The following is a 69,951-nucleotide window of genomic DNA, read 5'->3' on the forward strand; positions in this document are numbered from 1 at the left end:
ATGTTCTGTGGGAACTTGAGATTGACTTTATGCTTCTGTGTTTATGAGTAAATGATGATTAATTCATTTGTGTATAGCCATTCAAATTTAAACTGCATGCAGATACCAGCAGATACCAGAACTGTAACTGAGATGTTAAAAGTATTTCACAAGTACAAGGTATAAAACATACAGGCTTTAGAGACAAGCAGAATAGGTGATCAGAGAAGTTAAGGCTGGGTTCTGAACACTATCCAATGTCCACTTGACATTAACTTTCTGTTGTTAATGGTGAGCTGTTTGTTGTGGCCCATTGTGGAGCCAAAACAGACAGGAGGCAGGTCATGATGCTCCAAAAGACTTTATCAGGGGTGAAGTTTTCAGGACTCCGTGAAACCTCACTGAATACTAGAGTTAACTCAAAACAACCCATAAAAACTGCTGGGGTTGAATTCTTTGCTGAATAATTGTATTGTTTTGGTGCTATTTAAAGAAGATTTAATCAAACTAAATGGAACTAAATAACATAAGATTTGAAGAGGTTAATCCTACTCTAGTCCAACATTTGTACTTTTGTTTATGTCACATTAAAAAACATTGAATTTGGAAAACATTTCCATTTCTGCAAAATCAGTTACACCTAAAAAATCTCACTGAATTAATTGAAGGTGATTTAAAGGATCTGGAGCAAGCTGGGGTATTTTACCTGGATATTAATACCCCTGGTTTTTGGCCTCTAACAATAACTTTTTGGGATTTTCCCTGTTTTTTTCCCTCTCACTCACTCTCTCTCAGTCCTTCTGTCCCTTTCATTCTTCTGTGACGCTTCCTTGTGGGTCCACCTGTGGATGGAGTTTCCTTTTCCTGTAGTTTCTCTCTCATCATCTAATCGCTTGTGGTATTTAATGAAGGACTGGAGCTGCTGCTCTCCCTTGGATTGTTGTTAACATCATGTTGGTAATTTGTGACGCTGAGAATTCAGTGAATAGTTTAAAAGATCGGCTTATAAAGTTCAAAGTTTCATTGACACAAACAAGCTTTCGGTCAGATTAGCAGCTGATTTCTTTCTTCAAGAAGTCCCCCGTACAGTAACAATTACAAATAATACTGTCTGTTTCAGGTGTTCACCTTTTTCTTCCAACTGATTAAAAAACAGTAAGAACGAGAATGGTTTTGGGCCAAGCTGCTGATCTGGTGAACCTTACAAGCCTGCCATGTCTGCACTGTGTATTATTAGGCCATGTTCATGTAGTCTGCACCGTGTAATTATCTCAGCAGGCTGCTGACAAGAGGAGCCAAGATCTCTGTCCCATGTGGTGCAGATGTATTTATTTTTAAGACTGTGTTGTATCTTTAGGACTTTAGTAACAAAGGACAGAGACAAAGACTGTTTTAAAGTCAGTTGAAGAAAACTTGAAAGCCAAAATTCTTCTTAGACTATTCTTACACTTTGCTCAATAATGCATCACATGATATCGGCTCCCCTTTCTTCACTATTTCATGCTGCTAGCTGCAAGCTTCTTTTTATTTATTTAGTCCATCTGGAAGCCATAATGAGATATTATCCAGTGTTTGAACCGTTTCAAAGTGTTGATTGCACTTTAAAAGCACATTTACTGGGTTTACAATAATGAAATCACTCAAATTTTTTGAGAAAGAGCTACAAATTTGAACCTAGAGGAAATGTGTGAAATAATTTGAAAGGTCCACTCTGTTTCTAAACATAATGGTAAATGGTCTGTATTTGTATAGTGCTTTACTTAGTCCCTATGGACCCCAAAGCACTTTACACTACATTCAGTCATTCACCCATTCACACACACATTCACACACTGGTGATGGCAAGCTACATTGTAGCCACAGCTGCCCTGGGGCGCACTGACAGAGGCGAGGCTGCCGGACACAGGCGCCACCGGGCCCTCTGACCACCACCAGTAGGCAACGGGTGAAGTGTCTTCCCAAGGACACAACGACCAAGACTGTCGGAGCCGGGGCTCAAACCGGCAACCTTCCGATTACAAGACGAACTCTTGAGCCACGATCGCACCCTACATTATGTTATTAATAAATCTTATTGATTGTAGCTGTAAGAGGTCAGTAAATAATTTTTATATATATATATATCTGTAGCACATGTCTCATACTATAATTTTTTTATGAAACTGGCAAAACAATCAAAAACCACAATCTGAGAGCTGCCTTGCTCTTGGAGCTTTCACGGGAAACTAAATCCTAGCAATAGTGATTGCGATTTGATTAACTGCAATGACTGGTGTAGAAAATTCCTTAGTTCTTGTACACTTTTTGTGTAGTTCTTGATTTTATCAACACACAAAGGAAAAAGTTGGTCTCCAAAGTCAAACAACTTTTGATTTACGCAAGAGCGCTTTTCTTTAGTCTTTGTCTCATTCCTTGCACAGTGCATCCAAAACAAGCAGAGCCACCATATCATCTCCTTTTAATTCATCTAAAAAGGACACGAGGAAACAGTGATTGTAGAAACATTTATTCAAATCCCTCTGCGGCCCTTGTGTTTGGCAGTGGTCCTCGGGCTCTTGCCAACATGCAGACAGCGAACGTGTTGGCCTGCTTTTGAAAACAGATGATCAAAGATTTCCACGTTTCTGGTAAAAGTATAACAATTACATGTTTATCCCACACATTTTGTGCTTTACATTGTTCCCAGTGAGGCCTGAATAGGCATAGACATCATGTCAGATTCTGTGTTGCAACACTACTGCATGGAAATCTGTATTTTCATAGTTTTTAGGAAAAAAAAATACATTTAATGTTTGGTATATGATACCGTACCGTGTATATTTATGTAGATTTAAAAAAAAAAAAGCCCCCTGGCTTAACAGTGCAGTGGTTACACTGCATCAAGAGGGAGCAATAGGTTAACATCATGGGTGTTACTATTTCTGTTTTGAGAGTAATGCCTCCTGCAGGATTTGAAAAACTCTGTAAAACAATAGATAACTAATGAAAAGCTGAGATGTTCTATTAGGAATTTTCTGAGAGGCTTAAATGGGCTTTTTATTGTTAGTGTGTTCAAAACCATTATGAAATCCACTTGACTTTTTTTTGGTTGCTCAAACAAAAGTAAATGAAGTCATCAAACAAAGGAAAAGAACAAACTAACACTACTCAATCAAAACTTAAAACAATACACATTTAGTGTTGCACTTGCACAAGCTTGAGCAACATCCTAAAGCTTTTTTCTTTCATTTTTGTGCCATAATTGTGGTTTAAGATGGAGTACAATAAAAAAAAGCCATCTAAAAGGAGCTTTTAACATCATCTGTACACATGTAGAATTTAAAGACTTGCATATTTGCTTGTGCATATACTGTGCAGCAGTGGTGCTGCACATCATCATTGCAGAGATCAGTCATGATGTGACCCAAATATCTAACTTTAGGCACCACATTTAAAACCTAAAGCTTCCTGAGTGTCAAGCAGAGTGGACCAGTGATTTGTACTGAATATCAAAGCAACAAGGTTCTGAGTCTCAACCCAGTTTGTGTGTGCATGTTCTTTGCCTTTCTGGCTTCTTTGGACAGCCCAAAAACATGCATGCAATTAGGTTAATTAGTCATGCTAAATTGACTGTAGGTGTGAATGTGAGTGTGAATGGATGTGTTGCCCTGTGAGAGATTGGCAACCTGTCCATGGTGGAACCCAGCTTTCCCTATGACAGGTGGCATAGGCTCCCCCCGCCCCCTGTGACCCGGAATTAGGTAAGTGGAAGTAAATGAATGGATAGATTTCCCAAACAGAATGGATGAAAGATTTGTTTCCAATCCTTTGTAGTTAAGCAATCAATACTAAACTCTTTTTAGCATTGATGTAATAAATAATAAACTTGAATTAAAACATGTTATTTCACTCTATCACTCATACTTAAAAATAACAATGAAAAACAAACAAACAGAAAAACAGCCTGGTGTAAGCAGTGCGTTAGCAAGAGGATGTAGTTATCACCCAATGCTTCCAAGCTTGGTAAGCAAACTATATCAATACAATATATTGGTGTAACAAACTAAATACTTGAACATCACACACTAGAATTGGAGCACAAAGTTCTTGGACTAGCTGATGATTTGCATTTTTAAATAATACAAAACTTACCCAGTTACGTGGCTGAGAGGTCAATTTCGGTGAGGCCCACTAAAACAGTACTGACCTAGTTTCCACGCACCTGTCACTAAATGTGGCTACATCCACTTGCACACAATTTAAATGGGTAAGTTATATAAAATTCCACCCTGCATGAAGCTGTTACAAGTAGAAAATTAGCCATAGATACAAAAAACGGCTTTGGTCCAAGCTGTAAACAAGTGTATTCCTACTGCTGAGAGTTACTCACTTCTTTGGATATAGCCTCAGGTGCCCGTTAAAAGAATGGCAGTTTTTGGCATACTTTTCAGCCTCAGAGCACAAAAATCAGTTTATGTAAAGTTTACATCTACATCAGTATGAATTCAGCTTAAAGCCTTTTCATTTAGCTTGATATAGTGATTGAACTATAACTAGATTCTAGACCCTCACTTTCACCTTGTCAGTACATTTTTGCTGTTGTTATGATTATTTACATACTCCCACCGTCCATCTGTCACATCACAAGTAAAATAAATTAATGGGACATAAAGGCTTTTAGATGATTGTAAGTAACAGATCAGCAGAGTGAAGCTTTATTTCACATTCAGATGTTAGTGCAGAAATGATCATGGATTACAAATTAGTAAAAGTGTTCAAATGTCTGGAGGTTTAGGTTGACCTTTTATGCAGTTTTGTGCTTTTCTTCCATGTCTTATTGCCATAAACTGTAACATTTGGTGGAATGATGTGATAACTTTATCTGCATAAATTCTGTGCAAGAAAAATTGCAAACTACATTCAAATAAAACTGTTTGTGTGGACAAGATAACAAAAATCTGGTGACAGTTAAGAGAGAAAAGCTCAAGGGGAGAGAGAATACAGGGTTTATGTCATATAATGAAGCTGAATAATCAGCTGTTTTGAATTTGTGTTGTTAAATAAATTTGGAAAGGGATAAAAATCCTCAGGGGCAGTAAGATACCAGAATCCTTGCTTTTCACTTATTTTGGCAGCTTTTGTGTTGCGAGTCAGTCACGAGCGTCTCACCTGTACAGTGAGGAGCTTCTCTGGAGTACATCTCCTATAAAAAATTAAACAGGACTTTTCTGAATAAGCAGACAGTGACTTAAGATGAATTTTTAAATGGATTACGAAGTGCGCCCCAGGGTGGCTGTGGCTACGATGTAGTTTGCCATTACCGGTGTGTGAATGTGAATGGGTGGATGACTGGTTGTGTAAAGCGCTTTGGGGTCCTTAGGGACTAGTAAAGCGCTATACAAATACAGGCCATTTACTATTTTAATGGAAACATACATTTCCAGAAAAATGTTGATATATTTTTTTTCTTTGCTAATTTGAAAAATCTCTTGAGTCCTTGAATCTATATACAGCTGTCATGGTCTCGGTGTCTTAAGAGCTCATTTTGTCAAATGATTTATGTTCTCGCTGTGACCCTGGATTACATAAGCAGAAGAAGATGGATGGATTCATGTTGTGTCACATTTCCTGTTTTATTTTGGTAATGGATATGTAATGTGTTTTGTGTTGAGCTAACTTCCCCCGTCTCATTATACTGTATCTATATTGTCTTCATGTTGTCTCAGTCTCCCCTTGTTTATTGTTGTGTTGTCCCTCTGTGACATATGCATGGTTTGCATATGCAGGACTCTAAAGATATCCCCATGCCTAGATTAGAAGCTGGTGTTTTACACAGACAGTATGATTAATAATGAACAGAAAACAAAACAAATATCAAAAGTACACATACATAAGAAAAGAAGAAATTAATCCCATGAATTCAAATGTGCTTCAGAATAAAAGAATGAAACAACAGTTGAACTCGTTTTTAACCCTGTAAAGCCTGAACCATGAAATAACTACAAAATGGTTCATCTTTTTGACACAGGTATTTTTTTAACTTTAGACCCATAAAAAAAATTAAATATCAATGTGCATGTATGAGTCTTAATTTAATTAATTTTTTTATTTTTTTTACTTCAGCTGGCATTTTTGTGCAATTTATTGCTTGAAATTTTATTGTGCAATTTCTTCAGATTTCTCAGGGGGAAAATTCACACTAATAATGTGGAAGTCTCAAAAAAGTCATAAAAACTAATGTATTAAATATGATACACTTGGCATTTCAGCATTATGGGAAATATTCATATAAGATACGCTTTAGATCTCTGGAGTAATTTCAGCGATTACTCCAGAGCCAAGAGCCATTAGTGTCATTTCTTTAATCCATACAATTAACCAAAATTCCATAAACTTTAGGGATTTCAGTGTGTCATTAACTTTCAGTCCCCAACAACAACTTCCGTTTTCTCTTAAAAAAAGAAAACCTAGCGGGGCCCACCCAATCTGAAATCCTCCCTCTAATTAAAATACAAAAGAAATGTATATGTTTCCTTGAAAACAAAACAAACATAAACAACTCAGGCTATAATTTGCTATTGTTACCCAATCATATGCATAATGTTAAGGCCAGTGTGTGACCCCGCCTGCCACAGGGATACAAATTTAAATACATGAGCAGAAAATTAAGGTCACAGTAATGAATAATATCACAAACTAACCACCTCGTACTACCAGTTCGAATTCACTTTTTATATAAGTAAATTAACTTGTATGAACATGTAACTACACATACTTCCGAGTAATTCCAAACCGAATTTCTGTTAATACTGTGGTCCACCTGCAGTATCTTTACAGCCCACCAGAGGGCCCCAGCCCACACTTTGGGAATCCCTGCTTTAGAAAATTACTTTGGACACTAGAATGTAGGGAAAAAATGACCTTTCACATCCAGTAACTATGTGAAAGGTCATCAAAATGCACCTGTGAGAGTTTTCTCCAGTGACTGATCAGAGCAGGAAAAATACCCAGTGTATTATTGCTTGTTTCTTTTTCTCTGCATCATTGGCATTAAATTTATGAAGTTTTACTACTGAAAATTTTGATATATCCCAGTAGACAGCTGAATTAAAATTAAATAGGTTGCTGTTTGTAACAAAGCTGAAATGTAATTTTCAGCCTTTAAAATTTCATGTGGTTAAAAAGTTGTGAGATTTAAAAAATGCTGGGACATTAAAAAGTGCCACATTTTGACCTAACACTGTATACTTTCTGGTCTGTAACTCCAGTAATCTACATAGTATGTAGCATTGCGTCCTCAAATATATTGAAGTTAAAAAAAAAAAGATCTGATTCTGATGGTGTCGAGTGGGAAGCATTCCAAGAATGTTTCTTTTTTATTTTCCTTGCAATGACCCATTTGTCCAAATATTGAACATTCATGGAGTTCAGTCTTTGATCTTTCAGAAAAGATGTCCTCCCAAGTCAGGCTGAGGCTGCTGCCGAGCACCAGGTGTCTGTTTGATGAGCCCGTTCAGCTGAAAGTGGCCGGGCTGCGGTCAAGGCAGGTAGTCACAATCAGAGCCACATCGACCGACGAGAGAGAAGTGGTGTTCGGCTCTTCAGCCACTTACAGGGCAGATGATGGCGGAGAGGTCGACCTGAACCGAGACCCCTCACTCAACGGGAGCTACGTTGGAGTGCAGCCCATGGGTCTGCTGCAGTCACTGAAGGCAGACACTTTGCACAAGTACTTCTTCAAGAACAAAGCTCTGAACCCTCACGTGGTGAAGTTTTCTGTGCATGAGCAGGAGGCGGATGGCAGGATACTGGCAGAAGAGACAAACGAGAGGTTTTTGATGGGAGACGGGGTCAGTCGGGACCCAGTCAAAGAGGGGAACATACGAGGAGTCTTGTTTACACCCCCAGGTACTGTATGTGGTTTTCCACTTAGAAGTATTCACTATCATTACAGTGGGCCCCCTTTTTTTTTTCTTTTTTTTTTTTAACAGGTGGCGAAGGTATATTTTCTGCAAAGGGTACATCACTTTTCTTGATTCAATTTCAATTCAATTTTATTTATATAGCGCCAAATCACAACAACAGTCGCCTCAAAGTATTTATATTGTAAGGCAGACCCTACAATAATACATACAGAGAATAACCCAACAATCAAATGACCCCCTATGAGCAAGAACTTTGGCGACAGTGGGAAGGAAAAACTGCCTTTTAACAGGAAGAAACCTCCCGCAGAACCAGGCTCAGGGAGGGGCGGGGCCATCTGGGGTGAGAGAAGGAAGACAGGATAGAAGACATGTTGTGGAAGAGAGACAGAGATTAATAACAGATGTCTTAAAAGATGTCTCAGTTCCTAAAATGCATCTGGAGGACAGAGGAGGGGGTGGCTTGTCATATTAGCTGTAATCATATTTGCACAGCTGTATCCTTTGTAGAAGTACTTATTGTACTACTGTTCCAGTTTAAATGCCCAGCAGGTCACAACTTTTAATACTTTGGAATTGCCGGTTTCTGAGCTCTGTGTGTTATTTCACAGGCGGGCAGTAAAGGAGTCGGCATAATATCAAGATCAAAGGGAACAGATATCGCGCTCTCTCTTGCTGCATTCGTGCCCGGTGTGGAGGCCTTAGTTTGGATCAATGGCACCAGTGCCAGTGTGGGCACTCCCCTCTACTACAAGAAACAGCAGATCCTCTCACCCTTAATGTTTGACTTCAGCAAGGTGATTACCACCAAGTCTGGAGCAAACCTTATCAAGTATGCTACTGAAGATCCCCTGGAAGAGAAGAACAAAGGAAGCCTCGTCACCATTGAACGAGCCAAGAGCCAGTTTCTCTTTGTGGCTGCAGAGGATGACCTCAACTGGGACAGCAAGGCCTACATGGACCAGATGGTGGAGAGACTGAAGCGTCGTGGGAAGGAGAACTTTGAAACTGTTTTTTATCCTGGAGCTGGACATTTGCTGGAGCCACCCTATGGACCCTTCTGTTCCTCTGCTTTCCATGGGATGCTTAGCTTCTCAGTGGTGTGGGGAGGGGAGCCCAGGGCCCACGCAGCAGCAGAGATCCACCTGTGGAAGAAGATAGAGGAGTTCTTTAGAACTCACCTGAGTTGTGATGCTGCACAGGCTAAAGCCAATTTATAAACAGGATTTGAAAGATAAAACAAAAAACAACTATTGAATATATTATTTTATTTGCTTGTGAATATTTTCTGTTCTGTCTTTGAATGCATTTCATGTTTGATTTTAATATCAGAATACTTTAATAATTCCTCAGGGAATTATGTGGGTTACAGTTACTCCAGGACAACAGTAAATGGCCTGTATTTGTATAGCGCTTTTCTAGTCCCCAAGGACCCCAAAGCGCTTTATACATCCAGTCATTCGCCCATTCACACACACATTCACACACTGGTGATGGCAAGCTACACTGTAGCCACAGCCACCCTGGGGCGCACTGACAGAGGCAGTAACTTCTTCCTCACCTCATCAAGCTCTTCTGACTGCTGCTGAGCTCCAAAGCTTTTTACCTGCTTGGAATTTGTGTTGACTGAATACATAAATTCATAAATCAAGTTTAATACAATGGCAGCAAAGATTAAAAGAAATATTTGTGTTCAGCTTGTGAGTGACCATCCTACAGCTATCTGGGTGAGGTCACTACCAGAAAACAGCAAGGAAGGAGACCAAAGATGCCACCTGGGAGATATCGCTACAGAATAAATGTTACAATACAAATGCGAACACACAGGAAAAAAAGGTTAAACCATACAAGACCAACTCCAAGTTAAAGAACTGCATTATTATAGCACATTTCTAAAGTATATTTCACTACCACAGTAGTACAAGGATGAAAATGGCACCACAGAAAACTAGCACATTACTCATCAATGCTGCTCTTTTTTATGATAAATAACAATGTATTTTAAAATACTGATGTATTGAAAAACAAGACAAATTAAGTGTAAAAACCTTTGACTTGTGGTTGTGAAAGTATTTGCACCACTATCAACTACAGCAGACTCCAAATGCGATTTTGTCATCCTTTAATAGGTAGAAAATGGAGAAATTAAAGTAGAAATGACTAAGTCCTACATTTGTGAGTGTTAAACAAATGTATTCCTGCTTCAGCATTTAACTGTAATGACAGATTAACTGCTAACAGACATTATCTGTTTATTAAACTCAAGAATTAAACATAATTGAATTTATGACTGTTTTATAGGTTCACCTTATTTGTTTACCAATCTAATGTCAGTCATCTCAACTCTGTATTGTCTTTGGTTGCTAGACTAACAAGCCAGTCCAAAACACTCTTTTCTGCTTTGGGGCGGGACAAGTGGTAAAGGTTCAGGTGAACCTGTGGGACCTGACACAGAAGCTAAGTCCTAAGAATTAGTGATGGGAATTCCGGCTCTTTTTAGAGAACCGGCTCTTTCAGCTCGGCTCACTAAAAAGAGACGGCTCTTTCGGCTCTTCAGGTTGTTTTGTTGCTTTAATTAATTTATTATTAACAACAATATAAAATTATGCACAAAAGGAATTACTAATGTAAAAAAAAAAAAAAGTGGTTTTATTTATGTATGTTTATATATAAATATATACAGTGGCCCCTAGAGATAAAGCCCGTACAAACTCCAAAAAGCACGTACAAATTCTAAAGGACGTAGAAACGCCAAAACACATTTCTAGCGTTAACTGAACTTCCAAAACAGAGCTACCTAGATCACTTAAATTACACAATTGAAAGCATATGTGTATTGTTTGTGTATTTATACACAGGCACTCATATATATTCAAATAATTTAAAGAAAACGTTCATTTATCGATAAAACAGGCGGAGCGAGAACACATCCGGGACTTTTTCGCGTTCTCGGCTTGATGCATACTTTGAATTGGAACAGTACTTGGTCTCCGACTGATGATGTATCACGAGTACACGAGAACACAAGTACAAACAAGAGAAAGGGCCTATGCTTCAGGTTTAATATGGACAAGTAAATGTGTGTCTATGTGGGGGCCCACTAGTACAAATGTGGTTTAAGTTGACAATAACTGTTTTAGTTGTACCCTGGGGCATTTCAAAGGTGAAAGCCATTCCACTTTAAAGGTATAAGGTTTTATGAGTGAAACCAGAGTTAGGACTTAGGAGGCCTGGTGTTTTATTTTGAAAATCTTAATTTATATACCATGCAGTAATTGTTACAACATTGGGTTTTATTTTTGTTCATTTCATAAGAAAGTAACTGTTTTCAGTTCATTTTTTCCTTTCCCAAATAAATACCTAGTCATATACAGCAGTACAATGAACCCAGCCCAATCTCACGCTAGCTTTTACCATAGCTTTGTGGGAATGGGCAATTGTTTGCATCGTCTGTCACACCAACCCTCTGCATGTCCTCCTTCACTACATCCACAAACCTCCTCTGTGGCGTTTCTTCTTTGTAACATAAATCTGTAACATATTGTTAAATAGTCTAGTCCAGGGGTCGGCAACCAGCTGTGGCACGCGAAAGGTTGTTAAGGTTAAGGTTGTCTCCTTGACCTGGAGACAACATATAAGATGACACCGCCATGGACCTCAACCTGCAGGCTTTGTGTTACCTGCTTCTTTATACAGGAGCATGTAGGGGTGGACTGCCTTTTTATTTAATTACCCTTTTCTCATGTTTTTCTTAGTTAGGGACATTTTGGGGGACGTTATACTCTTACTTGTTAAACACATGCTCCCATCCACTCTCTTGGTCCAGAAGCTCCATAATCCAAGTGTCCCAACTCAGGTCTGATGGCATTTTTTCAGTGGTGCTTTTAACCTCTTGGGAACTTTCACTACATTCCTTACTTGATGCAGAAAGAAGAAACGAGTCAGGGATGCATAGCAAGCACAACAAGACACCAGCAGCCCAACCTTTCACCAACTGAAGACATTTGCAGCACCATAAAACATGACAGAGAAGAGCTGGGACTATGTGAAAGGGTGAAGTGCTGCAGTAAAGTTGCAATGGTCCTATCTTTTATACAGTCTATGGTTCACTCTATTAAGATGTGATTATTTCCAAGGTCCATTTAGTTTTAGTTAGCTGAAGCTAAACCAGAAGTTAAAACGAGATGGTGAAAAACATTTTTAGTTAATGTTACGACTGTTGTCGTAATGTTGTCTCATATGTAAATCTGAGTGTGCAGGTGCCTTTCCGTGATTGGTGCATCCATGGGACGGCCCATACAGATTGGCTAATGACCTGGAGACAACATATAAGATGACACCGCCATGGACCTCAACCGGCAGGCTTTGTGTTACCTGTTTCTTTATACAGGAGCATGTAGGGGTGGACTGCCTTTTTATTTGATTACCCTTTTCTCATGTTTTTCTTAGTTAGGGAGATAAGACATTGTCATTTGGTTTTATTCTTTTCATAAATAAGTTTTGTACATCCTTTAGATACGGTCCCTTTTGTTTGTTGTTTTGGGGTCCACCCCGAAGCTATAGTTCGCTCCTTTCCTTTGTTAGAATTCAATCACTGTGAAAAAAAATCACCATCAAAATTGTACTGGTTGTGTGATGTGCTGCTTGGGGTCAGACAGGGGTGGATTATGGTCTGGCCACCCTTAGAAAGGCCATAACACTAACTAAAATGAAAATTAAAACTAGACTTATAACTGGCTGGTGTCCTTACCAGTGACCTTGGGTCTGAACTGTGGGCTCCTCTTTCCAGGTGTTCGTACTGCCTGAGTGGGACCAAGATGTGCTATCTCGCCTCTTTTGGGTTTTCTGCATGTTTCTGGCTCAACATGCAAGTATCCACTTCTTGACGTTCGCTGTTGGTTGCAGCCACTTGAGGTTTTTGGGCTCATTTGGGTTCTCAACACTGGGTGACTTTGATGGGAGTGAAAGCATCCTCACAACATAAATCACCACACTACCTGCTTTTGTTTCAGATTTTTTCTTTATCCTTGTTAACATGTTTGGGTACTGGGTTTACCTGTAATGCATTTTGTGCTCCAAAAGCTGTTATTTTGTGCAGCTGTGCTCCAAAAGCTGTTAGCATGACCTTTTTTATCATTAGATTGTGCCACACCAGCATCTGAGAGAAAAGCTTTGAGTTTGATTTTGTGTTTGTTTTGCAGGCACTCAGGAGAATAAGTCATGATGTTTCTTGTGTTTGTCATGCTAGTATCTCAGTGCTTGTCAATCACCAGTCAACAGTGTCACCACTGTGAACAACATCCTTCGACTGTTCGAGCCAAAACCTTCGAGAAGTCCCTGCAGCCGCTTCAAAACTCATCACTGAGCTCGATCTCTCTTTTAACACGCTGGAGACAACAATGAAAGAGGACTTTCTTTCATATGCTGCTTTGAGGGCTTTGTTCGTGAATAACAACAGAATCAAAACCATCCATGAAGAGACATTTCACCCGCTGATTAATTTGGAGAAACTGGACTTCCACAAACCAGTTGGAGACTTTGTCTTCTGGATGGTTTCAGAAGCTGATTTCTCTCCACTATTTCAATCTTTTGGGAAAAAAATATACAACACTGAGTCCAGGAAACCTTTTCGTGCCACTGAGGAGCTTGAAGACCCTCTATTTTTGAGGAGCTTTCCTTCAGTCTGTCAGTGAAAGGGATTTTGTTGAACCTTGAAACTGCCGTGACCCTGTCCAAAGACCAGCTGGCCACCTGGCTGGGTCAGTCATGGATATTCACAAATACCCCATAGTACTGGTGAAAAAGAAATATTGAGGGAAAATCCATGTTCAGACCATGTTCAGTGTGTCGTGACACTTGCACGATGGAAGAACACACCCACTTGTTGGTGCCAGAAGAGCCACTGAGAAATTATTGTTTTAGCTGGCTCATTACAAGTCGATGGCTGGTCACCTGGAATAGCATAAAACTCTGGAGCGAATAATTGCCCGATTTTACTGGCCAGGAAACTGTTTTAGACTTAGAGCTTTTTATTGTCATTGTGCAGTTTCTTGCACAGTGAAATTGGGTAAGTGGAGAGCCGCTGTATCTGTGCGCACCACCATCTTGCATTTCTTGCATGTTTGGATATGCGCCGATGGTGTGCGTCCAATGGTGTCAGCTGGTGAACCAGCTGGTCATTCAAAAAGCAACCTTTATGCCCCTCACCATTAATGGAGGTCCCATTTGAGCGCATTGGCATGGACCTCATTTTATCGATGAGAAAAAGAAAGTCTTTAGTTCAGCTGTTGTTAACTGATCTTGACTTTGTTAATTAAACACTGCAAACCTGCCTTCAGTGTGTCCTGTACATGAGGTCATTTAGTACACCACAGCACGGTGAGTTTTTTTGAGCTGATGAAGTTCAGCCAAAACAGGAAACTTGCAGCAGGAGACAGCAACTTGTTAAAATGTTATAAGAGGTACAATGAAAGATTTTCACCCTACAGGGTTGTCAATGATCCAAGGATAAATGTCTAATTTGGTAAAAATTTTATAAGCCATTTCTGGAGAGACTGCAGTGGAAATGTTGTCACTTTTGGACTTTGCTACCTGCAGCTAAACATTTGCAGCTAAATCATTTATTTAAAAGCAGAAGCTGCAACTGATCGAGGGAATATTTGTCTGAAAACTTAAACTGAACTCCAAGGGTACCATTGCTCCAGCTTACCATCTTTACCTGAGTGAATCAGTTTGTTGAACAATCTAAATGATTCAGAAACTTCTGTGACATCAACTTAACTAAGGCTCATTACAAATTTCACAAAACACTGCTGAATACTTTTAATATTTTTTTATTAGTTATTTTTGTTTTTGTTGTTATTTTGATTTTAATAAAACAAAATAAAATAAAGAATTAAATCATTTCTTTGTTTTTTTAAATTTAATTTATTTTACAAATAAATTAATAATAATATTAATAACAACAATAAAATTAGTGCTGTCAGCGTAAACGTCATTAGGTAAAATGACGTTAACGCTGACAGCACTAATTTGTTGTTTCCAGAGAGCAAGCCAAACACTGGTCCAGAAAAGGACGATCTCTAGTAGATTTTGTTTTAACCTCCTAGGACCTGGTGTCCACATATGTAGACATAACATTTTGGGTTGTCTAGACCAAAATACAAAATTTTGCTCTTCAAAAACCTGATATCCACTTATGAGGGAGGACATTACACTGCCACTGTTCAATCGAAATTTAAAATGAATGTCCTCATATGTGGATCTCATTCTTTTGAGAAACAAAAAAAAGATAGTCCGAATCTGATGTCTTTGTTTTTACATTCATCAGGTCCCAATCAACCCAAATGGCACAGAGAAATTAAAAATGCATGCCATGAAAGTTCAGGTCTTAGGAGGTTAAAAATGTCCCTGCTGATGAGACCAGTGAATGTGGGGCGACGGTGGCAAGAAAAAACTCCCTCCTGGAGGAAGAAATCTTGGGAGGACCAGGCTCTCTGGGAGGACCCTCCCTCCTGAGGGCAATACTTACCTATACTTGTCCTCCAGTGTGCGATGGTGGGCTGGGACGACTGCTTTTCCTTCTCAGCATGACGATGACCTTAACTTCCTTCCTTCCTTCCACTTCCTGTTTCAGAACTGAGAATGAAGACAAAACTGGTTAACAAGGTAACAGGACATTTAAAAATTCTCTCACTTCAGGATGAGATGCTGTGTCTTCTTACGTTTCTCTTGTAAAACAGGATGTAGGCCGAGTGCTGCTGTTCCTCACAAACTACAGATCCAGTTGTGTGGAGCACCTGTGCGTCATTATAGGTGAGCCAGCGATCTGATGTAGAGTGCTGACTCTCCTCAGGATGGACAGAACTACAGATGTAGTGTCCTGAAATCACATTAAGACAAATGAATCCAACTTCTGGAAGTCAACTGATTCAAGCAAACAGTGATTTTGACTTAGTGCTTCTTAGAACATCAAAAGCTTTTGTGTGTGAGTCCTTCACTGAAAAGTAGCAAGTTTTCATTTTCTGTTTGTCACAAGTCTGTTGTTTTACCTGACTCTGTGCCTCCATAATGACTGATGATGCTGACAATACTATAACAGCCACCACCCTGAGAAGGAACAAATCCAAAGAGTGTTAGTTTCATAAAGTCTCACATCAGTGCCACAATTAAGCTGATTTGCTGAGGCTACGTCCACACTAATGCGTTTTCGTTTGAAAACACATCGTTTTCTCTCCGCTTTGACCTCCCGTCCACACTGAGACGGCGTTTTCCTCAAGGAAAAACACAGCATCTTGAAAACGCTCTCGAAAACGCATACATTTCAAAACGGAGTTGTCCCGTCGCAGTGTGGACACTCGAAAACGCAGACTTTCTAAAACGATGACGCATTTTAGTCATGTGATGCAGTCATGTGAGCAATTAAACAAAGATAAGCCGAGTGCATTATACAGCAGTTGTTTTGATTGCTCTCAACTTTGACAGCCCTAAAAACGATTAATATCAGTTTGTACATGCTCCGGATAGCTTTTCTTCAAATTCTGTAATTCTCACTCACTTTTGCGCATGCGCAGGACTGGAACATAGGCGTTTTCGGCCGTTTCAATGCAGACGCACAACTATTTGAAAATGACTGAAAACGCTAGTGTGGACACGGAGTTTTCAAATCTATCCGGGCTAGTGTGGACGTAGCCTGAGACGTTCTGCAGTCTGTTTTTACCTGATTGGATGGCACCACCAAGTCCCTCTGCAGCCTGACGGGGTCATCCACCTTCTGAATCTTGTAGGTTTGTGTAAAGCCAAACCTCTTCAGATGCAAGATCAGAACTCTGGCAGAAAAGAAAAAAAACACAAACAAGGCAGAAAATAAGAAGAATGAGTGTCAAACACAAACAGAAGATGGGAGAAAACGACTGCTCAAATATTGTCTCGAAAAACTCTGATATTTGATGCGCCACAGTTTGGAAACCTGGTCAGTCGATCAATTCTGATGTGACCTTACTCACCTTGGCAGTGTATCAAAAGACGACTTCAGTTCTGAGGCCGTCCCTCCACAATCACAGCGATATTCTATTTCTTCTTCCTGAACAACAGCACAGAGAAAACAGGCTTTATGGTAGAAAGAAATCTCAACATATGCACACACACGCATACACACAAACACTAACAAAAAAGGTGTGTTAAGATCGCTGATACGACAACTCTATTGGAATTTGTGATCTTACCTTCAAGTATGTCTCTAACATGTTTATCACAGACCCCTCTGGAACCAGGTCAAGAGACAAACTGGTGAATTCCTCTTGCTGTGATGAGTGGTGACCGCAGCTACACATTTCAGGAGTAACGTAGTTAAAGTAAAGATCAGGTACGTGGAAAAGAGGTATATGAAAATATTGCAACCAGCTCTGCGTTTCTGAAAGACAGGCTTACCTCTTGCATGTCCTTATGTTCTCCATTTTAAAAATGTGATGGTCTTCTACTGGGCAGGTATAACTTTGGCCCAGGAGAGCTGCGTTCCTCTCCAGGCGAGGTGTGAGCCTTTTGACCTCATTGAGGAACAATGTTAGGAATTCATGAGCGTCCTGAAAGAAAAGCAGAGAGATTTAAAACAGTACATCAAAATCAGAAGGTAAAGCAAAAAACGAAATGTCCAAATAGCTGACGCACTTTCTGTGCGCTGCCGGTGTATTCGGCAGCTTGCTTGCTGAATGCCTTCTTAAAAGCTCTTAGGTGGTGATCTTTAAGGCCATAATCTGTCGACTCATGACAGTCCCTGACATCAATAAGCCTTCTGTAGAAAGGAAGGGTAAACAGACATTTCTGCTGTTAGATCTCTTTGTTCTTCAGGTGTTTGAAGAAAGTAGAAGGTTGACGTAGCGCACCTTAAGAGCTGAGCTTCTGGATCTGTGCTCCACAAAACCCCCTGACGCCTGATGTCTCTTATGAACTCCTCAATGTTGAGGAGGCTCTGCAGGCAGGAGTTCATGTAGCAGGTGTTTCCGATGTTTGGAAACCTGACACACACGCGCAACGTTTACAGTATCAGTGTAAAATAATTCATTTTCTCCACTTTGACAAAGTGACCTTTGATCTTTGTGCACCACGTGTACTCACCCGAAGCGGTCTATAGTCCCAGTTTGACTTTTTATTTTTTTCCCACCGCGTGCTACACTGCTCCAAAAAGGTAAAAACACAAACACAAAATTAGGAAAGATGTCAAGATTCTGAGCAGTGTATGTGCATGTATGCATGAGCTTTGACGCTGAAACATTTTGGAGGACGTCCAAAAGTAGTAAAAAAGATGTAAATACACAAGGTGGAAGACAAATGCCAATAAAAGGGAAATAAAACAGCTCCAACTAAACCACTGCTATAAATATCTCCAGCAGCATTAAAGAGTGGCACATTTCTTTACCTCTGATGAGACGTAGAAGGAATTTCCTTCTCTGCCACGTTTTGTTTGTGTAATTTCTGTTTAGAAACAAGAAAACCAACATCAGTAATGGCATAAAACAAACATACCAAGGGAGTCTCTCCATGAAAAGTGTCCAGTTAGAAAATTTGGTATTATTTCATATTATTTATCACTTTAGTGAGCTGTCAGCTCATGAAGCAGATATATAGGAATATCTTTAAATAAAATAAAAACAATTTATTCATGCTTTAAATTGAGTTTTAAAGTTTGTCCTATGAAATACAAAATCCTTCATTTGGTTGTGATCAAAATTCAGTTTTTACAGAAATCATCCATGAAGCTTCATTAAAAGATTCAAAAATGCTTATTTACCATAAAAAATATTTAGAGAAACATCCTGCAAGTCCCTTCAAACTTACCTTTCTGTGAAAAAAAACCGTTTAAACATCTTTGAACTTAATTTGAGGACATAGATGTGCTAAATTGCTCTTAATTCTTCTCATTTAATGTGATGAGTAAATGCTTGATGACAGGGACTCTTTCCATAAAACATACCTTCCAGAATTTAAAAAGAAACCAGCGACACTTCTTTTGTGTCTTCACAGTGCTGCTCTCTGCCTCTGCATCGCTGTCAGTTTGCTGCAGAGGACGAACAAACATAAGTTTATTAAAAAAGTAAAGTCACTTTAAATTAACAAGTGCAATTTAAAGAGAAAGTGCATTTCACATGTTTTGAGTAAAAGCAAACCGAGGAACAGCAGAAGTGTCTCCATTTTCTCTTCTTCTTTTGACCATTTTCAGCAACAGAAGCATCCGGGATGCTGATGAGGACAAAAGTGTAAATGTTATTTTTCAAAGTGGAAAATTTTAACAAGGAGTACATGCTGGAGATTGCAGATAAAAATTAATAACTGTAATGGAACAAAATCATGTATTTTGTACATTTACACTCTACATTTTCAAACGCTAATCTCTGAATCAATATAAATTATAGACAAGACTAGAAGTAGTAAAAGATGTAATTACAAAACACCAATAAAAGGGAAATAAAACAGCTCCAACTAAACCACTGCTATAAATATCTCCAGCAGCATTAAAGAGTGACACATTTCTTTACCTCTGATGAGACGTAGAAGGACTTTCCGTCTCTGCCACGTTTTGTTTGTGTGATTTCTGTTTAGAAACAAGAAAAGCAACATCAGTAATGGCATAAAACAAAGTATATGGTAAGAAAATACAATATCCTTCATTTGGATTCAAAATTCAGTTTTTACAGAAATCATCCAAGAAGCTTCCTTAAAAGTTTCAAAAATGCTTATTTACCATAAGAAAATATTCAGAGAAACGTGCTGCGAGTCTCTTCAAACTTACCTTTCTGTGAAAAAGAAGTTTAAACATCTTTGGACTTGATGTGATCGCAGCCAAAATCTCCTCAGCTTTGCAAAAGTTCAACTGAAAACAAGCAGTCAGAGGTTGTATATTTATAAACTTTCAGCATAGAATGTTCATACCCTGAACAGCAAACATCATCATTATGATGTATGGGGCTAATTTGCATATTTTGGAATGTATGCTCATTTGAACTGTATGGCACTCGTCTCCAAGCAACTGCTACAAAATACAGGTCAAGTCAAGTGGCTTTTATTGTCATTTTAACCACGTGCAGAGGTACTGTACAGAGTGAAATGAGACAGCGTTCCTCCGAGACCCTGGTGCTATATATGACATATACGGACAAACCCAGGACTACATAAAGTGCAGTGTGCATAAATTGCAAAAATAAACAAGACAAAACAGTGCAAAACTAGACAGAACAGGACGATACAGACACAAGACAATGGAAATGTGCAAAATGCTGAGTATTGTGCAAAAGTAACTAACGTGTGTGAAGGTGTGCGTGTGCCAGTGCAGTCACTGAGTGTTCAGGGGTCTGACGGCTTGTGGGAAGAAACTTTTCCGTAGTTTGGTAGTGAGGGCCCGGATGTTCTGGGACCTCTTTCCAGAAGGCAGCAGGGTGAAGAGTGTGTTTGAAGGCTGTGTGGGGTCCTCCAGCGAGCGGGTGTTATAAGGAGGGGAGAGGGACTCCAATAATCTTCTCAGCTGCTCTCACAATCCGTTATAGAGTACTGCGATCTAATGCGCTGCAGTTACCATACCAGACAGTGATGCAGCTACTTAGGATGCTCTTGTTAGTCCCACTGTAAAAGGTGGTGAGAATGGATGGTGGGAGATGGGCTTTCCTCAGCTTCTGCTTGAAGTAGAGACGCTGCTGGGCCTTCTTGGTTATGGAGCTGGTGTTGAGGGAGCAGGAGAGGTTCTCCGCCAGGTGGACACCAAGAAATCTGGTGCTCTTGACGACCTCCACAGAGGATCCATTCATGTTAAGTGGGCAGTGATCCCACTGTGCTCTCCTGAAGTCAACAATCTCTTTTGTTTTGTCCACGTTCAGAGACAGGTTGTTGACTCTACACCTCTACAGATGGCCCGCAGTGCAACCCTTCAGCTTCCTAGTCCTATATACAAATTTAAAGACCTAGGAGACTTACTTCTCGTCACAGAGTTGTAGCATTCACAAGATTTTCAGAAAACTTGAACTCAAGGTCAAGGTCACTGATATTCAAACTGACCCCAGAACTTTAGTAGATGCACCAATGGTATCAATTCAAAATCCTACGCTTCTCGTTCTCGAATTATTGTCTTGACCAAGCTGAGTATACAATTATGAAACAATCATTTTCCATTTTTATTTCACTATCTGTAACTAAGACAAATAAACAGTATTTGGGACACAAGTCACTATTAAAGTGGTTAGTGAGACTCCACATCTGATAACAGTATAACACACTGCTTATTTATGTAAAATTGTCATCAATAAATGTGTTCAAAACAGAAGCTACACTGGCTTTAAAAGTTTTTGTTAACTCTGACTACCTGTCTGCTCTTACCTGTTTCTTTTGCTCTCTGCTGTCTTCATCCTCCATCCAACTCTACAGCTACATTTGATGCTTGGCAGCAGCTTCAGTCTCACTTGAGAGGACATCTTTTCTGAAAAAGAGAAAAAGATTGGACTTTATTAATGTAAGATAAAAAGTCCCCTTACACAATACTTTTTCTAAGAAGATTCAGAGACAGATTGATTCATATTACATATTGTTTTATGTTTTCAGACAAACAGAGAGACAGATAAAGACTGAAGGGTGCCATTGCTACCATGCAGTGTTTAAAATAATCCACTGTCCCAGTTTGTGCTCAGTGTGCATGAAATGCTTTACACCAAACTCCACTCAAAAAATTTGCCAATTTAAATACGTATCATTAGCAAGCAAGCAACCACACTATAAGTGCCCACTGTTAATTCAACAAGCTGTTAATTTCAGACAGTGGCAGTAATATTTTACACTGGGCAGCAAATCAGCACAGCAGGATCTTTCAGAGTGAGACAGAAACTCTGTGTCCTATTTTTTGTTAATTTTTAATAGCTCTTGCACAGCCACTGTTAATGTGATACCTTTGCACCAGATACCCTCCCATGCACCCATCAGTAAAGACTTCTTTTCTAAAGTATGAAGTACTCAGATACACCTTTCTGTACTCCTTACAGGACAATAAACCACTGATAAAAATTTCTGTAGTTAAAAAGGGATATTTGACATGAGAACACTCAACCGTTGGAGGTTATGTGAGGCCTGGAAGGTGGGACTGCTGGAAAATTAAAACGTTACGGCTTGAGTTCCACAAAGCTCAAGGTAAATAAAATACCTTTACAAATTTCTTCCATATTCTTAAAAAATTCTGATAATTTCTTTAATATCTTTTAAAAATTCTGATTGTAGCAGCCAAAAAGGAAATCACAAGGTATTGGCTCTTTCCCGGGCCGCTCAGGATATCAGAGTAGAAAAATATTGTGAATAAGATTTATGTGATGGAATCTACAGTTTACAGTTTCAGTACGACTTAAGTGTGCTTTTGTCAAATTATAGAGCAGATTTATTAAGCTCCCTGCGACCCTGGAAAGGATAAGCAGAAGCGAATGGATGGATGGATTTATCAAGCTTCTGCCGCCAGACTTTCCTGAAGTCTCTTCGGTTTAGAAATTTAGATTAAAATACTCTTAGAACTGCATATCTCTAAAAGTAAAATACAAAAAGAAACCCCCAAAACACTTTTGATGAGTTTAGAAAAACAACAGAACTACAGCTGGATATTTGAATTATTTTAAATTATAATACCAAGAAAATCACAACTAAATTAAAGGCTTGAGCAATGTGTGATGTGGTTAACTGTTGTTGTGGAAGTTTTCCATTTATATAAAGCCTGCAGACGAGCGGTGAGCGGTAGCTAACAGTCTTTAATCAAAACACACAAAGAACAGACAACCAGGCTTGGTGGAGAGCCTACATGACCGTGGGGCAGGTCAGCAGAGTCTCCCCTGAGTCTAACATGGCTCTCAGTTAAATACCTTCTCCAGGAACAAAAGGCAGTACACAGCTGTTTCACACCTTAACCTCCTAGGACCTGGCGTCCACATATGTGGACTTCCCATTTTGGGTTATTTAGACTAAAATACTCAATTTTGCTCTACAAGGGCCTGATATCCACTGATGAGGACATTATACTGCTACTGTTCTATCAAAATTTTAAACGAATATCCTTATATGTGGCTCTGATTTTTCATAAAAACAAAAATAAGGTAAAAAAAAATCTGGTAATTCTTTGTTTTTACATTCATTGGGCCCCAATATGCCCAAATATCAAAGAGAAATTAAAAATACATGCTGTGGAAGAGTTCGGGTCTTACGAGGTTAAGGTTCACACTCCCTTGCTACCTACCAGAGTCCTCAAAGAGACAAAAGTTTCTTCCTGTGGAGCTGTCTGCTTCCCCCAACTTCCTTACTACACCCCCACCATTTGTCTTATAGTATGAGTGTGAAACATGTTAAAATCCAGTGGCACCAAGGCATTATACAATAAAATAATGTGATTAATACATAAGTAAAAGAAATTCCTATACACTGTCAACTGTGATTGGTGTGTGCGAGTGTATTATGCTCAAGGAGCTTTTAACTGCACAAATGAGCAGATTTGTGAAGTTTAGCTTCAAAATGTGTTTTTATATGTTCATTATGATTTTGAAATATGCACTTGTAAATAGCTTTCTGTATGTTTACATTTCTGTGTGTTTGTGTGGAGCAGGGATTTGTGAGCACTCAAAATTCACACAGTGCACACATTTGTAAAATCTTTTTTTTTAGATCATTTTGAGATGTATTATTTCCATAAAATATGCAACAGCCCAAAGAGAGTTTTACATGCATGTTTTTTTCTTAAAACCAAAACTCACTGAAGAAAATGAGTCACTAGTCCGTGCTGTTTCTTGATGTACCCGTGATCTTGTGGACTTATGACGGACTTGAGTCGCAGACCAAATATGGTTCAATACAAAATATGCTCAAAGCAAGTGAATACCTTATTTCTAGTGACGACTTGTGTGGACTTAGTACCTTACTTACTACCTTAAAATACGAGTAAACCATTAAACAGGAGTAGCTACATTGTCTCACCTTGTTTTGTTTTTTCTTCTCACATAATAACAAACTGCTTCCACCTAAAGTTAAGAAATTAATCTGTGGGTTGGACCATATCAATAAAGCCATTTTTAGTTTCCCATTTACACATTATATATATTTGAATATTTTTAATATGTTATGTTTCATGGGTCATCTTTTTAATTTGCTGGTCTCTCAGAAAGGAAACTGTGTAAATTAAACTTTAAACTGAAGTCTATTTGTCAGCTCATTATTCTTTGTTGCGTTTTTTTTAGGCTTTAATAGTTTTAACACAATTGTTTTTTGTTGTTGTTTTTAATTACAACATAAAGATCAATTTACAAAAGATAAGTACAGTAATGTGGGATCAAATAACAAAATCAGCGTTACGCAAAAATTAAAAACATGTATCTACACTCATCATATAATGTTTTTGGCACTGTGATGATGGAACAAATAGCCAAAACAAATAAAAAGTAATTTCAATGAAACATTAAGAAAGGCCGACTGGAAATAAACCATAGCTGACTGTAGAGTCCAGGATAAGCAGACAGAAGATCAAGTGACAATCCCAAAAAATTATAAAGAAAAATGAAAAAAGAAACATGTGTACAGGGCTCAGGAGATACAGGAGGGGAAGACATGTGCGAATCATAATTTCACCTAAAATTTCAAACTGTCATATTAACAACTATTATATTAATTATAAAATGTGATTTTCATACAGTCAATTTGCTGTCATGATTTATGTTTCTGTAACTCAAGCTTTCTAATCATCCTGTTTGAATCTATAACTTGGCTTTAGTCTGTGCTGCATCACAACTCAGGTGAGTTTTGAAGAAATCCTGGATCTTCTTCCACAGGTGGATCTCAGCTGCTATGTGGGCCTTGGGCTCACCTCCCCACAGCACTCGTTTGCCTACACCTGCATTGAAGCTGGAGGGGCAGTGGGGTGCATAAGGTGGCTCCAACATGTGTCCAGCTCCAGGGTAAAAAACAGTCTCAAAGTTCTCCTTCCCATGATGCTTAAGTCTCACTACCATTTCATCCATGTAGGCTTCGCTGTCCCAGTTGAGGTCGTCTCCTACAACCGCAAAAAGAAAATGGCTCTTGGCTCGTTCAATGGGGATCAAGCTGCCCTTATTCTTCTCTGCCAGGGGATCTTCAAGAGCATCCTTTATGATGATTGCACCTGACTCGGTGGGAATAAACTTGCTTTCGTCAAACAGTATTGATGACAGGATCTGCCGTTTCTTGTAGTAGAGAGGCGTGACCACATTGGCGTTACAGGCATTCATGCACACTATGGCCTCGACACCTGGCACAAAAGCAGCGAGTGCCAGTCCGATATTTGCTCCCTTGCATCTTGACATTATGCCAACTCCTTTACTGCCCACCTGTGAAATAACACAGAAATTAAAAGGCGATGCAAATCTATAAAACATTTGGAGCGCAGGGCTGACTCTACCTGTCATTATTTTCATTTTTGTGGACTACATATGCATATTACCATTACTAAATAAATAAACACATTCATATATGCACAGTGAAGCTATCATGATCCGGGTGAGTGGCTGGAAACTTCTACCAGGGTCTTGAGTCTCCTTGGTATCTGGCCCTGGGCAGGGCCGTCATATCTCCAACAGCTTCACTCACCTGGAGCTGAGTTGAGGCAATCAGGCTAAAGAGATTTAAGCCTTACACTGATATTCCCTCTCCAACAGTTTGTCAACTACTTCATGTTGGTAGCTGGCTCTAATGCTCCATGTTATTTGCCAAGTGCTTTTCTTACCTTGTTCTCTTGTGCCCTAGCTTTTCCCGGAACCTCCAAAACCCTTACCCCCAAATTAAGCTAATCTCTTGAACCTCGGATAACCCAGCTCTTCTCTGGAAATCTCTCCGTGCTTCACCTGCCTGCCCTCCTGCCATCACACTCCTTCGGAACCTACGGAACTCAGGTCAGCCATCTCACACCGTCTAACTCACGCCCCCTCTCCCTCCAAGCATCTTTCACTCCACCTGCAAGTAAGCAAGACATATAGCCATGCTCACCTTTTCTAGTACTCCCCTTTTACCACAGTTCTAACTCCACGCTCCTCAGTGTGATCGCTCTATGTACCAAGCCATGCTACAGTTACCCCTTCAAGCCCAATTTCCCCCACTTGGCCCCATTACCACGTTATCACGCTACGCAGAGCCGCTGTTACATTCTACAGTCTATTCCTCTTTTGGCAAATCTCTCAAGCTCATCCAGATTTTATTGGCTTCTAGCATGGACCTTGGTTCACTTCACACTGCAAATTTTTGTTTGTTCTCGTGATTGTCCTTTTTGAGACTACAATTCTAGATTCTAGTGTCTTGGCAGTAGTACTGGGGTCTTTAGACACATCTATCACTAGTTTTCTTTCTAGAGTGTTTGAAATCTTTTGCTTCCTACCCTGCCAAGCTTGTTCTGTACTGTGTGACTCTCTTGGCTGAATTTCTTAACTTTGCATATTGAAACTTGGAAATGCTGTGATAACTTTGTATATCTATTTCTTGCTTAGAGATCTTCAACATTTCTTATTCTATAAAATTATAAAAGGATTTCTTCTGTTTTTGGGGTGATGCGTTCTCAAGTGACAGCTCAAACATTGCACAGCAGTGGCTTCTACTATCAATAAAAAGGTCAATTTTTCAGGGGGCTGATAATGTTGATCTTGAAAATTATTATATGTTAGAAATTATTATGTTATTGTGTGATAATAGAAACAATTCATGTTTTCTCAAGAAGATTTGTGCGATTACAAAAAATATGTCGTAAAGCTGAGGCTTTATGCTCTCTGAAATTTATTCAATTATCTGAATGAATGTAAATGAGAGTATTTCTGAAACTCCACTTAAGCTAATTAAGATCCCCATTAGCTACAGGAATACAGCAGATATTCCACCTGGGATCTACAAATTTACTCTCCTCTCTGAGAATGCACAGAGTATAGAAACATAAACTTTCCTTCAGTATGAAACATCTTTCTGCTGTCTGTGCGCACTAGAGCAACTCACCTTTGGTTGCTGTTTTAAGAAATTCATTGCTTCTTCAAAGTGGTCCAGATGTGTCTCTGTGATATTGTCACCCTTCTTATTGTACACCGCCACTGAGAGAACCACAAAGCCTTTGTTAGCCAGTAGACTGGGTCTTGCCTCAGATACTGAGGTGGGCAAATCCAACACAGCAGGAAAAGGACCTTTTCCTGGAAGAAAGAAAAAAGATTCTAATCAGCAGCAAGTCATATTTTAAATTTTATTCTTAATTTCTCTGGAAGCCAGTGAAGGGACGCAAGAATAGGTGTAATATGTGACAGTCAGCTATTTTTTGTTAGCAGTCTTTCAAACAAAGGTCTTGCTGCATTCTGTACTAACTGGACATGAGTTGTGGAGGACTGAGAAACGCACCTGAAATGTGAACTACAGTAAGCAAGGTGGGAGAAAATTAAAATTTGAACTAGAAGTTTCAGATGACTGAATGACAGTTAAAGTTTAATTTCAACAATGTTGATTTAAAAGCTGGTTAATGTTAAATGAACTAAAATGAACATAGAAACCTAGGAACCACCTCCAGTACCTGGAGGAGTGAAAAGGACTCCACGGATGTTCCCTTCATTGACGGGAACCCTGGTGACCCCATCTCTCATCAGAAGCCTCTCATTCATCATCTCTGCCAGTAATCTGCCCTCCTCCTCATGCACAGAAAACTTCACCACCTGGGGGTTTATGGCATTTGTCTTTAGATATATTTTGTGCATGGTATGTGGCCTCATGGAACACAGCAGACCCATGGGTTCTACTCCAACGTAGCTCCCACCTAGCGAGGGGTCTCTTTTCAGGTCGACCTCCCCACTGCCATCAGCCCTGTAGGTGGCCGAGGAGCTGAACACCACTCCCTTGTCATCAGTTAATTTGGCTCTCATGTTGACAACCTGCCTTGGCCTCAGCCCGGCCACCTTCACCTGAATGGGCTCATCAAACATACATTTGATGCTTGGCAGCAGCTTCAGTCTCACTTGAGAGGACATCTTTTCTGAAAAAGAGAAAAAGATTGGACTTTATGAATGTAAGATAAAAAGTCCCCTTACACAATACTTTTTGTAAGAAATTTCAGAGACAGATCGATCCATATTACATTACATTATGTTTATTAATTACACCAACAACCCACTGTCCCAGTTTGGTCTCTGAGTGCAGGAAACCCAAATCCAAACTCCACTCAAAAAATGTGCCAGTTTAAATATGTATCATTAGCAAGCAACCACATTACAAGTGCCCACTGTACTCTCTGTCAATAATGTTAATACTAGATCCATTTCAGACAGTGGCAGTAATATTTTACACTGGGCAGCAAATCAGCACAGCAGGATCTTCCAGAGCGAGACAGAAACTCTGACTATTTTTTGTTAATATTTAACAGCTCTTGCACAGCCACTGTTAGTGTGATACCTTTGCACCAGATACCCTCCCATGCACCCATCAGTAAAGACTTCTTTCTAGTTAAGTAAATGGTTTGCATGGATTTCCATTAAAGGTTTTTTTTATGTTCAGTACAATTATTCAGTCACTCGTTGCACTTCAGGCAGTTTTGATTCCCGTTTTCATGATCACACAGCCACTTCAAAAGGTAAACACCAACTTCAAAGTGATATTTCTCTTCCATTGTTTACAATTAAACTTTTAAAAACAAAAAATTTGAATAGATGTTGATTAGGACAAAAGGTCCCAAATCCATGCCATCAATGCATAGTCACAATTAATTAAAAGTTAATAAGACTTGCAAGGTGGTAACACAAGCTGACTGGAAATAACAGAGGCACAAAGAGTCCAGGATAATCAGGAAAAAGTGATCCAGTGATACAGTCCTGCCTGGCAGGATGATGTGTTCACAGAATTTGATATATATTCTGTCATGCAATCAGTTAAACCAGGGATAGGCAACTCCAGGCCTCGAGTGCCAGTGTCCTGCAGGGTTTAGATCTCACCCTGGGTCTCGCACCTGAATCAAATGATTAGTTCATTACCAGTCTTCTGGAGAATGTCAAGACACGTTTAGGAGATAATTTAGCAATTTGAATGAGCTAAAACCTGCAGGACACCGGCACTTGAGGCCTGGAGTTGCCTACCCCTGGGTTAAACTGTTATTGATTTCTCAATGTTGTTCACAAATTACATTCTCTATACCCTCAAAGCAGTCCTGCAGCTTTGAGGGTATTCACAAGACCGCCTTGTGAATATGGGTCTTTTAACAAGAGGAATATATCTCCACGTTGGGTGAGTGTTGAGTAATTACATATGAGAGCATGAGGGTGGGAATGGATGTTTGTATCTGGTCGGGTATCAGACGCCACCTCTCTGGGGGCATCTCGGGCCCTCCAAGGTATGGAGGCCTATCTCCCCCCACCACTTCCCCTGCCAGTGACAGACGCCCTCAGACATCGGTGCGTTGGTGGTTCTTTGTGTCCGGGGATGGGCGCCCAGGTACACACCGACTCACTCCTTGGTGGCTGCTTGTCGGGGCCTGGAGCCTGGGGCTCGCTCGGACCACTTCGGGGGTGGGGTGCCCTCAGCCTCTCGGCCTGGGGCTCGGTCACTCAGGCACAGCTGGCTGCCAGCGGAGCTCACGGGCACGTCACTGCAACCCCCCCGGCTTCTGCTCCGCGGCTGCTGAGTGACCCCTCATCTGGGACTCTCGTCAGCTCTTTCTGGGATAGTGGCGCGGCTGCCCCTCTGTTGGTCTTCCTTGGTCTCTTGTGTTCTGGGGGCCTCTGGATGTTTGGAGTTTTGATCTCCTCCATACCTGCTTCATGCCCTGGTGGATGGGGCTGTGGCTCCCCACACCCTCTAGCACAGCGGTCCCCAATCCCCGGACCGGTACCGGTCCGTGAGTCGTTTGGTACCGGGCCGCGAGAGTTGAGGCTCAGGTGTGAAATGTATGGTTTTCAGGGTTTTTATCGTTTTTCAGCGTTATTTTGTTATCGTTTTTATCGTTTTTATCGTTAACTCGGTTTTCCTGGGTCTTTTCACGTGTGTTATGAATAAATCTTCTTTTTTTCGGTACCGGTACTAGTTTTATTATGTTGTATTTATCCGCAACACCTTAAAGGTCCGTGAAAATGTTTTTGGGCATAAACCGGTTCGTGGGGCAAAAAAGGTTGGGGACCGCTGCTCTAGCAGATCATTACATGAAGGAACCTTTTAAAAACAAGCGCGTTCATGCTTACAGGTGTACACACGGGTGCTCACACACACAAACTACACCCTTTTTGGCTCCTACCTCAAAGCACACTGTGCGCTGTCGATCTTACGTGCTGCACAATAATGTTTAATATTTAGTATTTACCGTTATATTCCCATAGATCATCGTGATGTTGTTTATTCTATTGCTCTCGTTTTCTTCTGCTTGTTTTCTTTTTTCATTCCCAACAGGTGAAATTTAAAAAAAGTATCTACTGTTATCTATTGTTAGCTAGTTTATTGTGAGGGTGTTGTTTTTAGATTAGATTGGATTAGATTAGATAGAACTTTATTAATCCCTCGGGTGGGTTCCTCTGGGAAATTCGATTTCCAAAAAAGCACAGCACCGACAGAAGTTACAGAGTTACAGAATATTATATATATATATATACACACACACACACACACACACACACACACACACACACACACACACACACACACATATATAAATACAGAGACAATATAAATAAAATATACGAAGGGGATAAATAGAATAAATAGGAATAAAAAATAAAAATACAAGTGAATTGCACATTTCAAGTATTGAGGTCTATTGCACTGTTGACTATTTACAAAAGTATTGCACAAAAGGTATTGTACAGTGAGGTGAAGAGGCACTACAGCTTAGTTGTTCCCCCCTCCTTTGTCCTCCTGTTTCCCCTCCCTCTCCCCTCCAGAGAGGAGTTAAACAGTTTGATGGCGTGTGGGACAAAGGAGTTTTTAAGTCTGTTAGTTCTTGTCTTGGGGAGAAGCAACCTGTCACTGAATAGACTCTTCTGGTTGTTAATGGCCGTGTGCAGAGGATGCCTGGCATTGTCCATAATGTCCATCAGTTTCTTTAATGTCCTTTTCTCTGCCACTGTCACCAGAGTGTCCAGCTTCATGCCGACCACAGAGCTAGCCCTCCTGATCAGTTTCTGCAGCCTGGATGAGCCTGGATTTCTCCAGCCTGGATTTATTATGTTGCTCTTTGTTTTTTTTTCTTCCCCCCTTTCTCACCATCTCTTCTCCCCTCTATTTTTCTTTCTTTCTCACCCTCTCTTTCTTTCACCCTGTCCTATCCCCCAGTCATGTCTGTCCCATCTTTAAAAAATGAAAATAAAATAAATACATAATTATAATAAAGGTCAGTTAAATGGACCAATATGGCAAAGCCACGATGATCCACTTGGTAAAGTAAATCCACTTGGCATCTTTCTTGGCCTTCAGACAACAATTCTGATGGCTAAAAATCCAAACGGGACAGGCAAAAATAAATAAATAAATAAAATAAAATAAAATTATATATATATATATATACATATATATATATATATATATATATATATATATATATATATATATATATATATATATATACACACACACACACACACACACACACACACACATATTTATATATAGTCATATATTTATAGTGGCTAACCTGTTAGAACTGCATGTCTTTAAAAGTGAAAGAAAAAAAATGAAACAAACGAAAAAAACAAACACAGAAGCTCAGAAAAACAATAGAACTAGAGCTAAAAAAAATTTTAATTAACACAACTGAATTAAAGGCTTGAGCAATGTGTGACATGGTTGACTGTAAATAAATATATATTTTTATAAAAAAGACTACACACACACACACACACACACACACACATAAAATAAAATAAAATAAAATATGCGCTCAATGCTCAGTGACATTTTTAACAAGAGAAATGGGAGATTTGTGATGTTCAAATTTTTAATTACGTTTGAATTACGTAAATTATCACTGTACTGTAACATGTACAGTACTTGCAAAATAGTTTTCCATATGTTTACATTGCTGTGTATCTATGTGGACTGGAGCACGGATTTGTGAGCACTCAAAATTAACTCAGTCCGCACATTTGTATATCGTAGATTATTTTCAACCTTTCGAGACAAATGTATCTCCATATATGTGCAACAGCCGAGAGTTTTACAAGGATGTTTTTTTTTTCTTAAAACCAAAACTCACCGAAGCGAATGAGTCTGGTGGTTGGTTTTGTTTCTCGAAGTACCCGTGATCACGCGGACTTAAGACAGACTTGAGTCGCAGCCCAAATATGTTTTAAATTCAAAATACGCTCAAAGTACGCTTCTGGTGACGACTTGTTTGGACTTCGCCTTAGCCAAGTATCCCAGAATGCATTTCAAACGAAATTCAGAACTGGAAGTAAAGTTCTGAAAAAGCACTGTTTCTAGTGCATAAAATAGTGCGACGATTTCGGCGAGAATGTAGCAACATTAAATATCCGGCCAAATTATCAAAATATTACCTATTTGCAAAAGTTAAGCACAAGATATATAATTTTTTAGGATATATTATATATATATATAATGGGTGACGTTTGCTTTTCTGCAGTGGTTTATTCTTGAGAAAATCGGTTTTGCAGAGTTTAAAGTCAGCCTGCAAAAAGTGTCTGATTTTATTTCACTTTAATGTGTTGACATCGGTGTTTTTACCCACCACAGTCAAGCCAGCCGCCGCTTGTTAACCGCTTAAACGTTCGTGCGCTTCTACACTGAGTTTTAGGGTAGTATGTAACATGTCGATCTGTTCCTGGATATCCTGAAAGCCGATGTCAAATCAGCTCCAGAAATGATCATATTATATTTCAGCTGTTTTCAAAACAAACGGTCTGTAGGTACGTTTGTAGATTATTTTAGAATGCAGAAAACAGGTCATTTTAACATCTGACTTGATTGTTTTTGTTGAGTTAGCAGCATGATCCTTGAATACATGTACAAGAGTAACATAATATTTTTTAATATTATAGTTCATACAGCACACACATGTTACTGAAAGGTTACAAGTCTGTTGATTGTTCAGTCATTGACTAATCAGTCACCACACTGAAGTTCTTAACAACTGATTTGTTAAGAAGTCAGTCCACCGTTTGCTCCAGTCTTTCCAGAGTGCTTCACACTGATGGTCCCTTTAAAGTCGAGCATTGTGCAAGAATGAACTTTGCATGCCCTGGACTTTCAAACTATAGTCGGGTTCCTGATAAGTGGATACAAACAACTCAAAACGGTGAACTGTAATTGTCGCTTAACAGTAAAACTGGGTTGCAGTGTTTGTGAATGCAGCTTTATTGAAACTGTAAATGATGTCTGACAGAGGGCGCTCGAATAGAAGGTGTGAGAAGTTATTATAGAATATTACTGCTTACCTGTACTAAAAGAATGGAGCCGGTATATTTCGCTCTCAGATTGCTGCTTTACTTGAGGTTCATAGGATATTTAAAAGTAGAAGGCAACACTGGTTGGTGATGGAGATTGTTGGTCAGACCTAGAAACTGTATGTGTGTTACAGAGCTTTTTCTGGCTTTTCTTTTATTCTTGCAGAGGATGTTGTGCTTATTTTACCACTAGTTGACCTTTTAATGATGGAAGGCTTACCAGCCACATTTGAAACACTGTCCTCTGGATTAACACCATCATCAACACCAATATTTGAAATGCAAATGTTCGCAACCAGATAACCATTCACTCACTTCATAAATAAACTCATCATAACACATTGTTTTTGCTTTAAACCATGTTTCATGCTTTTCATTTTCATCATCTGGTAACACACAGATCAAAGAACCATGAATAGTTCTTGCTTCATTACACAAAGCAACAGAATCATTAGTTGAGGCTTGAACCATATAGATATAGATACTATTATCTATATCTAGTGATGTACTTACAATATAGATATTATTTTCATATACTCTCTTGTAGATGATTAGCTTTATTTAATTTAGCTTTTCTATCACATTGCAGTCTGTCCAGTTTCTCTGCAAGTGCTTTAGCAGTTATTTTCTGCGGGTCGCTTGGCTCGATAGTTCAAACGTTTGAATTTGGATATGGTAAGGATTTGTAGAAGAACAGAATGTGCCTTTGGTTTTCGGTTAAACATTTGCAACTCTGGTATAGATAAATGTGATATATTAACCTTGACACACTCCAATCCTTGCTATCCAAAAAGACTGTGTGGAAGAAAAAAATACAAATGAAAATTTCCCTTTAACGTTTTGTTTTAATGTTCAGTTTCATGCAGTTTGGTAATTTTAATTTCTCTTACCAAAACCATGATAATTTCATTTTCTATTCTAGATTTTCTAGTGCTGTCAGCGTTAGTCTCGTTAAAATCACGTTAACGCCATAACCGCATTAACTCGGCAAATCTCCGTTAGCGAGTTAATGCGGGTCGCCCGCTGCATGGGGCTGCATGGCGTCAACGCGTTACCGCAGTTAGCTCGGCCCAATAGATTTCATCTCATGATCTTACGTGATGTTACTAAATTACCAAGCCTTAAACTTGTAAATTCTAGATGGATGGATTTAAATTAAAGGTTTTTTATGTTTAATACAATTATTCCCTGGATTAGACAGTTTAATTCTTCTTTCTAGCTGTTTCAAAGCATGAACAACTACTTAAATGTTCAAGTTTCCACTTCATGTTAACGCTTAAATATTCTTTTACTCTCATTAAACCTAAATACATTCCTATAGAATGACAAGATCAGGAGAGATGACCGAAACCAAGGACATGAATGTACAGACAAAAGGAATCAAAAAAGGAATCCCCTCTCTCATGATACGTGAACAAGACCCTGAGATACATAAACTCTTTCACCTGGGTCAGCAACTCATCCCTAACTCGGAGTGGGCGCTCCACTTTTTTCCAGCTGAGGAACATGGCCTCAGACTTGGGGGTGCTGATTCTCATAAAAATCCTCCCTAGGGGTCCTCCCACCAAAGACTGCCTCAGTGCCCAGACTCATATACCTCATCCCCAGACTCTATTTCCTCTACAGAAGAAGTGTTAGTGTGATTGAGGAGGTCCTTGACGTATAAACTGACAACGGTCTCTAGTCTTGTCAGCCGAGGATCTTTATGGTCATGGTCGGCCTCCAGATCTGCTCCGTCTTTCTTTGCCAGCCTCCTGGTCAGCCCTCTTAACTGCTGTGTCTCTGCCGCTAGCCTCCTGAACTCTCACTTCTTTGTTTTGGATTTTTTTTTCTTAAATATGGTCCTTCTTTCCCTGTCAGTACTCTTACTGGAGCATTTTGGGTCACCTGAAGGTGTTTCAGGGAATTTTTACGACAGCCTGATAATAATGAATTACAGTAGTTCTGCCTAGAAGTAATAATGCATAAACTAGTTTTTCAACATCACTCTTAAACAGGATGTTTCTAATTTGAGAGATTTTGCGCAAATGAAAGAAAGCAGTCCTACATATTTGTAGTCAGAAGAGAGTCAGACACACGAAAAAAGCTCTAGTCAGAAATGCATAAGAACAGGGGTCTCAAACTCAATTTAGCTGGGGGCCGCTGGAGGCAGAGTCTGGGTGAGGCTGGGCCGCATTAGGTTTTCCACAAGAAAGGCATGGTTAAAAAATTCCAATCTTCGCAAATCTCTTTATTTTTATTTTTTAACACAAAATATGAAAAATAAATAAGCAAATTAAGAATTAATAAGAAAATTAATCAATCTGTAATACATAAATAAAACAATAATAAGATATTTTTAGTCAGTGAACTTGTGTTTTTTTCAGTCTTCTATATCTGCTGTATTTAGATTGAAATGTCTGTATTAACAGTTCTATAACCTTCTTCTGAACATGAATGGAACACTGTAGAAAATTAACTGTTCTTCTGAACATGGCTTCTCTTGCCTACTCCTTGCTGCTAGAGACCTGGCAGGGTTTCCTCTCGCATAGCCGAGCCAGATTTGGCCTGAGGGAGGAAGCAGTTGCGACCCTCAGTATGTCTTGAAGATGATCATCCGTAAGTCTGGACCTGTACTTGGACTTATTGAAGTTCAAAGTGGAGAAGAGCTTTTCGCACAAGTATGTGCTACCAAAAAGGCACATGGTCCGCTTGAACATTCGGGAAAGCCGAGGGAAACTAGGGCTCAATTCTCTCAAAAATTGTCCAAGCTTTTCTGCTTTTCCACTCACCTCCCTGAACTTCGCTTTGAGTTCAGAGTTGCACTGCAGCTCAATGAGCTCCATTTGAAGCACAGAAGGGGCATCTTGCACATCAAAGGAGAAGAGGTCTGCAAAAATTTGAAAGGTGGCTCTGTGTGTCTTGAAGTCAGCAAATCTGTGATCAAATTCCTCCTGTAGCCTCAAAATGACATCAACATACTTGTCAGCACTGAATGGTGTGCCTGCATCCACGAGTGCCTTGCATGCTGGGAAATGGCAAAGGTTTGTCTGAGAGAGCTGAGCTTTCCAGAGCGCAAGTTTTGTGGAGAATGCTCTCACGTTGTCATAGGCAGCACTGACAAGTTGCCCCTGGCCTTGTAACTTCTTGTTCAGTACATTAAGCTCATGTGTTATATCAACAAGAAAAGCTAAGTCCATGAGCAATTTGGGATCAGTTAGCACAGGAACACTTACTCCATCCTTCTCCATGAAGGCTTTCACTTCTGTTCTCAACTCAAAAAATCTCTTTAATACATTTCCCCTGCTGAGCCAACATACCTCAGTGAAGTAGAGCACACCCCCATATTCTGACTCCATTTCCTCTAAAAAAGCATGGAACCTTCGGTGCTTTAAGCCCCTGGATCTGATTTGGTTGATGCATTTCACAACAATAGACATCACATTGTCAAACTTCAGGCATTTGCTGCAAAGGACCTGCTGATGGATAATGCAGTGCAGAGCAATGGCCTCCTCCACGCCTTCCTCTTCCAGTTTTTTTTGAACAAGTGCCACCAGTCCATTTTTCCTACCTGTCATTGATGGCGCTCCATCTGTTGTTATTCCAACAAACCTCTTCCATGGCAAACCAACATTCTCAATGGCATCACACAGCTTGTGAAATATCTCCTGAGTGGTGGTCTGGCCATGCATTGGAATTACTGTGAGCAGCTTCTCCATCGCTTCAAAACTGTCATCAACACCACGGACATACATTGCGAGCTGGGCAGTGTCGGTGATGTCTGTTGTGTCATCAAGAGCGACTGAGTATACACTGAAACATTTGGCTTTCTCACACAGTTGGTCGTAAATGTCACTTGACAGGTCAGAAATGCGATCTGCTACGGTGTTGGCAGAAAGGCTGATGTTGCTAAACTGACCTTTCTTTTCCGGACAGACTATATTTGCAGCCTGCAATATGGACTTTTTGACAAATTCACCTTCTGTGAATGGCTTCCCTGCTTTAGCAATCATCTCACTAACCACGTAGCTAGCTTCGACTGCTGCATTATTCTCTTTGGTTGCTTTCTTGAAGAAATCTTGCTGCCTCAGTAGATCTGTTTTAAGACTGGCAACCCGGTTCGCTCTCTCATCTCCCTGGTATTTTGCATACACCTCAGCATGTCTAGTTGTGTAATGACGTTTCAAATTGTATTCCTTGTGCACCGCAACTTTCTCTGTGCAAATAAGACACGTCGGGGTGCCCCTGTGCTCAACAAAGAAATATTGCATTTCCTATAAAAATAGATCATTATTTTTTTCTAGGTGGGTTGAGAAATGGATTGTTTTAGTGAATTAGCTGTTTAATCCTAATGGGCAGCTTATGTCCTATTCAGAATTCTTAAACACCTATAAATTTCCAGCCACACCCAAAGAATATGCCATATTATTTGATGCAATACCTACGGGTATTATAATGCTTTTTAAAGGTATTCAACCTTGCATATCATCTGTTTCTCTCCCCAACCCTTTAGATTCACACATAGGAAGAATCTGTCTAACAAACCATAGTAAAAGTAATAAGAATATTCGTGCTTTGTTCCAGACAGAATCTCTAACTATTCCACATGTGGTCTCTTACTGGAATTTCTTTGTCAGTGACATTAACTGGAAAAGAGTATGGACAATTCCTAACAAGTATCTGGTAACGAATAAAGTGAAGGAAGTCTCATTTAAAATACTGCATAAATTTTATCCTGCTAATTATATGACAAAGTTCAAAAGGGACATAAATGTGAACTGTGGATTTTGTGGAAGCCATCCTGAGACTGTGCAACACCTCTTCTGGATCTGTTCATACACTAGAACATTTTGGAAAGACTTCAGTAGATTCATTGCTGGACATCTCTATAAAGACTTTACTGTGAAATGGGAAAACGTTGTATTTTGTTTCTTTCGAAGGCAAAAAAAAAGAAGATGTTTACTTTATAATAAACTTGTTAGTTATCTTAGCAAAATTTTATTTTCACAAATGCAAATACAGTAACAAAAAGCCTAATTTTAAACATTACTATAATGATGTTTTATGTTACATAAAATTGATTCGTGGATCACTTGACAAAAAGGCTATGAAAACTATTACTATTTGTAGTAATTACAAATTATTTGAATTACACCCCCTGGCATATGTTAATTTTGTTCTGGTTGTATACATGTTCTGTATATTGTTTCTTAATAAAGTTTAATAAATAATAATAATGTCGGATTGAAGTTTCAATCAAGCATTTAGCCGACGGACGGAGAACGTCTCAACGCATAGAGAACGTCATTTCCCCCTTCTTCTTCTTGCAACCGTATCACGGCGATCGGAAGATAAAAAGCCGGTAGCAGTCTCCTTTGTTTTTACGCTCGATGTTCATGTCTTTCACGATGACACGAACACCGTGGCATTTGCAGATGGTAGAAAGTACAGGGAGCGCAAAAAAGGCGACTGCTCACGGACTGTTATCCGCCGGGCTGTTGTTACAGGAGAAAGAAGCGGAAATGACACCGTGACATATAACAAATAACATCACCTGTTTCTGATGTTAGTTGTTTTGACTGCTTTTACATTATATTGAAATATATGTAATGTTCATGTATGCTGCAATGCAAACGGAGTGATGCAAATAAAAAACATCGACCGACAAATTACGGTGCGACTCTATAATTAGTCCGGGTTACCGGGGACTGTTATTGCCGATGAACAGGTGTCGCTATGTGACTGCAGACTAAATTGGGCTGCATTGAGTTCATTACTTTTCTTTTATCCCGCCGCCTACGCATCACTTTGAGAGTTAATATGAGATCTCTCTCTGTGAAAAAATAACTAAAAATCCCACTGACGTGTGTATAAATCTATATACGTATAATGTCCCGCTGGGCAGCAACTTAAAAAAAACAACTTTTTTTGAAGTGTTGTGAACGCAGCGCGCTGGGGCGAATGTCCGCGTTTGCCCAAAGGAGGAAGCCAGCCAGGTACAGAAAAGAAAGAAACACTCCATACGTCATACATTAAAATACATTATCAAACTCGCGGGTCGCACTAACATTAAATTTTCATATTAAGGTGGGGGCCAAAAACTATCGTCCTGCGGGCCGCGAGTTTGAGACCCCTGGCATAGAGGATTGCACTGTTGTTAAGCGTTGTTTTGGGTGTTCTGCGTGTACACGAATAGCTTTTCATGATGTACTTTCTGGATAGCAGGAATGGTATCTGGAGCAAAGTTCACATAGCAACATTGGCTCCATTAGAGTTAACCTCTAAGTAAAATGGGACGTGCTTGCCACACTGGCAAATACTATTATACTCATTTAGTACAGGTCAAATATTACAGGTCTGCCACTGACTGAAACTGTATTTAAGTTGACATTAAATCCAAAGGTTAAATTCAAAAGAGAGATTATTAAAAAAAACATATCCAGCAGCTCTGCATTTGTTTGCAACTCAGGTTCTTATTCCAAAGGGATCAGTGGTAACTTTTTGTTTTGGTAAGCACTCCAGTCTGTCATGGCTCTCTGCACAAATGTCTTTACAAAGCTTTTCCTAACGGCTTCCTGTTGAAGCCGTTAAATCCAAAAGTCTAGGTGTATTGTTTGGGGAGTGTCTGTGTTTGATAAAACCAGTTTGATCCAGGTGAATTATGGATGAGATGACTTTCTCAATTCTGATTGTTACTGCCTTGGTTATAATTTTCATATCTGTATTAATTAGTGAGAGTGATCAATAACTACATGTGACAGTGGGATCCCTGCAAGGTTTAAGAAGAACTGTGATAGCAGCTGTGTTTAAATCACAGGGAATAATACCAGTTTGTTTTATTCCTTGGATACATTTTAAATATATTGGGCTGAGCATATCCCAGAAAAGCTTATAGAACTCAGCCGGGAAGCCATCCAGCCCTGGCACTATATTGTTTGGTATAAGAAATATTACATGGTTAATTCTTTTTCTGTTAATGGAGCTTCTAGCTCTTATCTGTACATCTGTCAAATGTAGTACATTTATATTATTAATATTAAACTTACTCCTTCAGTTTATAAATATGCTTACGATCCCCAGCCAAAATATCCCTAAATTTTTCTTAACCACTTATCCAATTCACTTAACACTTACCCAATAATTAAGGGGGCTGGAGCCTATCCTGTCCGACATTTAGAGAGAGGCAGGGTACACCCCAGAAAAGCTGCCAGTCAATATTTAATTAGACAAAATAATTCCTGATATTAAAGCACAAAAAGACACAGAATCACATCTACAACCAATTTAGAGCACCATCTATCCCAAACTTCATGTTGCTTCGCTGTGGGAGGAAGATAGAGTACCTGGAGAGCACCTGTTGGAGGTTATTACTAGGTGAAATGAATATATATGTTGGGGAAAGGACATGGCCACTACCAGTAGTCCTGTGGGGGTGGTCTTTTATCTGTGATCTATTATTGAGTGTTTGTTGTGTGATCCTGGACCAGTTCTTGACCTTACCCCCTTTGTCCCAGGGCCTGTTTTATAAAAAAAAAATATATATATATATATATAAAAATATTATAACTGACCATAAAACTCAACAAAGCTAGTCACCTCAAAGTAACTTTGGCAAGAAGACGAATTAAACAGGAAGCCGGGAACAAAACCTGACATACTGGTAACTACCTCCAACAAATCCAACATGTTCTATTGAATATGTTACTAAGTAGTAAGGTGGTCATCTCTTAATACCAGAAAAGCTGCAATTTTCAAATCACTATGTGCTTTGATGATTACATAAATGTGGAAATGAGGAACAGTTTCAGACAGATGCAGCATGAGGGGAGGAGTCAAACAAAAACTTAAGGTGTGCTGAAGAAAACCTGCCAGCCATTTAGGTAGCCCTCTATGTATAACACAAAACGTGGAATTTCCCTCATCTCACGATTAACAAATTCCGCATCTTTTCTTAACGTGGTTTCTGGAAAAAGCCCTGGACTCTCCAACAACTTTTTGTTTATTTTCCGGCAAGCTTCTGTTAATGCTTCTTGTAAGTACTTCTAAAATTTTCTTCTATTTCTGGTTCTGCCCTTAAATCCTGATGTTGGATACTGTGTTATAATCTTATTGTAGTCATATTGTAGTCTCATTGTAGTCAATGTGCGATTTCCCAGGCTTTTCAGCATTTATTAAACAAAAGGTTGTTATTACGGCGACCGTGGCTCAGGGGGTTGGGAAGCGTATCTGTGGTGTTGGCCAGAGGGGCCAACACCAGTAGGCGGCCTCGCTTCTGTCAGTCTGCCCCAGGGCAGCTGTGGCTGGCTACAACCGTAGCTTGCCTCCACCAGTGAGAATGCGAGAGTGAATGAATAGTGGCATTGGGTGCCTTGAAAAGCGCTACATAAATCCAATCCATCATTATTATTATTATCTTCAAGCAGTTTCCTTTTTTCTACATAAAAAAACACATACTGAAATTTCTAAGGTACTGTAGACAATGAAAAACATTGAATTTTTTGTTTAACTGTTCAGTTTTAATTTAGTTGTTTTTCTATTACTTAATTACTTTGATGTAGTATGATTGCAGATAAAGCTTTAAAACTTAAGAAAATACAATTAAAAGTCTGAATTTTGTGCACGCATTCACATTTTCCAAAGCCATGCAGTGGAGAGGAAGAGAGAGAGGGGAAGGGGGGTTGGGGGGCTATAATCGGTACCGAGCAGCTCTGCGTTTGTTTGCAGTTCAGGCTCTTATTGTGAAGGGATTAGTGATAACTTCCTGTTTTGATAAGCGCTCGAGTTTGTCGTGGCTCTCTGCACACTTTTTGCTCGTTTGCCAGTAGTGGTGGGAGATTTCGTGAGTGTATGCCTCCACATTTGGAGGGTTAAGCGTCAGGTAAAGCTTTTGTTTTCAGGCTTAAGTCGTATGTTTAATGCTTAAATGTACTAGTTAGTGAAGCCAAAGTCTTTACGAAGCTTTTCTTGTACTCTGTCTTCCCTTGATCCTCGACAAAAGTCTAGGTGGTGAGGCTTCAGGCTTTTACAGAAATGTAAAAATATTTCCTGCTCTTTTACCCTTGGTGGGGGGAAGAAAAGATTTTTAGCTAGCGCTAATGCTTCTGTAGTTCTGTTACTGCAGGTCTGAGAGGGTTAGGGAAGTAGGAAGGAAGGCATCAAAATAAAAGCGCACAGGACCCTTGAAACTTGACAGTTCTGTTGAGCCAAACAAAGCTGGAAGACGTATATCACATCGTCGTTTACATCCACTTTGGATGCTAGAGTTGGAGTGAAATACAATAGGACTCTTTAACTTTACCACAAGGCCAGTGTGTACTCTAAAAGGCTAAAGTTCACAGCACCTCTTAGAGTAATAAAAATAACGTGTGCAGTAGCACTATTTTGTTTATTTTTCTATAGGGCAAAGTCTAAACGTGTAACTTAAAGGAAAGTTGCTGAAGACATGGCTTCCCAAGTCAGGCTGAGGCTGCTCCCGAGTGCCAGGTGTCTGTTTGATGAGCCTATTCAGGTGAAGGTGGCCGGGCTGAGGTCGAGGCAGGTGGTCTCCCTGAGAGCCAGCTCAACCGACGACAAGGGAACTGTGTTCAGCTCTGCGGCCACCTACAGAGCCAATGGCAACGGGGAGATTGACTTGAAGAGAGACCCCTCACTCAGTGGGAGCTACGTTGGGGTTGAACCGATGGGTCTGCTTTGGTCAATGACACCGGACTCTTTGCATAAAAGACTTCAGAAGACAAATGCCCTTAATCCATCCATGGTAAAGTTCTCAGTGCACGAGGAGGCAGGTGAGGGCCGGATTCTGGCAGAGGCGACTAATGAGAGGATTCTAATGGGAGATGGGGTCATTCGGGTCCCCATCAAAGAGGGGAACATTCGAGGAGTCCTGTTTACTCCTCCAGGTTTGTCAGCATCATTTAGGAAAAAAAGTACATACTTGAAAATGTCCTAGTTACAGTTACTCATAATTTTAGCTCCATACAAAAATATGCTTGCTTTGCATGTATGTTTCATTCCAGGCAGGGGTCCCTTCCCAGCTGTGTTAGATTTGTACACTTTTGGTGGAGGTCTGTCAGAGAAAAGAGCCTCTCTGTTGGCCAGCAGAGGATTTTTGGTTCTGACTGTTGCCCTGTATGGCCACGATGACCTGCCTAAAAACATTAAGGAGATCCACCTGGATTATTTGGAAGAAGCTGTCGAGTTTCTAAAAAAACTAACTAAGGTGAGTTAATTTATTCTGGAAGACTCATAGTTGTTGAAGACAACTTTGATGGCTGTTCATTGACATGTTTTTCCACAGGGTTCCAGTAAAAAAGTTGGTGTAATATCCCTTTCCAAAAGTGGAGATCTTGCCTTATCAGTTGCTTCTTACCTACCAGATGTTGAGGCCACAGTGTGGATCAATGGCTGCTCTGCCAATGTAGCTTTGCCTCTCTACTATAAGAAAAGACAAATACATTCTGCATTAATGTTTGATTTAAAGAAATTGATTCCCACTGAGTCAGGGGCCTTCAACACCAAATACGTTTTAAACAATCCTCTGGCGGAGGAGAACAAGGGCAGCCTGATTCCCATTGAACGAGCCAAAGGACATTTCCTCTTTGTGGCCTCTGAGGATGACCTTAACTGGGACAGCAAGGCTTACGTGGATGAGATGGTGGAGAGACTGAAGCGTCACGGGAAGGAGAAGTTTGAGAGTGTGTCATACCCTGGAGCTGGACACTACTTAGAGCCACCTTATGGACCCTACTGCCCTTCCAGCTTCCATGGGGTTTTAGGCAAGCCAGTCTTGTGGGGAGGTGAGCCCAAGTCCCACGCAGCAGCTGAGGTCCACATGTGGAAGAAGATCCAAGATTTCCTCAGAAATCATCTGAGCTCTGATGCTGCACAGAATAGGGCCAAGTTATAGTTTCAAACTAGACAATGAATAACAAAAATTAAAGTCACGACTGCCATAAAACTGTGATAATCATGTCTGACCTGTTAAATGTGTTGATTAATGATTCACTATTTTAAACATTTAAAGTCTGTAATTTATCACAACAGGTAGAACGGGATCCTCCTTACCCTCAAGGTATAGCTATAATTTTGTGTTAATACTCCATAGTGTCATGTAAATGCTTGTAAGTTTTCTGTTTTCATCATTAAAGTTGGTAAAATTTGAAAAAGGTTTATTTGTATAAAACTTAAAAAGCGTATCCTGAATTCTTGACACGATGTAGATTCAGTCCTTCTGTCACACTGAGGTACTTTGATGTTGCGAGACGATCCAGTTGTCACAGGGTGATGTTGCTGCAGACTTTGTCTCATGTCTATTAAAATATCTATTAAAATTAAAGTTACTTTTGCTGCTGGACACTCTAAAGTCAACTTATTAATTCATCAAAACCAAAAAGACAAGACGTATTGACTGCCGTTTAACTCTAGAATAAATGTTCTTAAGTGTTGATTTCTGATGTATTATTTAATGTAATGAAAGATTGTGATTTATCATAAACTGGCATCTGTGGCTCACAAATTACCTTGAGGCATACTGACACATCCCATCTTCACACAGCAAACTAGACAGACTGGTGCCTATTACCTTACAAGCTAATGTTAACTGAATTTTGTTTTTCCTTAAAATTGTTGTTGCAACTGTTACAATAGACGTGTATTCAAAGGCAACGAATTTGGTCTTGTGTTTGTTGTTCATGGTTTCTCAATGAACTCCCAAACCAGTGGAACACGCCTGTGTCTCTCTTAGTCCTTGTTCTACCAGACGACCCTCCAGAAAAGGAAGTTCTGCTAATAGGGGATTGTGAACTTGGTGTTTCCTCTTTAATATTACGCAGTCTTTGCCTCCCATTATAAGATAGTTTGGGATGAACTATTGTGAAATGGTACTATATGAATGAAACAAGTGAGCCTGTCAGTCTTCACTACTGCCACAAGATGGCAGTATAAGCCTCTAAATAAACAGTCGTGCTCTGGCTAGTGCTCCCACACAGAAAGAAACAGAATCACATCTACAACGAATTTAGAGCATCATCTATCCCAACCTGCATGGTGCTGGACTGTGGGAGGAAGACCGAGTGTTGGAGATTACTGTTAAGTGAACAGAGTTTTGGGCAACATTACGCTAAAGTCTTGAAAAAATATAATAACTCACCATAAAACTCAACCAAACTAATCACCTCAAAGCAACTTTGGCAGAGCGGAAGAGGAATTTAAACAAGAAATGGGAAGCGGGGAACAAAACCTGACGTACTAGTACCTACCTCAACCTCATTTTTCACCTCTGAGATGGGAGATAACATGCTTGCTACAGTGCAGGGAGTTCATGAAGACTGCAGAACCTTCATCTGCCTGTTTGATTTATTAAGCAGCATTGTTGAAAAGCTCCTTCTCTATCTCTCCTGTTCTTTGTGTTTCTGTATCTGACTGCTCCCTTTCTGTCATTTCAGCTCAGTGGAGCTCACGTCAGCTTCTGGCCTTTGAAAGGCATTATACCTGCACTAAGGGATGTATGTTCTGTGGGAACTTGAGATTGACTTTATGCTTCTGTGTTTATGAGTAAATGATGATTAATTCATTTGTGTATAGCCATTCAAATTTAAACTGCATGCAGATACCAGCAGATACCAGAACTGTAACTGAGATGTTAAAAGTATTTCACAAGTACAAGGTATAAAACATACAGGCTTTAGAGACAAGCAGAATAGGTGATCAGAGAAGTTAAGGCTGGGTTCTGAACACTATCCAATGTCCACTTGACATTAACTTGCTGTTGTTAATGGTGAGCTGTTTGTTGTGGCCCATTGTGGAGCCAAAACAGACAGGAGGCAGGTCATGATGCTCCAAAAGACTTTATCAGGGGTGAAGTTTTCAGGACTCCGTGAAACCTCACTGAATACTAGAGTCTGCACTGTGTATTATTAGGCCATGTTCATGTAGTCTGCACCGTGTAATTATCTCAGCAGGCTGCTGACAAGAGGAGCCAAGATCTCTGTCCCATGTGGTGCAGATGTATTTATTTTTAAGACTGTGTTGTATCTTTAGGACTTTAGTAACAAAGGACAGAGACAAAGACTGTTTTAAAGTCAGTTGAAGAAAACTTGAAAGCCAAAATTCTTCTTAGACTATTCTTACACTTTGCTCAATAATGCATCACATGATATCGGCTCCCCTTTCTTCACTATTTCATGCTGCTAGCTGCAAGCTTCTTTTTATTTATTTAGTCCATCTGGAAGCCATAATGAGATATTATCCAGTGTTTGAACCGTTTCAAAGTGTTGATTGCACTTTAAAAGCACATTTACTGGGTTTACAATAATGAAATCACTCAAATTTTTTGAGAAAGAGCTACAAATTTGAACCTAGAGGAAATGTGTGAAATAATTTGAAAGGTCCACTCTGTTTCTAAACATAATGGTAAATGGTCTGTATTTGTATAGTGCTTTACTTAGTCCCTATGGACCCCAAAGCACTTTACACTACATTCAGTCATCCACCCATTCACATACACATTCACACACTGGTGATGGCAAGCTACATTGTAGCCACAGCTGCCCTGGGGCGCACTGACAGAGGCGAGGCTGCCGGACACAGGCGCCACCGGGCCCTCTGACCACCACCAGTAGGCAACGGGTGAAGTGTCTTCCCAAGGACACAACGACCAAGACTGTCGGAGCCGGGGCTCAAACCGGCAACCTTCCGATTACAAGACGAACTCTTGAGCCACGATCGCACCCTACATTATGTTATTAATAAATCTTATTGATTGTAGCTGTAAGAGGTCAGTAAATAATTTTTTTATATATATATATCTGTAGCACATGTCTCATACTATAATTTTTTTATGAAACTGGCAAAACAATCAAAAACCACAATCTGAGAGCTGCCTTGCTCTTGGAGCTTTCACGGGAAACTAAATCCTAGCAATAGTGATTGTGATTTGATTAACTGCAATGACTGGTGTAGAAAATTCCTTAGTTCTTGTACACTTTTTGTGTAGTTCTTGATTTTATCAACACACAAAGGAAAAAGTTGGTCTCCAAAGTCAAACAACTTTTGATTTACGCAAGAGCGCTTTTCTTTAGTCTTTGTCTCATTCCTTGCACAGTGCATCCAAAACAAGCAGAGCCACCATATCATCTCCTTTTAATTCATCTAAAAAGGACACGAGGAAACAGTGATTGTAGAAACATTTATTCAAATCCCTCTGCGGCCCTTGTGTTTGGCAGTGGTCCTCGGGCTCTTGCCAACATGCAGACAGCGAACGTGTTGGCCTGCTTTTGAAAACAGATGATCAAAGATTTCCACGTTTCTGGTAAAAGTATAACAATTACATGTTTATCCCACACATTTTGTGCTTTACATTGTTCCCAGTGAGGCCTGAATAGGCATAGACATCATGTCAGATTCTGTGTTGCAACACTACTGCATGGAAATCTGTATTTTCATAGTTTTTAGGAAAAAAAATACATTTAATGTTTGGTATATGATACCGTACCGTGTATATTTATGTAGATTTAAAAAAAAAAGCCCCCTGGCTTAACAGTGCAGTGGTTACACTGCATCAAGAGGGAGCAATAGGTTAACATCATGGGTGTTACTATTTCTGTTTTGAGAGTAATGCCTCCTGCAGGATTTGAAAAACTCTGTAAAACAATAGATAACTAATGAAAAGCTGAGATGTTCTATTAGGAATTTTCTGAGAGGCTTAAATGGGCTTTTTATTGTTAGTGTGTTCAAAACCATTATGAAATCCACTTGACTTTTTTTTTGGTTGCTCAAACAAAAGTAAATGAAGTCATCAAACAAAGGAAAAGAACAAACTAACACTACTCAATCAAAACTTAAAACAATACACATTTAGTGTTGCACTTGCACAAGCTTGAGCAACATCCTAAAGCTTTTTTCTTTTATTTTTGTGCCATAATTGTGGTTTAAGATGGAGTACAATAAAAAAAGCCATCTAAAAGGAGCTTTTAACATCATCTGTACACATGTAGAATTTAAAGACTTGCATATTTGCTTGTGCATATACTGTGCAGCAGTGGTGCTGCACATCATCATTGCAGAGATCAGTCATGATGTGACCCAAATATCTAACTTTAGGCACCACATTTAAAACCTAAAGCTTCCTGAGTGTCAAGCAGAGTGGACCAGTGATTTGTACTGAATATCAAAGCAACAAGGTTCTGAGTCTCAACCCAGTTTGTGTGTGCATGTTCTTTGCCTTTCTGGCTTCTTTGGACAGCCCAAAAACATGCATGCAATTAGGTTAATTAGTCATGCTAAATTGACTGTAGGTGTGAATGTGAGTGTGAATGGATGTGTTGCCCTGTGAGAGATTGGCAACCTGTCCATGGTGGAACCCAGCTTTCCCTATGACAGGTGGCATAGGCTCCCCCCGCCCCCTGTGACCCGGAATTAGGTAAGTGGAAGTAAATGAATGGATAGATTTCCCAAACAGAATGGATGAAAGATTTGTTTCCAATCCTTTGTAGTTAAGCAATCAATACTAAACTCTTTTTAGCGTTGATGTAATAAATAATAAACTTGAATTAAAACATGTTATTTCACTCTATCACTCATACTTAAAAATAACAATGAAAAACAAACAAACAGAAAAACAGCCTGGTGTAAGCAGTGCGTTAGCAAGAGGATGTAGTTATCACCCAATGCTTCCAAGCTTGGTAAGCAAACTATATCAATACAATATATTGGTGTAACAAACTAAATACTTGAACATCACACACTAGAATTGGAGCACAAAGTTCTTGGACTAGCTGATGATTTGCATTTTTAAATAATACAAAACTTACCCAGTTACGTGGCTGAGAGGTCAATTTCGGTGAGGCCCACTAAAACAGTACTGACCTAGTTTCCACGCACCTGTCACTAAATGTGGCTACATCCACTTGCACACAATTTAAATGGGTAAGTTATATAAAATTCCACCCTGCATGAAGCTGTTACAAGTAGAAAATTAGCCATAGATACAAAAAACGGCTTTGGTCCAAGCTGTAAACAAGTGTATTCCTACTGCTGAGAGTTACTCACTTCTTTGGATATAGCCTCAGGTGCCCGTTAAAAGAATGGCAGTTTTTGGCATACTTTTCAGCCTCAGAGCACAAAAATCAGTTTATGTAAAGTTTACATCTACATCAGTATGAATTCAGCTTAAAGCCTTTTCATTTAGCTTGATATAGTGATTGAACTATAACTAGATTCTAGACCCTCACTTTCACCTTGTCAGTACATTTTTGCTGTTGTTATGATTATTTACATACTCCCACCGTCCATCTGTCACATCACAAGTAAAATAAATTAATGGGACATAAAGGCTTTTAGATGATTGTAAGTAACAGATCAGCAGAGTGAAGCTTTATTTCACATTCAGATGTTAGTGCAGAAATGATCATGGATTACAAATTAGTAAAAGTGTTCAAATGTCTGGAGGTTTAGGTTGACCTTTTATGCAGTTTTGTGCTTTTCTTCCATGTCTTATTGCCATAAACTGTAACATTTGGTGGAATGATGTGATAACTTTATCTGCATAAATTCTGTGCAAGAAAAATTGCAAACTACATTCAAATAAAACTGTTTGTGTGGACAAGATAACAAAAATCTGGTGACAGTTAAGAGAGAAAAGCTCAAGGGGAGAGAGAATACAGGGTTTATGTCATATAATGAAGCTGAATAATCAGCTGTTTTGAATTTGTGTTGTTAAATAAATTTGGAAAGGGATAAAAATCCTCAGGGGCAGTAAGATACCAGAATCCTTGCTTTTCACTTATTTTGGCAGCTTTTGTGTTGCGAGTCAGTCACGAGCGTCTCACCTGTACAGTGAGGAGCTTCTCTGGAGTACATCTCCTATAAAAAATTAAACAGGACTTTTCTGAATAAGCAGACAGTGACTTAAGATGAATTTTTAAATGGATTACGAAGTGCGCCCCAGGGTGGCTGTGGCTACGATGTAGTTTGCCATTACCGGTGTGTGAATGTGAATGGGTGGATGACTGGTTGTGTAAAGCGCTTTGGGGTCCTTAGGGACTAGTAAAGCGCTATACAAATACAGGCCATTTACTATTTTAATGGAAACATACATTTCCAGAAAAATGTTGATATATTTTTTTTCTTTGCTAATTTGAAAAATCTCTTGAGTCCTTGAATCTATATACAGCTGTCATGGTCTCGGTGTCTTAAGAGCTCATTTTGTCAAATGATCTATGTTCTCGCTGTGACCCTGGATTACATAAGCAGAAGAAGATGGATGGATTCATGTTGTGTCACATTTCCTGTTTTATTTTGGTAATGGATATGTAATGTGTTTTGTGTTGAGCTAACTTCCCCCGTCTCATTATACTGTATCTATATTGTCTTCATGTTGTCTCAGTCTCCCCTTGTTTATTGTTGTGTTGTCCCTCTGTGACATATGCATGGTTTGCATATGCAGGACTCTAAAGATATCCCCATGCCTAGATTAGAAGCTGGTGTTTTACACAGACAGTATGATTAATAATGAACAGAAAACAAAACAAATATCAAAAGTACACATACATAAGAAAAGAAGAAATTAATCCCATGAATTCAAATGTGCTTCAGAATAAAAGAATGAAACAACAGTTGAACTCGTTTTTAACCCTGTAAAGCCTGAACCATGAAATAACTACAAAATGGTTCATCTTTTTGACACAGGTATTTTTTTAACTTTAGACCCATAAAAAAAATTAAATATCAATGTGCATGTATGAGTCTTAATTTAATTTATTTTTTTATTTTTTTTACTTCAGCTGGCATTTTTGTGCAATTTATTGCTTGAAATTTTATTGTGCAATTTCTTCAGATTTCTCAGGGGGAAAATTCACACTAATAATGTGGAAGTCTCAAAAAAGTCATAAAAACTAATGTATTAAATATGATACACTTGGCATTTCAGCATTATGGGAAATATTCATATAAGATACGCTTTAGATCTCTGGAGTAATTTCAGCGATTACTCCAGAGCCAAGAGCCATTAGTGTCATTTGTTTAATCCATACAATTAACCAAAATTCCATAAACTTTAGGGATTTCAGTGTGTCATTAACTTTCAGTCCCCAACAACAACTTCCGTTTTCTCTTAAAAAAAGAAAACCTAGCGGGGCCCACCCAATCTGAAATCCTCCCTCTAATTAAAATACAAAAGAAATGTATATGTTTCCTTGAAAACAAAACAAACATAAACAACTCAGGCTATAATTTGCTATTGTTACCCAATCATATGCATAATGTTAAGGCCAGTGTGTGACCCCGCCTGCCACAGGGATACAAATTTAAATACATGAGCAGAAAATTAAGGTCACAGTAATGAATAATATCACAAACTAACCACCTCGTACTACCAGTTCGAATTCACTTTTTATATAAGTAAATTAACTTGTATGAACATGTAACTACACATACTTCCGAGTAATTCCAAACCGAATTTCTGTTAATACTGTGGTCCACCTGCAGTATCTTTACAGCCCACCAGAGGGCCCCAGCCCACACTTTGGGAATCCCTGCTTTAGAAAATTACTTTGGACACTAGAATGTAGGGAAAAAATGACCTTTCACATCCAGTAACTATGTGAAAGGTCATCAAAATGCACCTGTGAGAGTTTTCTCCAGTGACTGATCAGAGCAGGAAAAATACCCAGTGTATTATTGCTTGTTTCTTTTTCTCTGCATCATTGGCATTAAATTTATGAAGTTTTACTACTGAAAATTTTGATATATCCCAGTAGACAGCTGAATTAAAATTAAATAGGTTGCTGTTTGTAACAAAGCTGAAATGTAATTTTCAGCCTTTAAAATTTCATGTGGTTAAAAAGTTGTGAGATTTAAAAAATGCTGGGACATTAAAAAGTGCCACATTTTGACCTAACACTGTATACTTTCTGGTCTGTAACTCCAGTAATCTACATAGTATGTAGCATTGCGTCCTCAAATATATTGAAGTTAAAAAAAAAAAAGATCTGATTCTGATGGTGTCGAGTGGGAAGCATTCCAAGAATGTTTCTTTTTTATTTTCCTTGCAATGACCCATTTGTCCAAATATTGAACATTCATGGAGTTCAGTCTTTGATCTTTCAGAAAAGATGTCCTCCCAAGTCAGGCTGAGGCTGCTGCCGAGCACCAGGTGTCTGTTTGATGAGCCCGTTCAGCTGAAAGTGGCCGGGCTGCGGTCAAGGCAGGTGGTCACAATCAGAGCCACATCGACCGACGAGAGAGAAGTGGTGTTCGGCTCTTCAGCCACTTACAGGGCAGATGATGGCGGAGAGGTCGACCTGAACCGAGACCCCTCACTCAACGGGAGCTACGTTGGAGTGCAGCCCATGGGTCTGCTGCAGTCACTGAAGGCAGACACTTTGCACAAGTACTTCTTCAAGAACAAAGCTCTGAACCCTCACGTGGTGAAGTTTTCTGTGCATGAGCAGGAGGCGGATGGCAGGATACTGGCAGAAGAGACAAACGAGAGGTTTTTGATGGGAGACGGGGTCAGTCGGGACCCAGTCAAAGAGGGGAACATACGAGGAGTCTTGTTTACACCCCCAGGTACTGTATGTGGTTTTCCACTTAGAAGTATTCACTATCATTACAGTGGGCCCCCTTTTTTTTTTTTAACAGGTGGCGAAGGTATATTTTCTGCAAAGGGTACATCACTTTTCTTGATTCAATTTCAATTCAATTTTATTTATATAGCGCCAAATCACAACAACAGTCGCCTCAAAGTATTTATATTGTAAGGCAGACCCTACAATAATACATACAGAGAATAACCCAACAATCAAATGACCCCCTATGAGCAAGAACTTTGGCGACAGTGGGAAGGAAAAACTGCCTTTTAACAGGAAGAAACCTCCCGCAGAACCAGGCTCAGGGAGGGGCGGGGCCATCTGGGGTGAGAGAAGGAAGACAGGATAGAAGACATGTTGTGGAAGAGAGACAGAGATTAATAACAGATGTCTTAAAAGATGTCTCAGTTCCTAAAATGCATCTGGAGGACAGAGGAGGGGGTGGCTTGTCATATTAGCTGTAATCATATTTGCACAGCTGTATCCTTTGTAGAAGTACTTATTGTACTACTTTGGGAAGTTATTTAAAAGTATCCTTAAATATAAAAAAAATGTGTTTAACACCTCTGAGATCATAAAATACAGCACTAATTGGGCTGTAATGAAACTATATGATGAAACTTACACCAAAATCACGATACATGAGTGAAAAACATTTGAATTCATATTTAAACTGGAAAACATAGATGAAGTGTTGAATATGGATCTTTTATTGTAGGGCTTTAGGTTAAAGTTGCACATTATGCATGATTATAACCTACTTACATGAAACTTTTGTTGTCTGTGTTCTAGGAGAAGGTCCGTTCCCTGCTGTGCTGGATCTGGGCACCTTCATGTCTGAGAAAAGAGCCTGTTTGTTGGCCAACAAAGGGTTTTTGGTCCTCACGATTGCTGTGTTCAGTGACAGACAAAATATGAAAGAGATACATCTGGACCCCTTTAAAGAAGCCGTGGATTTCTTACGCCACCACCCCAAGGTGGGTCCAGTGGGTGACACTTAAGCTAGCAGCGTAACTTTACAAGAACCCATGTAACTGTGTGTTCAGACCGAATGTGAAGCAAATGTTTTTGTTTTTTTTTTGGGGGGGGGAATGATTGCATGCGTAGTCTGTGAAATGCAGTGAACTGGTTAAAAATCAGTCAGGTTTGAAGAATTGCTTGGCAAAAAGTGAGACACTGCTTTAGGGAGTCCTAGTTATGTGTAGTTACGAGTTATGTGCCAGAACACCCATTTTTTTCTTTAAACTGTTCCAGTTTAAATGCCCAGCAGGTCACAACTTTTAATACTTTGGAATTGCCGGTTTCTGAGCTCTGTGTGTTATTTCACAGGCGGGCAGTAAAGGAGTCGGCATAATATCAAGATCAAAGGGAACAGATATCGCGCTCTCTCTTGCTGCATTCGTGCCCGGTGTGGAGGCCTTAGTTTGGATCAATGGCACCAGTGCCAGTGTGGGCACTCCCCTCTACTACAAGAAACAGCAGATCCTCTCACCCTTAATGTTTGACTTCAGCAAGGTGATTACCACCAAGTCTGGAGCAAACCTTATCAAGTATGCTACTGAAGATCCCCTGGAAGAGAAGAACAAAGGAAGCCTCGTCCCCATTGAACGAGCCAAGAGCCAGTTTCTCTTTGTGGCTGCAGAGGATGACCTCAACTGGGACAGCAAGGCCTACATGGACCAGATGGTGGAGAGACTGAAGCGTCGTGGGAAGGAGAACTTTGAGACTGTTTTTTATCCTGGAGCTGGACATTTGCTGGAGCCACCCTATGGACCCTTCTGTTCCTCTGCTTTCCATGGGATGCTTAGCTTCTCAGTGGTGTGGGGAGGGGAGCCCAGGGCCCACGCAGCAGCAGAGATCCACCTGTGGAAGAAGATAGAGGAGTTCTTTAGAACTCACCTGAGTTGTGATGCTGCACAGGCTAAAGCCAATTTATAAACAGGATTTGAAAGATAAAACAAAAAACAACTATTGAATATATTATTTTATTTGCTTGTGAATATTTTCTGTTCTGTCTTTGAATGCATTTCATGTTTGATTTTAATATCAGAATACTTTAATAATTCCTCAGGGAATTATGTGGGTTACAGTTACTCCAGGACAACAGTAAATGGCCTGTATTTGTATAGCGCTTTTCTAGTCCCCAAGGACCCCAAAGCGCTTTATACATCCAGTCATTCGCCCATTCACACACACATTCACACACTGGTGATGGCAAGCTACACTGTAGCCACAGCCACCCTGGGGCGCACTGACAGAGGCAGTAACTTCTTCCTCACCTCATCAAGCTCTTCTGACTGCTGCTGAGCTCCAAAGCTTTTTACCTGCTTGGAATTTGTGTTAACTGAATACATAAATTCATAAATCAAGTTTAATACAATGGCAGCAAAGATTAAAAGAAATATTTGTGTTCAGCTTGTGAGTGACCATCCTACAGCTATCTGGGTGAGGTCACTACCAGAAAACAGCAAGGAAGGAGACCAAAGACGCCACCTGGGAGATATTGCTACAGAATAAATGTTACAATACAAATGCGAACACACAGGAAAAAAAGGTTAAACCATACAAGACCAACTCCAAGTTAAAGAACTGCATTATTATAGCACATTTCTAAAGTATATTTCACTACCACAGTAGTACAAGGATGAAAATGGCACCACAGAAAACTAGCACATTACTCATCAATGCTGCTCTTTTTTATGATAAATAACAATGTATTTTAAAATACTGATGTATTGAAAAACAAGACAAATTAAGTGTAAAAACCTTTGACTTGTGGTTGTGAAAGTATTTGCACCACTATCAACTACAGCAGACTCCAAATGCGATTTTGTCATCCTTTAATAGGTAGAAAATGGAGAAATTAAAGTAGAAATGACTAAGTCCTACATTTGTGAGTGTTAAACAAATGTATTCCTGCTTCAGCATTTAACTGTAATGACAGATTAACTGCTAACAGACATTATCTGTTTATTAAACTCAAGAATTAAACATAATTGAATTTATGACTGTTTTATAGGTTCACCTTATTTGTTTACCAATCTAATGTCAGTCATCTCAACTCTGTATGGTCTTTGGTTGCTAGACTAACAAGCCAGTCCAAAACACTCTTTTCTGCTTTGGGGCGGGACAAGTGGTAAAGGTTCAGGTGAACCTGTGGGACCTGACACAGAAGCTAAGTCCTAAGAATTAGTGATGGGAATTCCGGCTCTTTTTAGAGAACCGGCTCTTTCAGCTCGGCTCACTAAAAAGAGACGGCTCTTTCGGCTCTTCAGGTTGTTTTGTTGCTTTAATTAATTTATTATTAACAACAATATAAAATTATGCACAAAAGGAATTACTAATGTAAAAAAAAAAAAAAGTGGTTTTATTTATGTATGTTTATATATAAATATATACAGTGGCCCCTAGAGATAAATCCCGTACAAACTCCAAAAAGCACGTACAAATTCTAAAGGACGTAGAAACTCCAAAACACATTTCTAGCGTTAACTGAACTTCCAAAACAGAGCTACCTAGATCACTTAAATTACACAATTGAAAGCATATGTGTATTGTTTGTGTATTTATACACAGGCACTCATATATATTCAAATAATTTAAAGAAAACGTTCATTTATCGATAAAACAGGCGGAGCGAGAACACATCCGGGACTTTTTCGCGTTCTCGGCTTGATGCATACTTTGAATTGGAACAGTACTTGGTCTCCGACTGATGACGTATCACGAGTACACGAGAACACAAGTACAAACAAGAGAAAGGGCCTATGCTTCAGGTTTAATATGGACAAGTAAATGTGTGTCTATGTGGGGGCCCACTAGTACAAATGTGGTTTAAGTTGACAATAACTGTTTTAGTTGTACCCTGGGGCATTTCAAAGGTGAAAGCCATTCCACTTTAAAGGTATAAGGTTTTATGAGTGAAACCAGAGTTAGGACTTAGGAGGCCTGGTGTTTTATTTTGAAAATCTTAATTTATATACCATGCAGTAATTGTTACAACATTGGGTTTTATTTTTGTTCATTTCATAAGAAAGTAACTGTTTTCAGTTCATTTTTTCCTTTCCCAAATAAATACCTAGTCATATACAGCAGTACAATGAACCCAGCCCAATCTCACGCTAGCTTTTACCATAGCTTTGTGGGAATGGGCAATTGTTTGCATCGTCTGTCACACCAACCCTCTGCATGTCCTCCTTCACTACATCCACAAACCTCCTCTGTGGCGTTTCTTCTTTGTAACATAAATCTGTAACATATTGTTAAATAGTCTAGTCCAGGGGTCGGCAACCAGCTGTGGCACGCGAAAGGTTGTTAAGGTTAAGGTTGTCTCCTTGACCTGGAGACAACATATAAGATGACACCGCCATGGACCTCAACCTGCAGGCTTTGTGTTACCTGTTTCTTTATACAGGAGCATGTAGGGGTGGACTGCCTTTTTATTTGATTACCCTTTTCTCATGTTTTTCTTAGTTAGGGAGATAAGACATTGTCATTTGGTTTTATTCTTTTCATAAATAAGTTTTGTACATCCTTTAGATACGGTCCCTTTTGTTTGTTGTTTTGGGGTCCACCCCGAAGCTATAGTTCGCTCCTTTCCTTTGTTAGAATTCAATCACTGTGAAAAAAAATCACCATCAAAATTGTACTGGTTGTGTGATGTGCTGCTTGGGGTCAGACAGGGGTGGATCACCCTTATATTATGGTCTGGCCACCCTTAGAAAGGCCATAACACTAACTAAAATGAAAATTAAAACTAGACTTATAACTGGCTGGTGTCCTTACCAGTGACCTTGGGTCTGAACTGTGGGCTCCTCTTTCCAGGTGTTCGTACTGCCTGAGTGGGACCAAGATGTGCTATCTCGCCTCTTTTGGGTTTTCTGCATGTTTCTGGCTCAACATGCAAGTATCCACTTCTTGACGTTCGCTGTTGGTTGCAGCCACTTGAGGTTTTTGGGCTCATTTGGGTTCTCAACACTGGGTGACTTTGATGGGAGTGAAAGCATCCTCACAACATAAATCACCACACTACCTGCTTTTGTTTCAGATTTTTTCTTTATCCTTGTTAACATGTTTGGGTACTGGGTTTACCTGTAATGCATTTTGTGCTCCAAAAGCTGTTATTTTGTGCAGCTGTGCTCCAAAAGCTGTTAGCATGACCTTTTTTATCATTAGATTGTGCCACACCAGCATCTGAGAGAAAAGCTTTGAGTTTGATTTTGTTTGTTTTGCAGGCACTCAGGAGAATAAGTCATGATGTTTCTTGTGTTTGTCATGCTAGTATCTCAGTGCTTGTCAATCACCAGTCAACAGTGTCACCACTGTGAACAACATCCTTCGACTGTTCGAGCCAAAACCTTCGAGAAGTCCCTGCAGCCGCTTCAAAACTCATCACTGAGCTCGATCTCTCTTTTAACACGCTGGAGACAACAATGAAAGAGGACTTTCTTTCATATGCTGCTTTGAGGGCTTTGTTCGTGAATAACAACAGAATCAAAACCATCCATGAAGAGACATTTCACCCGCTGATTAATTTGGAGAAACTGGACTTCCACAAACCAGTTGGAGACTTTGTCTTCTGGATGGTTTCAGAAGCTGATTTCTCTCCACTATTTCAATCTTTTGGGAAAAAAATATACAACACTGAGTCCGGGAAACCTTTTCGTGCCACTGAGGAGCTTGAAGACCCTCTATTTTTGAGGAGCTTTCCTTCAGTCTGTCAGTGAAAGGGATTTTGTTGAACCTTGAAACTGCCGTGACCCTGTCCAAAGACCAGCTGGCCACCTGGCCGGGTCAGTCATGGATATTCACAAATACCCCATAGTACTGGTGGAAAAGAAATATCGAGGGAAAATCCATGTTCAGACCATGTTCAGTGTGTCGTGACACTTGCACGATGGAAGAACACACCCACTTGTTGGTGCCAGAAGAGCCACTGAGAAATTATTGTTTTAGCTGGCTCATTACAAGTCGATGGCTGGTCACCTGGAATAGCATAAAACTCTGGAGCGAATAATTGCCCGATTTTACTGGCCAGGAAACTGTTTTAGACTTAGAGCTTTTTATTGTCATTGTGCAGTTTCTTGCACAGTGAAATTGGGTAAGTGGAGAGCATAGAGCCGCTGTATCTGTGCGCACCACCATCTTGCATTTCTTGCATGTTTGGATATGCGCCGATGGTGTGCGTCCAATGGTGTCAGCTGGTGAACCAGCTGGTCATTCAAAAAGCACCTTTATGCCCCTCACCATTAATGGAGGTCCCATTTGAGCGCATTGGCATGGACCTCATTTTATCGATGAGAAAAAGAAAGTCTTTAGTTCAGCTGTTGTTAACTGATCTTGACTTTGTTAATTAAACACTGCAAACCTGCCTTCAGTGTGTCCTGTACATGAGGTCATTTAGTACACCACAGCACGGTGAGTTTTTTTGAGCTGATGAAGTTCAGCCAAAACAGGAAACTTGCAGCAGGAGACAGCAACTTGTTAAAATGTTATAAAAGGTACAATGAAAGATTTTCACCCTACAGGGTTGTCAATGATCCAAGGATAAATGTCTAATTTGGTAAAAATTTTATAAGCCATTTCTGGAGAGACTGCAGTGGAAATGTTGTCACTTTTGGACTTTGCTACCTGCAGCTAAACATTTGCAGCTAAATCATTTATTTAAAAGCAGAAGCTGCAACTGATCGAGGGAATATTTGTCTGAAAACTTAAACTGAACTCCAAGGGTACCATTGCTCCAGCTTACCATCTTTACCTGAGTGAATCAGTTTGTTGAACAATCTAAATGATTCAGAAACTTCTGTGACATCAACTTAACTAAGGCTCATTACAAATTTCACAAAACACTGCTGAATACTTTTAATATTTTTTTATTAGTTATTTTTGTTTTTGTTGTTATTTTGATTTTAATAAAACAAAATAAAATAAAGAATTAAATCATTTCTTTGTTTTTTTAAATTTAATTTATTTTACAAATAAATTAATAATAATATTAATAACAACAATAAAATTAGTGCTGTCAGCGTAAACGTCATTAGGTAAAATGACGTTAACGCTGACAGCACTAATTTGTTGTTTCCAGAGAGCAAGCCAAACACTGGTCCAGAAAAGGACGATCTCTAGTAGATTTTGTTTTAACCTCCTAGGACCTGGTGTCCACATATGTAGACATAACATTTTGGGTTGTCTAGACCAAAATACAAAATTTTGCTCTTCAAAAACCTGATATCCACTTATGAGGGAGGACATTACACTGCCACTGTTCAATCGAAATTTAAAATGAATGTCCTCATATGTGGATCTCATTCTTTTGAGAAACAAAAAAAAGATAGTCCGAATCTGATGTCTTTGTTTTTACATTCATCAGGTCCCAATCAACCCAAATGGCACAGAGAAATTAAAAATGCATGCCATGAAAGTTCAGGTCTTAGGAGGTTAAAAATGTCCCTGCTGATGAGACCAGTGAATGTGGGGCGACGGTGGCAAGAAAAAACTCCCTCCTGGAGGAAGAAATCTTGGGAGGACCAGGCTCTCTGGGAGGACCCTCCCTCCTGAGGGCAATACTTACCTATACTTGTCCTCCAGTGTGCGATGGTGGGCTGGGACGACTGCTTTTCCTTCTCAGCATGACGATGACCTTAACTTCCTTCCTTCCTTCCACTTCCTGTTTCAGAACTGAGAATGAAGACAAAACTGGTTAACAAGGTAACAGGACATTTAAAAATTCTCTCACTTCAGGATGAGATGCTGTGTCTTCTTACGTTTCTCTTGTAAAACAGGATGTAGGCCGAGTGCTGCTGTTCCTCACAAACTACAGATCCAGTTGTGTGGAGCACCTGTGCGTCATTATAGGTGAGCCAGCGATCTGATGTAGAGTGCTGACTCTCCTCAGGATGGACAGAACTACAGATGTAGTGTCCTGAAATCACATTAAGACAAATGAATCCAACTTCTGGAAGTCAACTGATTCAAGCAAACAGTGATTTTGACTTAGTGCTTCTTAGAACATCAAAAGCTTTTGTGTGTGAGTCCTTCACTGAAAAGTAGCAAGTTTTCATTTTCTGTTTGTCACAAGTCTGTTGTTTTACCTGACTCTGTGCCTCCATAATGACTGATGATGCTGACAATACTATAACAGCCACCACCCTGAGAAGGAACAAATCCAAAGAGTGTTAGTTTCATAAAGTCTCACATCAGTGCCACAATTAAGCTGATTTGCTGAGGCTACGTCCACACTAATGCGTTTTCGTTTGAAAACACATCGTTTTCTCTCCGCTTTGACCTCCCGTCCACACTGAGACGGCGTTTTCCTCAAGGAAAAACACAGCATCTTGAAAACGCTCTCGAAAACGCATACATTTCAAAACGGAGTTGTCCCGTCGCAGTGTGGACACTCGAAAACGCAGACTTTCTAAAACGATGACGCATTTTAGTCATGTGATGCAGTCATGTGAGCAATTAAACAAAGATAAGCCGAGTGCATTATACAGCAGTTGTTTTGATTGCTCTCAACTTTGACAGCCCTAAAAACGATTAATATCAGTTTGTACATGCTCCGGATAGCTTTTCTTCAAATTCTGTAATTCTCACTCACTTTTGCGCATGCGCAGGACTGGAACGTAAGCGTTTTCGGCCGTTTCAATGCAGACGCACAACTATTTGAAAATGACTGAAAACGCTAGTGTGGACACGGAGTTTTCAAATCTATCCGGGCTAGTGTGGACGTAGCCTGAGACGTTCTGCAGTCTGTTTTTACCTGATTGGATGGCACCACCAAGTCCCTCTGCAGCCTGACGGGGTCATCCACCTTCTGAATCTTGTAGGTTTGTGTAAAGCCAAACCTCTTCAGATGCAAGATCAGAACTCTGGCAGAAAAGAAAAAAAACACAAACAAGGCAGAAAATAAGAAGAATGAGTGTCAAACACAAACAGAAGATGGGAGAAAACGACTGCTCAAATATTGTCTCGAAAAACTCTGATATTTGATGCGCCACAGTTTGGAAACCTGGTCAGTCGATCAATTCTGATGTGACCTTACTCACCTTGGCAGTGTATCAAAAGACGACTTCAGTTCTGAGGCCGTCCCTCCACAATCACAGCGATATTCTATTTCTTCTTCCTGAACAACAGCACAGAGAAAACAGGGTTTATGGTAGAAAGAAATCTCAACATATGCACACACACGCATACACACAAACACTAACAAAAAAGGTGTGTTAAGATCGCTGATACGACAACTCTATTGGAATTTGTGATCTTACCTTCAAGTATGTCTCTAACATGTTTATCACAGACCCCTCTGGAACCAGGTCAAGAGACAAACTGGTGAATTCCTCTTGCTGTGATGAGTGGTGACCGCAGCTACACATTTCAGGAGTAACGTAGTTAAAGTAAAGATCAGGTACGTGGAAAAGAGGTATATGAAAATATTGCAACCAGCTCTGCGTTTCTGAAAGACAGGCTTACCTCTTGCATGTCCTTATGTTCTCCATTTTAAAAATGTGATGGTCTTCTACTGGGCAGGTATAACTTTGGCCCAGGAGAGCTGCGTTCCTCTCCAGGCGAGGTGTGAGCCTTTTGACCTCATTGAGGAACAATGTTAGGAATTCATGAGCGTCCTGAAAGAAAAGCAGAGAGATTTAAAACAGTACATCAAAATCAGAAGGTAAAGCAAAAAACGAAATGTCCAAATAGCTGACGCACTTTCTGTGCACTGCCGGTGTATTCGGCAGCTTGATTGCTGAATGCCTTCTTAAAAGCTCTTAGGTGGTGATCTTTAAGGCCATAATCTGTCGACTCATGACAGTCCCTGACATCAATAAGCCTTCTGTAGAAAGGAAGGGTAAACAGACATTTCTGCTGTTAGATCTCTTTGTTCTTCAGGTGTTTGAAGAAAGTAGAAGGTTGACGTAGCGCACCTTAAGAGCTGAGCTTCTGGATCTGTGCTCCACAAAACCCCCTGACGCCTGATGTCTCTTATGAACTCCTCAATGTTGAGGAGGCTCTGCAGGCAGGAGTTCATGTAGCAGGTGTTTCCGATGTTTGGAAACCTGACACACACGCGCAACGTTTACAGTATCAGTGTAAAATAATTCATTTTCTCCACTTTGACAAAGTGACCTTTGATCTTTGTGCACCACGTGTACTCACCCGAAGCGGTCTATAGTCCCAGTTTGACTTTTTATTTTTTTCCCACCGCGTGCTACACTGCTCCAAAAAGGTAAAAACACAAACACAAAATTAGGAAAGATGTCAAGATTCTGAGCAGTGTATGTGCATGTATGCATGAGCTTTGACGCTGAAACATTTTGGAGGACGTCCAAAAGTAGTAAAAAAGATGTAAATACACAAGGTGGAAGACAAATGCCAATAAAAGGGAAATAAAACAGCTCCAACTAAACCACTGCTATAAATATCTCCAGCAGCATTAAAGAGTGGCACATTTCTTTACCTCTGATGAGACGTAGAAGGAATTTCCTTCTCTGCCACGTTTTGTTTGTGTAATTTCTGTTTAGAAACAAGAAAACCAACATCAGTAATGGCATAAAACAAATATACCAAGGGAGTCTCTCCATGAAAAGTGTCCAGTTAGAAAATTTGGTATTATTTCATATTATTTATCACTTTAGTGAGCTGTCAGCTCATGAAGCAGATATATAGGAATATCTTTAAATAAAATAAAAACAATTTATTCATGCTTTAAATTGAGTTTTAAAGTTTGTCCTATGAAATACAAAATCCTTCATTTGGTTGTGATCAAAATTCAGTTTTTACAGAAATCATCCATGAAGCTTCATTAAAAGATTCAAAAATGCTTATTTACCATAAAAAATATTTAGAGAAACATCCTGCAAGTCCCTTCAAACTTACCTTTCTGTGAAAAAAAACCGTTTAAACATCTTTGAACTTAATTTGAGGACATAGATGTGCTAAATTGCTCTTAATTCTTCTCATTTAATGTGATGAGTAAATGCTTGATGACAGGGACTCTTTCCATAAAACATACCTTCCAGAATTTAAAAAGAAACCAGCGACACTTCTTTTGTGTCTTCACAGTGCTGCTCTCTGCCTCTGCATCGCTGTCAGTTTGCTGCAGAGGACGAACAAACATAAGTTTATTAAAAAAGTAAAGTCACTTTAAATTAACAAGTGCAATTTAAAGAGAAAGTGCATTTCACATGTTTTGAGTAAAAGCAAACCGAGGAACAGCAGAAGTGTCTCCATTTTCTCTTCTTCTTTTGACCATTTTCAGCAACAGAAGCATCCGGGATGCTGATGAGGACAAAAGTGTAAATGTTATTTTTCAAAGTGGAAAATTTTAACAAGGAGTACATGCTGGAGATTGCAGATAAAAATTAATAACTGTAATGGAACAAAATCATGTAACTAAACCACTGCTATAAATATCTCCAGCAGCATTAAAGAGTGACACATTTCTTTACCTCTGATGAGACGTAGAAGGACTTTCCGTCTCTGCCACGTTTTGTTTGTGTGATTTCTGTTTAGAAACAAGAAAACCAACATCAGTAATGGCATAAAACAAAGTATATGGTAAGAAAATACAATATCCTTCATTTGGATTCAAAATTCAGTTTTTACAGAAATCATCCAAGAAGCTTCCTTAAAAGTTTCAAAAATGCTTATTTACCATAAGAAAACATTCAGAGAAATGTGCTGCGAGTCTCTTCAAACTTACCTTTCTGTGAAAAAGAAGTTTAAACATCTTTGGACTTGATGTGATCGCAGCCAAAATCTCCTCAGCTTTGCAAAAGTTCAACTGAAAACAAGCAGTCAGAGGTTGTATATTTATAAACTTTCAGCATAGAATGTTCATACCCTGAACAGCAAACATCATCATTATGATGTATGGGGCTAATTTGCATATTTTGGAATGTATGCTCATTTGAACTGTATGGCACTCGTCTCCAAGCAACTGCTACAAAATACAGGTCAAGTCAAGTGGCTTTTATTGTCATTTTAACCACGTGCAGAGGTACTGTACAGAGTGAAATGAGACAGCGTTCCTCCGAGACCCTGGTGCTATATATGACATATACGGACAAACCCAGGACTACATAAAGTGCAGTGTGCATAAATTGCAAAAATAAACAAGACAAAACAGTGCAAAACTAGACAGAACAGGACGAAACAGACACAAGACAATGGAAATGTGCAAAATGCTGAGTATTGTGCAAAAGTAACTAACGTGTGTGAAGGTGTGCGTGTGCCAGTGCAGTCACTGAGTGTTCAGGGGTCTGACGGCTTGTGGGAAGAAACTTTTCCGTAGTTTGGTAGTGAGGGCCGGGATGTTCTGGGACCTCTTTCCAGAAGGCAGCAGGGTGAAGAGTGTGTTTGAAGGCTGTGTGGGGTCCTCCAGCGAGCGGGTGTTATAAGGAGGGGAGAGGGACTCCAATAATCTTCTCAGCTGCTCTCACAATCCGTTATAGAGTACTGCGATCTAATGCGCTGCAGTTACCATACCAGACAGTGATGCAGCTACTTAGGATGCTCTTGTTAGTCCCACTGTAAAAGGTGGTGAGAATGGATGGTGGGAGATGGGCTTTCCTCAGCTTCTGCTTGAAGTAGAGACGCTGCTGGGCCTTCTTGGTTATGGAGCTGGTGTTGAGGGAGCAGGAGAGGTTCTCCGCCAGGTGGACACCAAGAAATCTGGTGCTCTTGATGACCTCCACAGAGGATCCATTCATGTTAAGTGGGCAGTGATCCCACTGTGCTCTCCTGAAGTCAACAATCTCTTTTGTTTTGTCCACGTTCAGAGACAGGTTGTTGACTCTACACCTCTACAGATGGCCCGCAGTGCAACCCTTCAGCTTCCTAGTCCTATATACAAATTTAAAGACCTAGGAGACTTACTTCTCGTCACAGAGTTGTAGCATTCACAAGATTTTCAGAAAACTTGAACTCAAGGTCAAGGTCACTGATATTCAAACTGACCCCAGAACTTTAGTAGATGCACCAATGGTATCAATTCAAAATCCTACGCTTCTCGTTCTCGAATTATTGTCTTGACCAAGCTGAGTATACAATTATGAAACAATCATTTTCCATTTTTATTTCACTATCTGTAACTAAGACAAATAAACAGTATTTGGGACACAAGTCACTATTAAAGTGGTTAGTGAGACTCCACATCTGATAACAGTATAACACACTGCTTATTTATGTAAAATTGTCATCAATAAATGTGTTCAAAACAGAAGCTACACTGGCTTTAAAAGTTTTTGTTAACTCTGACTACCTGTCTGCTCTTACCTGTTTCTTTTGCTCTCTGCTGTCTTCATCCTCCATCCAACTCTACAGCTATTGTTTGTGATGACACGATGAAACTGAAGGGTGTCTGGGCACCGAAAAAAGAAAAGAAGAGAGATTGGATTAGGCTGCAGCTGGCGTGCCATTCTCTCACTTCAGGATGAGATGCTGTGTCTTCTTACGTTAATCTTGTAAAACAGGATGTAGGCTGAGTGCTGCTGTTCCTCACAAGCTGCAGATCCAGTTGTGTGGAGCACCTGTGCGTCATTATAGGTGAGCCAAGGATCTGATGTAGAGTGTGGACTCTCCTCGGGATGGACAGAATTACAGATGCAGCAGCTGTTTCCGATGTACCTTCACCTGAATGGGCTCATCAAACATACATTTGATGCTTGGCAGCAGCTTCAGTCTCACTTGAGAGGACATCTTTTCTGAAAAAGAGAAAAAGATTGGACTTTATGAATGTAAGATAAAAAGTCCCCTTACACAATACTTTTTCTAAGAAGATTCAGAGACAGATTGATTCATATTACATATTGTTTTATGTTTTCAGACAAACAGAGAGACAGATAAAGACTGAAGGGTGCCATTGCTACCATGCAGTGTTTAAAATAATCCACTGTCCCAGTTTGTGCTCAGTGTGCATGAAATGCTTTACACCAAACTCCACTCAAAAAATTTGCCAATTTAAATACGTATCATTAGCAAGCAAGCAACCACACTATAAGTGCCCACTGTTAATTCAACAAGCTGTTAATATTAGATCCATTTCAGACAGTGGCAGTAATATTTTACACTGGGCAGCAAATCAGCACAGCAGGATCTTTCAGAGTGAGACAGAAACTCTGTGTCCTATTTTTTGTTAATTTTTAATAGCTCTTGCACAGCCACTGTTAATGTGATACCTTTGCACCAGATACCCTCCCATGCACCCATCAGTAAAGACTTCTTTTCTAAAGTATGAAGTACTCAGATACACCTTTCTGTACTCCTTACAGGACAATAAACCACTGATAAAAATTTCTGTAGTTAAAAAGGGATATTTGACATGAGAACACTCAACCGTTGGAGGTTATGTGAGGCCTGGAAGGTGGGACTGCTGGAAAATTAAAACGTTACGGCTTGAGTTCCACAAAGCTCAAGGTAAATAAAATACCTTTACAAATTTCTTCCATATTCTTAAAAAATTCTGATAATTTCTTTAATATCTTTTAAAAATTCTGATTGTAGCAGCCAAAAAGGAAATCACAAGGTATTGGCTCTTTCCCGGGCCGCTCAGGATATCAGAGTAGAAAAATATTGTGAATAAGATTTATGTGATGGAATCTACAGTTTACAGTTTCAGTACGACTTAAGTGTGCTTTTGTCAAATTATAGAGCAGATTTATTAAGCTCCCTGCGACCCTGGAAAGGATAAGCAGAAGCGAATGGATGGATGGATTTATCAAGCTTCTGCCGCCAGACTTTCCTGAAGTCTCTTCGGTTTAGAAATTTAGATTAAAATACTCTTAGAACTGCATATCTCTAAAAGTAAAATACAAAAAGAAACCCCCAAAACACTTTTGATGAGTTTAGAAAAACAACAGAACTACAGCTGGATATTTGAATTATTTTAAATTATAATACCAAGAAAATCACAACTAAATTAAAGGCTTGAGCAATGTGTGATGTGGTTAACTGTTGTTGTGGAAGTTTTCCATTTAAATAAAGCCTGCAGACGAGCGGTGAGCGGTAGCTAACAGTCTTTAATCAAAACACACAAAGAACAGACAACCAGGCTTGGTGGAGAGCCTACATGACCGTGGGGCAGGTCAGCAGAGTCTCCCCTGAGTCTAACATGGCTCTCAGTTAAATACCTTCTCCAGGAACAAAAGGCAGTACACAGCTGTTTCACACCTTAACCTCCTAGGACCTGGCGTCCACATATGTGGACTTCCCATTTTGGGTTATTTAGACTAAAATACTCAATTTTGCTCTACAAGGGCCTGATATCCACTGATGAGGACATTATACTGCTACTGTTCTATCAAAATTTTAAACGAATATCCTTATATGTGGCTCTGATTTTTCATAAAAACAAAAATAAGGTAAAAAAAAAAATCTGGTAATTCTTTGTTTTTACATTCATTGGGCCCCAATATGCCCAAATATCAAAGAGAAATTAAAAATACATGCTGTGGAAGAGTTCGGGTCTTACGAGGTTAAGGTTCACACTCCCTTGCTACCTACCAGAGTCCTCAAAGAGACAAAAGTTTCTTCCTGTGGAGCTGTCTGCTTCCCTCAACTTCCTTACTACACCCCCACCATTTGTCTTATAGTATGAGTGTGAAACATGTTAAAATCCAGTGGCACCAAGGCATTATACAATAAAATAATGTGATTAATACATAAGTAAAAGAAATTCCTATACACTGTCAACTGTGATTGGTGTGTGCGAGTGTATTATGCTCAAGGAGCTTTTAACTGCACAAATGAGCAGATTTGTGAAGTTTAGCTTCAAAATGTGTTTTTATATGTTCATTATGATTTTGAAATATGCACTTGTAAATAGCTTTCTGTATGTTTACATTTCTGTGTGTTTGTGTGGAGCAGGGATTTGTGAGCACTCAAAATTCACACAGTGCACACATTTGTAAAATCTTTTTTTTTAGATCATTTTGAGATGTATTATTTCCATAAAATATGCAACAGCCCAAAGAGAGTTTTACATGCATGTTTTTTTCTTAAAACCAAAACTCACTGAAGAAAATGAGTCACTAGTCCGTGCTGTTTCTTGATGTACCCGTGATCTTGTGGACTTATGACGGACTTGAGTCGCAGACCAAATATGGTTCAATACAAAATATGCTCAAAGCAAGTGAATACCTTATTTCTAGTGACGACTTGTGTGGACTTAGTACCTTACTTACTACCTTAAAATACGAGTAAACCATTAAACAGGAGTAGCTACATTGTCTCACCTTGTTTTGTTTTTTCTTCTCACATAATAACAAACTGCTTCCACCTAAAGTTAAGAAATTAATCTGTGGGTTGGACCATATCAATAAAGCCATTTTTAGTTTCCCATTTACACATTATATATATTTGAATATTTTTAATATGTTATGTGTCATGGGTCATCTTTTTAATTTGCTGGTCTCTCAGAAAGGAAACTGTGTAAATTAAACTTTAAACTGAAGTCTATTTGTCAGCTCATTATTCTTTGTTGCGTTTTTTTTAGGCTTTAATAGTTTTAACACAATTGTTTTTTGTTGTTGTTTTTAATTACAACATAAAGATCAATTTACAAAAGATAAGTACAGTAATGTGGGATCAAATAACAAAATCAGCGTTACGCAAAAATTAAAAACATGTATCTACACTCATCATATAATGTTTTTGGCACTGTGATGATGGAACAAATAGCCAAAACAAATAAAAAGTAATTTCAATGAAACATTAAGAAAGGCCGACTGGAAATAAACCATAGCTGACTGTAGAGTCCAGGATAAGCAGACAGAAGATCAAGTGACAATCCCAAAAAATTATAAAGAAAAATGAAAAAAGAAACATGTGTACAGGGCTCAGGAGATACAGGAGGGGAAGACATGTGCGAATCATAATTTCACCTAAAATTTCAAACTGTCATATTAACAACTATTATATTAATTATAAAATGTGATTTTCATACAGTCAATTTGCTGTCATGATTTATGTTTCTGTAACTCAAGCTTTCTAATCATCCTGTTTGAATCTATAACTTGGCTTTAGTCTGTGCTGCATCACAACTCAGGTGAGTTTTGAAGAAATCCTGGATCTTCTTCCACAGGTGGATCTCAG

At 39.5% G+C, this 69,951-nt stretch overlaps 6 protein-coding genes, 1 long non-coding RNA gene and 1 pseudogene across 10 annotated transcripts in view; 3 read left to right on the forward strand and 5 right to left on the reverse strand.

Moving 5' to 3' along the window:
* The first annotated feature begins 7,409 nt into the window (after positions 1-7,409).
* LOC146687211 (acyl-coenzyme A thioesterase 2, mitochondrial pseudogene) lies at positions 7,410-10,167 on the forward strand (annotated as a pseudogene).
* Positions 10,168-14,872: 4,705 nt separating this feature from the next.
* Positions 14,873-19,735, reverse strand: LOC146687212 (ubiquitin carboxyl-terminal hydrolase 37-like). Its single transcript, XM_085439606.1, has 15 exons — positions 19,666-19,735; positions 19,412-19,467; positions 19,043-19,115; positions 18,850-18,933; positions 18,295-18,350; positions 17,994-18,050; positions 17,762-17,893; positions 17,547-17,670; positions 17,310-17,461; positions 17,105-17,204; positions 16,886-16,962; positions 16,600-16,708; positions 15,932-15,989; positions 15,605-15,762; positions 14,873-15,518 (listed from the first exon to the last, which is right to left on the reverse strand). Exons 1-15 carry the CDS (start codon positions 19,690-19,692, stop codon positions 15,513-15,515), a joined length of 1,269 nt encoding a protein of 422 aa, XP_085295732.1. The 5' UTR covers positions 19,693-19,735; the 3' UTR covers positions 14,873-15,512.
* Positions 19,736-22,880: 3,145 nt separating this feature from the next.
* Positions 22,881-32,379, reverse strand: LOC146687213 (acyl-coenzyme A thioesterase 2, mitochondrial-like). Its single transcript, XM_085439014.1, has 4 exons — positions 32,092-32,379; positions 27,442-27,897; positions 26,883-27,070; positions 22,881-25,237 (listed from the first exon to the last, which is right to left on the reverse strand). The coding sequence occupies exons 2-4, from the start codon at positions 27,890-27,892 to the stop codon at positions 24,629-24,631; spliced, it is 1,248 nt and encodes a 415-aa protein (XP_085295140.1). The 5' UTR covers positions 27,893-27,897; positions 32,092-32,379; the 3' UTR covers positions 22,881-24,628.
* Positions 32,380-39,254: 6,875 nt separating this feature from the next.
* On the forward strand, positions 39,255-44,630 carry LOC146687214 (acyl-coenzyme A thioesterase 5-like). 3 transcript variants are annotated; one of them, XM_085439013.1, is made up of 4 exons: positions 39,255-39,273; positions 42,677-43,176; positions 43,294-43,496; positions 43,575-44,630. In XM_085439013.1, exons 2-4 carry the CDS (start codon positions 42,720-42,722, stop codon positions 44,181-44,183), a joined length of 1,269 nt encoding a protein of 422 aa, XP_085295139.1. In that variant the 5' UTR covers positions 39,255-39,273; positions 42,677-42,719; the 3' UTR covers positions 44,184-44,630. The 3 variants fall into 3 exon arrangements, with proteins under 3 accessions (XP_085295139.1, XP_085295137.1, XP_085295138.1); XM_085439011.1 differs by lacking the exon at positions 39,255-39,273 and adding an exon at positions 41,244-41,309; XM_085439012.1 differs by lacking the exon at positions 39,255-39,273 and adding an exon at positions 41,322-42,155.
* LOC146687215 (acyl-coenzyme A thioesterase 1-like) lies at positions 41,168-55,868 on the forward strand. Of its 2 annotated transcripts, none has more exons than XM_085439009.1 (4): positions 41,168-41,309; positions 52,367-52,843; positions 53,656-53,840; positions 54,193-55,868. In XM_085439009.1, exons 1-4 carry the CDS (start codon positions 41,168-41,170, stop codon positions 54,799-54,801), a joined length of 1,413 nt encoding a protein of 470 aa, XP_085295135.1. In that variant the 3' UTR covers positions 54,802-55,868. The 2 variants fall into 2 exon arrangements, with proteins under 2 accessions (XP_085295135.1, XP_085295136.1); XM_085439010.1 differs by having other exon boundaries at positions 41,242-41,309; positions 52,382-52,843.
* Positions 55,869-59,894: 4,026 nt separating this feature from the next.
* On the reverse strand, positions 59,895-64,631 carry LOC146687216 (ubiquitin carboxyl-terminal hydrolase 37-like). Its single transcript, XM_085439648.1, has 15 exons — positions 64,562-64,631; positions 64,308-64,363; positions 64,065-64,137; positions 63,872-63,955; positions 63,317-63,372; positions 63,016-63,072; positions 62,784-62,915; positions 62,569-62,692; positions 62,332-62,483; positions 62,127-62,226; positions 61,908-61,984; positions 61,622-61,730; positions 60,954-61,011; positions 60,627-60,784; positions 59,895-60,540 (listed from the first exon to the last, which is right to left on the reverse strand). The coding sequence occupies exons 1-15, from the start codon at positions 64,586-64,588 to the stop codon at positions 60,535-60,537; spliced, it is 1,269 nt and encodes a 422-aa protein (XP_085295774.1). The 5' UTR covers positions 64,589-64,631; the 3' UTR covers positions 59,895-60,534.
* A 971-nt stretch (positions 64,632-65,602) lies between these two features.
* On the reverse strand, positions 65,603-66,970 carry LOC146687217 (uncharacterized). Its single transcript, XR_014916478.1, has 3 exons — positions 66,729-66,970; positions 66,315-66,563; positions 65,603-66,220 (listed from the first exon to the last, which is right to left on the reverse strand). It is a non-coding gene; the product is annotated as an uncharacterized LOC146687217 (long non-coding RNA).
* A 2,552-nt stretch (positions 66,971-69,522) lies between these two features.
* Positions 69,523-69,951, reverse strand: part of LOC146687218 (acyl-coenzyme A thioesterase 2, mitochondrial-like) — an 11,862-nt gene continuing 11,433 nt past the window's right edge. The window contains exon 4 of the mRNA XM_085439650.1: positions 69,523-69,951. This exon is cut by the window's right edge and continues 523 nt beyond it. Coding sequence (XP_085295776.1) covers positions 69,866-69,951 — 86 coding nt within the window. The 3' untranslated portion in view covers positions 69,523-69,865.

This window comes from Copadichromis virginalis, linkage group LG18 (genome assembly GCF_057382275.1).
Source record: "Copadichromis virginalis isolate Kocher_CV1m ecotype Utaka linkage group LG18, C_Virginalis_male_GT1.1, whole genome shotgun sequence".
NCBI lineage: Eukaryota > Metazoa > Chordata > Actinopteri > Cichliformes > Cichlidae > Copadichromis > Copadichromis virginalis.

Excerpts from the sequence above, each read along its gene's own strand:
- LOC146687212 (XM_085439606.1), bottom strand. The coding sequence starts at position 19,692 with ATGTTTAAACTTCTTTTTCACAGAAAG. Across the intron at positions 18,934-19,042 it reads GACACTTCTGCTGTTCCTCG|CAAACTGACAGCGATGCAGA; the intron begins GTTTGCTTTTAC and ends CGTCCTCTGCAG. Across the intron at positions 15,990-16,599 it reads TGGTGGTGCCATCCAATCAG|GGTGGTGGCTGTTATAGTAT; the intron begins GTAAAAACAGAC and ends GTTCCTTCTCAG.
- LOC146687213 (XM_085439014.1), bottom strand. The coding sequence starts at position 27,892 with ATGTCCTCTCAAGTGAGACTGAAGCTGCTGCCAAGCATCAAATGTATG. Across the intron at positions 27,071-27,441 it reads AGTCCTTTTCACTCCTCCAG|GAAAAGGTCCTTTTCCTGCT; the intron begins GTACTGGAGGTG and ends TCTTTCTTCCAG. Across the intron at positions 25,238-26,882 it reads TCTTAAAACAGCAACCAAAG|GTGGGCAGTAAAGGAGTTGG; the intron begins GTGAGTTGCTCT and ends GTTATTTCACAG.
- LOC146687215 (XM_085439009.1), top strand. The coding sequence starts at position 41,168 with ATGTATAACACAAAACGTGGAATTTCCCTCATCTCACGATTAACAAAT. Across the intron at positions 52,844-53,655 it reads AGTCTTGTTTACACCCCCAG|GAGAAGGTCCGTTCCCTGCT; the intron begins GTACTGTATGTG and ends TCTGTGTTCTAG. Across the intron at positions 53,841-54,192 it reads TCTTACGCCACCACCCCAAG|GCGGGCAGTAAAGGAGTCGG; the intron begins GTGGGTCCAGTG and ends GTTATTTCACAG.
- LOC146687214 (XM_085439013.1), top strand. The coding sequence starts at position 42,720 with ATGGCTTCCCAAGTCAGGCTGAGGCTGCTCCCGAGTGCCAGGTGTCTG. Across the intron at positions 43,177-43,293 it reads AGTCCTGTTTACTCCTCCAG|GCAGGGGTCCCTTCCCAGCT; the intron begins GTTTGTCAGCAT and ends GTTTCATTCCAG. Across the intron at positions 43,497-43,574 it reads TTCTAAAAAAACTAACTAAG|GGTTCCAGTAAAAAAGTTGG; the intron begins GTGAGTTAATTT and ends GTTTTTCCACAG.
- LOC146687216 (XM_085439648.1), bottom strand. The coding sequence starts at position 64,588 with ATGTTTAAACTTCTTTTTCACAGAAAG. Across the intron at positions 62,693-62,783 it reads CCAGAAGCTCAGCTCTTAAG|AAGGCTTATTGATGTCAGGG; the intron begins GTGCGCTACGTC and ends TCCTTTCTACAG. Across the intron at positions 61,012-61,621 it reads TGGTGGTGCCATCCAATCAG|GGTGGTGGCTGTTATAGTAT; the intron begins GTAAAAACAGAC and ends GTTCCTTCTCAG.